At 36.7% G+C, this 72,089-nt stretch overlaps 2 long non-coding RNA genes across 4 annotated transcripts; both read left to right on the forward strand.

Moving 5' to 3' along the window:
• The first annotated feature begins 4,678 nt into the window (after positions 1 to 4,678).
• Positions 4,679 to 36,931, forward strand: LOC114274004 (uncharacterized). 2 transcript variants are annotated; one of them, XR_003633268.2, is made up of 2 exons: positions 4,679 to 4,981; positions 7,314 to 7,521. It is a non-coding gene; the product is annotated as an uncharacterized LOC114274004 (long non-coding RNA). The 2 variants fall into 2 exon arrangements; XR_014345564.1 differs by lacking the exon at positions 7,314 to 7,521 and adding an exon at positions 36,712 to 36,931 and having other exon boundaries at positions 4,694 to 4,981.
• A 6,114-nt stretch (positions 36,932 to 43,045) lies between these two features.
• Positions 43,046 to 45,967, forward strand: LOC114263755 (uncharacterized). Of its 2 annotated transcripts, none has more exons than XR_014345560.1 (5): positions 43,046 to 43,373; positions 43,517 to 43,654; positions 43,875 to 43,978; positions 44,065 to 44,259; positions 45,676 to 45,967. It is a non-coding gene; the product is annotated as an uncharacterized LOC114263755 (long non-coding RNA). The 2 variants fall into 2 exon arrangements; XR_014345561.1 differs by having other exon boundaries at positions 43,517 to 43,585.
• Positions 45,968 to 72,089: the final 26,122 nt, after the last annotated feature.

Below are 72,089 nucleotides of genomic sequence, written 5' to 3' on the forward strand. Positions count from 1 at the left end.
ATATTGTTGTAAATATAAATAATGTTTATGATTGTTTTGTTTTAAAGTGAAAGATCACCATTAAGCTATATCATTGTGCTTAAAAATTCTATATAAAATTTATGTTTATATATCATCACTCAACAAAAATATGTTCAGAAAGAATTTAATGATGAAAAGTTATAAAAAGTAATCATGATGATAGGAAAAAAAATGGTAGAAAAGATGGCAAGATGGTCATTTAAAAGTTTTAGGGCATGACATCATCATTCTAGGGGACAATTTGTAATGAGATTATAAATCTCAGGGAAGAGAATGCAATTTTTCAAATCTGAGGGAGGATTTCTATTAAACAGAAACCTTAGGGGTTGTTAGTGTAATTACCCTGCCACTAAATAAAATGGGTAAATTATACTGACACCCCTTGAGGTTTTTGTTTAACACAGATTCTCTTTTACATCTGAAAAATTACACTTACCCTCTGTTGGATTAAAATTACATATTGGCTCCTTAACCTTTATACATATAAAATAATACAGATATTTTGTTCATGTCATTTCAAGAAAAATAATAGGGTCTGGCTTTGGTCCAGTCCGCCATCGGACCGGACCGTGCTGTTGGGCCCGTGGGGGCTCACCACGGGTCCCGTTTTGAAAATCTGAACCGTTCAATGTGTAGAAATTGTCGAGTACTATGTACCTGTGAAAAATAACGTTGATCGGATATCGATAGCTATGTGATCAAATCAGTTTTGTATAAAAAAATAGACGGTGAGTAAATTAACGGTTGATAAAAAAACTATTTTGATCACATAGCTATCGATATCCGATCAAAGTGATTTTTCACAGGCATATAGTAATTGACGAGTTCTACACATTGAACGGCTCAGATTTTCAAAACAGGACTCGTGGTGGACCCCCACGGGCCCAACAACACAGTCCAGTTCGATGGTGGACTGGACCAAAGCCAGGCCCAAAATAATAATCATCTACTTAGGGGTTGTTTGGAGTATCCTAAATAAGTGCACTTTTTGTCTTTTTAGACTAAGAAATTGAGGAGAAAAATATGGATGTTTGGGTTAACTTTTTGACTTTTTATAGAAAAATATCTATTAAAAAATTGTATAAATTAGTGTGTAGGGAAAAATTAGGATTAGAAGTTGTGCAGCCATTATTTTTGACTTTTGATGAATAGTGATAACTTTTTAACTTTTTGAGTAACTTTTTAACTTTTTGTCAACTTGCAAAACTTGGCCTTAGTTTAACTCACACAAAAATTGAGTTTTTTTTTTATTATTATTTTTCATTTTTTATTTATTTTTACTAATTTTTTAAAAATATTTTAAGCATTTTTTTTAGATACACCTAATCTAAATATATTTAAGAAGTATAATATTTTGTATTTTTTTTTTAAATTCACCAAATACAAAAATATAAAAATTCAATACATTATCATATTTTTCTATATTCAATGGATTTTTTAAGAATTTTTTGTACAAATTTTATACTTTTTAAATATATCTAAATTAAATTGATCTAATCTAGGCATAATATGGAAATAAAAAAAAAAATTATATTCATATGTAAAAATTTATATAAAAAATAACATAAAAATGTTATGATAGTGATATTATTGTAAATATAAATTATTTTTATGGATATTTTGTTTTAAAGTGAAATGCCATCATTAAACTATATCATTATATTTAAAAAAATTATATAAAATAATAAAAAAAAAGACAAGATTGTTATTTAAAAAATTTTAAGACATGATACCAATAATTTAAGAAATAATTTATAATAAAAGTACAAACTTCAGAAAGAAAAATGTAAATTTTTAAATGTGAGAAGCGATTTGTATAGAAACTTTAGAAGTGTCGGTGTGATTTACCGAAATAAAGATATAGTCGGAATATTCATTATTTATTATTTATCGCCAACTATAACTATCCACAAATCAAGCAAAGCCTATGTGTAAAGTGACGAAATCCCATTCAACCAGAAGGACCCCCACCTAGACCAAAGGAACCAAAGACTTGGTCAAGCAGCCCTGAGGCCTCTACAAATTGTGCATCAAGAATTGGCCAAAGGGGCACCCATTCACACTCCCTCTACACGATCTCTCTCTTTCTGTGACCTTTTGGTTATTTTGTTGAAGATGAAGACACAGTCTAGCCTTGCAGTGCTGTGCGCCATGGCGGTGGTGGTGGCAGTACTCCTAGGGGAAGCGAGCGTGGTGAAGGCAGTGACGTGTAACCCGACGGAGCTGAGCCCGTGCATCGATGCAATCACGTCATCGAAACCGCCGTCGACGACGTGTTGTGTGAAGCTGAGGGAGCAGAGGCCTTGTCTCTGTGGGTACAGCAAAGATCCAAACCTGAGTCAGTATGTCAACTCTCCCAATGCCAAGAGGATTGCCAACACCTGTGGTGTCTCTATCCCCACTTGCTAGATTAAATAAATGAAACTGATTTCGCAGGGGTGAAATTGGAATATTAATACAACTAGTCTTACATATGAAGTGTATGAAGTATTAAGAATAATGTTCTGGCTATGAAACCTTTGTCCTCCCTAGTGAACATTGTTGTGCCAGAATCTGTGTCCTGTATTTGGACAGGGGTGAAACTGATTAAATAAATGAAACTGATTTCACAGGGGTGAAATTGGAATATTAATACAACTAGTCTTACATATGAAGTGTATGAAGTATTAAGAATAATGTTCTGGGTATGAAACCTTTGTCCTCCCTAGTGAACATTGTTGTGCCAGAATCTGTGTCCTGTATTTGGGCTCTTTTATTATTATTATTATTATTATTTATTAATAAATTATAAAATTATATTACTGCTGTTGCATTCATGATATATTCTATGAAACACCCTCTTCCTAAAAAGAATAAAACAAAAGAATAAAAGAAGCAAAACAGTAACCACTGCATCATGTGTGGAAACTGGGAAAATTAGAGAAACAATCATACATTTGGCAAATTTTGACATCTCAACTAAAACCAATTAGTGTTATGTCTTTTTTTTATAGTGTTTAAACTGGTTTGAAACCAATTAGTGTTAAGAATTTTGATTCATTTCTTTTTCTGACATTTGAAATTACCCTGTATGCTCGGTTTTAGAGCAATTCGAGAAGCAACAAATATTGTGTATCCTAATGCATTCGTTGATGCACAAATATTGTCCAACATGGTGCCATGTATGTATGAAATTAGAATCCTCTGTCATTATTTTTTTGTAATGATTTTTTTGTGATTTTTTTACATTTAATGGCTCAAGTTTAAATTTAAACTTGGACCATTGGATTACGCAACAAAGTTGTTACAGAGAAAAAAAAGAAAATGATAGAAGATAATTGTTACATCTAATTGATTTGGATCAAAACATTTATGAAAATATGATTGAACTTGGCTTCTATCTACGCAAACCATATCAAGTGAGCCTTTATTTATACAATCAATAAGAGAGAGTAATGGAAGGGGAAAGTGTAATATACCATAGTAAGATTTAAATTCAGATATCACACCTGATGAGGGAGCGTTTCAATCACTAAGCTAACCTTGTCTTGATTATTCTGTTATTGCTTTTGGATCTATCATGTCTCTTTCTCCCTTTCATCTTACTATTATAATCTAAAATGTTTTATGAAAAAAAATTAGGTGTTGATCTTATTTTAAAAAAGAAAAATAAAAAAATTGAATGTATTTATGCTACAACTAGCGTAAAATCAGTGTTATGCACGAGTTTAAACAATTAATTAAAATTTTATTTTTGAATTTAAATAGTAACAATTTTAAAAGTTAAAGGTAAAATAATTAAAATCATGTTAATTAAGTAATTTTTGAACTACACTCAAATGAAGTTTTGATTGTGTTGCCATTAATGTTATATTTTAAGTATTACCTAACAATTCCAAGGGTTGGCTTAGTGGTTGCAGCTTGGGGTCTGTGGGTGTGCTCCTTCCAGTTGGCAAATTCAACTCTTTAGGGCCACATGCGTAGGTTTTACTTGAGATTTGTCTAATCTACGTTGAGGAGGTGTTTTGCATAGATGGAGCTGATTTATGTGAAGGATACACTTTACGTGTGTTTCGGGATTAGTTAAGATGCACATAACTATTAAAGTAACAAAAATTTTCACTTAGAATTAAAAGTAAATATATTATTTCAAGTCACTTGCTTGCCATATAACAAACTCAACTTTTAATTTTTTGTATTTTTGGTTAAAATATGAGGTAAAAAAATTTAGTAAGTTTGAAATATTTTTTTGATTTTCTATATAAAAAAAAAAATGTGTAAAAAGTAGAGAGGAAATAAAATATTTAACTTTTTAAATAATTTTTTAAACTTTTGACTATTATAATAATTTCCCAAACTTCCCTTTAGTTTGGCACAAGTTGAGTATGGCAACATTTGAGCCAATTTCTTCGGCGCCAAGTTCAACTATTTTAAGTAAGGATGGCAATTTGAACCCGACCCAATGGGGACTCGGCCCCCCGATCCCGATGAGAATGATTTGTTCTCGAAAAATACCCCTGACGGGTTGAGGATGGTGTTCGAAAATGAATCCTTGACAATTTTTGGGCCAGAGACGGTGATACGTTCCCCAACTCCGGCCCAGGCCTCGTCTCTGTTTCCCCCAAACTGAAATTACTATTATACCCCTATATGTCTGTGTGTGTATGTGTGTGTGTTTCTCTATTTTTTTTTTTTGGGCACATTTTAGGGCTAGGTTCACACTCACACAGACATTCTCTTTGCTTTGCTCACATAGCTACTGTCGTCACTCACTTCTCCCTCACCATCGACGTCGCTCCTTCCTCACCGGGGTCTCTCTTTTCACTCATCGGCGTCTTCTTTCTCCCTCTCCGGCTCACCCTCTCTCAAATCGTTGTACGAAGACAAACCAAAGTTCAAATCATCACCTTCGTAAACACAATTGTACGAAGACAAACCAAAGTTTGAATAAGTTTTCACCTCCCAATCGACTCTCTCTCGGGTACGATTTGCCTCTCTTGTCTATCAACTCTTCGATTGCCTTGTTTTTATTCTGATTGATCACATTTTTGCTTCGCAAAAGCATGAATTGTCCATATTTGTAATATGGTTTTTTGTTGTTCGATGAAATGCCTCACTGAGAGCAACCCTGTGTTGTGCACAACTTCTTCTAATGATCTGTTACTTCAAATTTTCAATGTTTGCAATACATGCCCAAAAACTGTTTGTTGAAAAACTTTGCTCAATAATGAACCATAATCGAATCATAGGTTTTGTTCCACTTTTTTTTTTTTTTTTTTTTTTTTTTTTTTTTTTTTTTGGGGGGGGGGGGGGGGGGTGTGGGTTTATTATTATCATCAAAAACTTTACAATTTTTGTTATTTATTTATTTATTGAAAATTTCAATGAAGGCATAGAAATCACTATTTTACAGAAACAGAGACAAGGAAAGGGGATTTATTTCATCTTTAGGGCAAATATTAGAGCAGACTAAGTTGGTAAAGTGTAGCATTTTGAATTCGAGGTGGGTAAAGTGTAATTAGTAAAAAAAAACCCTGTAATGATTGAAAAATAACATCTTGATTTCATTGTAATTGCTTCCACTTGCATTATTAACCTATTTGTCGCTATTCAAATGACCTAACCAGCATTTTATTTTCTTGCCTACTACCAGTTTGATAAAATGTAAGAAAATCTTTTTTTCTACTAGTTTTTTTGTATCAATATTTGCGAGTTTTGGAGCTTCGACTGTAACGAGTTGAATCAAATTGAATTTATACTTTAATCTCAGTTGGGGATTTATTTTAAATTATTAAACTACGTTCATTTTGGACCCAATTGATTGAATTGTGACCCGTTAGTAACCTTGTAATAGTGTTGTAGTTTTATTATTATTATTTGATTACCAGAAAAGAGTTGTGAATATTTATGGTGTGTACCATTAAACGAAATATATTTTGTGGTGAGAAAATATTATATTTACTTTTGTCATTAAAGATGTTAAAATATATTTTAATTGATATATATATATATATATAGGTGTGTATATATACATGATTAGATATTTGTTTAGTTAAACAAAAAGAAAAGAAAATATTTATGTAAAGTAACCAAATAGATTTTTTATTCAACTCTTGGTGTTCTTGCCCTGAGGGAGAAAGAAAAAAAGGGTTCCAATGTTGGTCTTTCATGGATTTGATCTAGTGTAAGTCATTTATGACCCCTAGTGCTTTGGATCAAAACGTAGAGAGCAGAAAAAACGTTATTTGGTTCCAAACAGATTTAATTTTTGTTGCCAAAAATTTTGAAAGCTTCTTGGCTTGAGGTAGAGATTTTTCCTACACTTCTTTATGCATTTTTACTGGATTATATGGAGCTTAGAATTGTATATAATTTAATTAAAATTTTTGAAAAATTTGTGATTTATTTGCTTAGAAGAGAAATTTTGAGAAAAATAAAGGGTTGATGCCCAAATTGCGAAAGTGTAAACTTGGAATATGTTTGCAAGGTTATGAAAGAGCTATGTTTTAAATTTGAACAAAAACGGACTTCGATTCAATCGAGTTTGAAATTTTTACCGGTTTGTAACCAAAAGAACATTTTTAAAGAAAACAAAGGAATTATGTTTAACTTTTGGAGATTTTGATCAAAATAAGATGTCATAGTTGAATAATGCTTGGACAATGAATTTGGAAAGAAAATGATATTTTCTTAGGCATTAACGGTATTATTTTGCTTAATGTATCTGTTGGAATAAAACCGACACGGTTAGAAATGGATCTTAAGAGGTTACCGGACGTGATTGTGATATGAAAACTAGTGTAGTTGTTCATATTTGATGAGATTTGGAATAGATTGTATTTATCGGAATTTGTGGAATTTAATTGTTTAAATATCTGTTTAGAAATATCTGTTTTGGGCTATCGGTGGAGGATAGCCATGTTTGTTGTAGAAATGCATGAGACTTAGGTAAATTGAACCACATTCCTCATTTGTAAAAAGATGAATACTTAGAGAATCTAGGTAGGGGGTGTAAAATCGCGCGGTTAGGTATCGAGCCTTCCAGTTTACTGGTAAAAATGACAGTGGTAGTGCATTAGGGCCTACTTACAAACACTCACCTAGAGATTCACAGAGCTTGTATTTATGTAACAGATATGGTTTAAAATGAAAATGGTTTTATATCTGTTGTTGCATCTCAGCAGTGCATGCTTTATAAAATGAGAGATAAACTGTTTTATCATGAGCATGGCATGAGCATACTTCTCTTTAGTTTTGTCATGGTCCATATGTTGTGTAGTATATCTCTACTGGGCTATGGGAAACCATTTCAGGTACCGGTGATATACCTCTGCAAGGCACTAACTTGGGAGGACTCGGAGCTGAGACTCCATTTTTGTTTTATAGCTATTTATTAAATGTAAGCCCAGGGCTATTTTTGTGTTGAGTTGAATTTTAATAATCAAATATGCACACTTGATGTGGGTTTGAAGTTTTGATATACATTTTTTCTGCAATTGACACACTTATTTTATTGCTTGTTATTTTTTTGAAATCAAGATAATGGGATAGATTGTTATAATTTTAACTTTATATTGTGCCAACTTTAAATTTAAATTAATAGATTATTTGTCATAAATATTGGCCCTCAAATTTAAATTTTGAAATGGATTAAATCACTTTCTTTTTGAGTCATAAATCAAGGATATTGAATTTTTTTAATGTTTAAATAAGAGTTAGTGAATAGAAAAATTTTCAATTATTTAAACTCAAAAAATTAAAAATTTTAGTTTGAGACATTGGAACTATGAGAATGTTTGTGGTTAAAATCCCATTTTCTGTAATATATAATAGACAATGGGCATGGTTGTTGTCAGTTTCCAGTTGGCCTATTATGGCTTTTAGAGCTTATAGCAGGCTTAAAGCCCAATATAAATATCCCATTTATATTTTGGGATTTTTACAAGCCAATCCTATTTTCAAGGGTTATTACCTTACAGATTCTTAATGGATACTCTTTTACCTATAGGTCCTGAACATTTTTTTTTATTTCATTTTTACCCTCATGTTTTTATACTCAGATCTGGAGATGAAAACCCAGATTGTTGAACCATGAACATGGAAACCCATATCATTGAACCCATCTTTGAATTGGTTGAGCATCGATTGAGCTCTGAACTGATTAGGTGGAGCTTCAATTGATCTGTGATTGACCTTTGATTCAAATTTGAATCTAGATTTGATCCACTGCTACAAATCGTTGTCACCGTGTCAGAAAGAGAAGCAAGAATCGTTGTCACCGATCGGTGATGGTAGTGCGGTGTCGATATCGGCATCAGCATCGACAGTGCTCCCGTAGAGAAAGGGGAGAGCTTGGGAGAGAGAGAGAGAGAGAGAGAGAGAGAGAGAGAGAGAGAGAGAGAGACTTCTTCATTCGCCCACAACGCTAAGATCGCCGTTGCCCTAGTACCCTGCGCCGCCTTTCTCCTCGACCTCAGTGGCACACCTGTCTTCGCTGCATTGACACGGGGATTCATGGTCGCCTACATCCTCGATTCCCTCAACTTCAAGCCCGTTTCCTTCTTTGCCTTATGGTTATCCCTCATTTCTGCTTAGATCTCCTTCTTCTTCAGCTCCACTTCCTCTCTTATCTCCACCTTCAATTCCCCCCCTCTCGCCCTCTTTTCTTATTTTGTCTGCCCCGAGGCTACCTTCCTGATCGGCATATGGGCTTCTCTTCAGTTCAAGTGGATTCAAATCATAAATCTATTTAAATCAGTGATAAATTTGTTTAAATTAGTGATAAACCAGTGATAAATTTGTTTAAACTAGAGATAAATCAGTGATAAATTTGTTTAAACCAGTGATAAATCAGTGATAAATTTGTTTAAACCAGTAATAAATTTGCAGTGTTAAGTCTAGGGGTAAAAATGGAAAACACCGTTTGATTTTTTTGGGTAGGATCTGCTGGGTAATAAGACCGGTCCATAGGACCAGCCCGTAACTCCCCCATATTATATTTTTTTGTTTCTTAAGATTAATAAGTTATCCAACTTCATAGTGTAGGTGCGCCGCGGACCAACCAAACCTTTCTCATCTAGGTCATTATAAGGTTGGGCCAGACTTTAATATACTGAGGTAGGCCAACTCTTCTGGGCTTGGGCTAGGGCTTGGATCATGCTAGATCCATTTCATAAGCTACTTATTAATCTCTATTCTAGTTAGAGATATAATCGGTTCGGTACTGATAATATCGGTTTTATTATACCAATACAGGCTACTTCTCCTATCAAACTGCAGCAAGCCGCACGAATTGGATTGGTTTGATTTAGTGCAATTTAATCGGTTTCAAATATTTCAAATTTAATAAATTTTTTACTATAGTCACTCCTTTATGAAAAATATTGAATTAGCCATTTATCAACCATTTCAAACATATCATATCTATCCATTTAATAAATATTTTACAATTTCTAGATTAACAAAAATACAAACAAAAAAATAATAAAAAATACTAAGGTTTTAAGAATATTGAGTTAGAGTTAAGATTATATATAATAAGGGTATATTAACTTAGGTTATAAGGATGATAGGGTTAATTAATTGAGACTAATAATTTCTTAAAATATATATATATATATATATATCATAAATACAATATATGTTGAAGTGGTCGGTTTCAATTTAATTCGGTGCAAAAACTTCTTAAACTGACACTGGACCGAAAATTGAAAAAAATCAAATTAAAAATCACACGGACTGATCTTGTTAAAAAAATACCAAATATGGATGGTTTAATTCGGTTAAATTGGTTTGGTCGATTTTTTTGATTTTTCTTACCTCCTTAGTTCTAGTTCAAAATGAGTGCATATAAAGATTCATAGGTCTCTTATCTCATCTTCAAATCTTAACTTAAGACAACTTAAGAGATTCATAGAGCTCACTACGGGTCTCTGTAGACCGCCCGGACTCGTTCCACGCCCCTCCCCTTTCGGAGAGGGCGTGAATTGGGTTCATGCTACTACAGTTCAGACTCCTGTCAGGGTTCTGAATCTAATCTCACAAAGTGCAATGTAAGACTGATAAATCACCGAAGAGTTTGAATCTAGCAATGGGTTTTGAAAAATCAATTTTGAATAAAAAGTGCCAAACATGGACTACTTTGTCAGATTTTAGAGTCCCCACCTAAATATTTTGTTTTGGGAAGTTTAGGAAACCCTGACTCATGCCTAAGGCCACGTGTCCGTCACCACCAAAGTTGCCTCGGCTCAGGAACTTGGGTACGAGAGGGGAAGGTCCTGAAATGAGCACCCCCGCTCACCCGATCAAAGGATCGGCCTCTACTAACATGATATGTTATTTTTTAAAACACATGTATTCTTATTCTGGTTATTTAATCTAAAATTACTATGTGATGCGCGTAACATACAAGTATAGACTAAATCACTCAATTTGGAACAAAACATCTCAGGTTTGTTTTCGAAAATGGTTTGAAGATGCTACTCGCAAGTAGGTTAAAACGTAGATTTGCCACCCTCAAGTGGGCTTAAAACAACATGATTTCCATTTTGCATGAGCACACAACCTAATCCTTCTTTAGACGCATCGCAATACACAGTGGACCCCACTTCCCGTTCTGGGATGGTCAAAATTGGCGCACTAGTTAACCTCTTCTTTAGCTCTTGGAAGGATTTTTTGCAAGCTTCGTCCAACTCATACTTTACTCCTTTTTTCGTCAAACGAGTCATTGGTTTAGCTAGTTTGGAGAAATCTTGGATGAACCTTCGGTAATAACTGGCCAATCCTAAGAAACTGCGGATTTCTGATATAGTCTTCAGTTGTCTCCAATCTAATACTGCCTCCACCTTGGTTGGATCCACCGTAATCCCACTCTCCGATGCTACATGCCCTAAGAATTTCACTACATTCAACCAAAACTCACATTTGCTTGCCTTGGCATATAACTGATTATCCCTAAGAACTTGAAGGACAATCCTTAAATGTTGCTCATGCTCTTCTTCAGACCTTGAATATACCAAGATGCCATCAATGAACACTACTACAAGCTGGTCAAGATATGGTCTAAAAATCTTGTTCATTAGGCTCATGAATACTGACGGTGCATTGGTTAGTCCGAAGGGCATTACTACAAACTCATAGTGGCCATATCTACTACGAAAGGCAGTTTTAGGTATATCCTTCTCCTTGACTCGTAGTTGATGGTAACATGACCTGAGATCGATCTTTGAATAGCACCTTGAGCCTCTAAGTGGATCAAAAAGGTCATCAATCCTTGGGAGTGGGTATCGGTTCTTAATCGTGACTCGATTGAGTTGACGGTAATCGATGCATAGCCTTAACAACCCATCCTTCTTTTTAGCAAACAACACAGATGCTTCCCATGGTGAAGTACTTGGCCTAATGAATCCTTTCTTGAGCAACTCCTGTAGTTGTGTCTTTAATTCTCATAGTTCTGCAGGTGCCATGCGACATGGGGCCATGGATATTGGGGTAATTCCAGGTTGTAGCTCAATACTAAAGTCTACCTCCCGAGTTGGTGGCAATCCCGGTAATTCCGTAGGAAATACATCTGCATATTCGTATACTATGCGTGGAAGTTCTAATTTTTCTTGGCTCTTCTCATTTAAAATCAGACTTGTTATCCTATCTGCAAGTTGATCGCGCCACTGCGTCCTACATTTCGTTGAAGTCATGGAGTCTTGTCTATCCCCCTTAAACTGAAAACATGCTCCGTTGGATGGGTAAGTCATCTCCTTCTTTTGGTAACTATCGATAATTGCTAAGGTACGAGTAACGAATCTATTTTTAAGATGAGGTCGGAGTAGGGTGTCTTCATAAAGTTGAGTTTCCTTTCCACAAGCTCCAAATCCTCTTGGATTCTACCTCCTTTCATTCTGAAGTCAATGTTGTGCCGATTATTTCCACAAAGATGGTAAGACTCATTCAAAATTTGATTCTTGATAGGGTTCGAGATTTTAGCCATGGTTACTAGTCCATTCTTAAGGTTTCAATTTCCTGGCACCGCATTTCTATTATTTCTTGCAAGCTCATGTTATTACTTGTCTCGAAGTATGGTCCACCATTTGTTTTTCTTTGAATTGCGTGAGGCGTAAGTCAAATTCTAACTACAGAGGCAATTCTTTATAGGTAAGCAACTAATCTTAAGTTAGAGGTTAATTATCCTAGGGTGTTCACACAACACAACTTCATGTATACATAATAATAATGACAAGATTCTTAAAATTGGATTGAAGTGGAGACGAAGAATACAAAGCAGTTATGGTGATAACATCAGGATTAACTGAAATATGGATGAATGGTATGATGTTATGGTTTCGAACTTCAATGTGATCAAGGTTATAGATGTAGTGACTAAGCTAGATATTTAACTTGAAACTGCGTTGGCCATCCACGTTTCAAACTGAATATCCAAGATTCATCACCGAGCAAAGAAAATGTAATTATTTACAAAAAGCCTTGGGCTAAATAAAATAATCAAGGGTCAAAGGAGGTCAAATTTACAAATAGTAGTATATAAAACAGGACTAGATGGACAAGACTTAATCTTGGAAAAGGATGACATTGAATAAAGGTTACGAATACAAGATGAGGGTACGACAATCGATAGAAGACGCATAGAACTAATAGTACCCCCTACTGTGCGATATGAGGCCGCACTCAAAGTTAAAACCGTTTCACGATCCTGAAGTAGGTCCTCATGAGTTGATGTTGGTGTGCCCAAAATTCGAAGAAATTCCCTAAGATAGGTCAAGAAAGATTCTATTTTTGATGTCTTTTAGTTGATAGAATAGATAGTGTAATAATATAACATAGTTGGGGCAAGGTAGTCTCTTAACCGTAGGCCGGAACGCGTGGGTAAGGGTTGAACCTAGGCTCTGATACCATATTGTGATGTCCCGAATCTACACTATTGATTACAGTCAAGGGAGAGTCACTAATGAGTCCTATGGTCAATAACCAAGTAAGATCCCAGATCGCCGGAGGAGTCAAATTAGCCTCCCTTCTAAGTCCGACTTTCTTAGGCAGCGCACTACCCTTTTGACAGATCTTAAAAGGTATTTACACAAGGTCTCATAAGCAACGATAAGATGTATACATATAAATATTAGAACATAAGTACATAACAGCCACGAATATCCTTAATTTCAAAAGCTTATTCCATTCCATTACATCCCAAAAAGAAAATTTAAAACTTCATGTGAGTCTTACAAAATATCAAAAGGAATTTCTAACTTTCCTAAGATAGCCAAAAGTCTTCGAAGGTTTCAGGTTCGTCGTCTCCAGCTATAAGCTCCTCTTCGGCACCTAGCATGATACGCTGTGAGCTTTGAATGCCCAATAAACACACACACACCCCGCCCCTTTTTCCCAGTCCAAGACACAATCACAAATATAACATCAAGTAGTAAAGCATGATACTCAACTAAATAAATAAAGGGTTACAAGTTAGATGTTAGTAAACTAGAAATCTCCCAAAGAGATTTCGTCCTCCCAACCACAAGAATCGGACGCGGATTATTCGGTATGCCCACTCTTTTGCTGCTTTGTTGCAGAACTAACCTCGGATGTCTGCCAATGGTTATATACCGTGTAGCGCCAACCGCAGGGCCTCAAAAGAGATGGTAATAATGGCCTTGCCTAAGTCCCTCCTCACACCAAACCACCTAGGGTCCTAATACAACCGCTCCGTTCAAGGGTTTCGAAAACCACTTGCGCAAGACTTTAACTTCTGAATAGAGAACGCATCCCAGCAATCCATACATCACACATTATCATCTTTTCACAACTCAAAGGATTGAAAACCCAATACCATCCCAATTACGTTTTCCGTGGAGTTAAATGTTTTAATTCAAGGTTAGACCATCTTAACAAGATAATAATATCCACATAAGCATGCATCATTAAGATGAAGAAGATAAAGAATATAACCATAACATGTACATTATCATGCCAAGATATGATCACAAGCTAATAAGCATTTTCATGAACACGAGCATAAAACACCCATGCATAACAAAATAGCCAGATTCGATATCACATAAGGATTAGAATGAAAAGGACTATTTTAGATTTTTCACTAGACTCGACCTTCCTATGGTTCGTAGAGAATTTAATCTAGTTTTCATAACATATTTTGGAAATGGGATAGCTTTTCAAGATTTTAAGTTATTTAGAAAACACTCCAGCGCTGTCCAAATTCGTTGATCGTTACGAAAATTTGATTTCTTGCAAACCACTTACTGTTTTTCAATGAAACCAATTTTAGTTGAAATCTAACTCCTTAAGGAAGATTTTGACATAAAATAGAGGTCCCGAATAATTTTTTACATTTTTCTAGAAATTTTGAAAGTTGGCTGTGAAAACAGATTCTTAAGGCACAATACCCAAAACAAGAAGATTTGTGAGAAAAGGGATCCACTAAGGGAAAATTTTCGTTTCTTTTGTGATGAAAACATGCTAAATAACATATATTAAACTCAGAAAATTTGCTTGAAGGTGTGTCTTTGGAAAGTTTGAGAGATTGGTATGAAAAAGATAGTTTTGTACCGAAATGAGAAAAAATACAAGAGAGGTAGAATCATGGCTCAACTCTTATCATTTTTAACACAAGTAACTCATCATTAACACAACTGAATACAATGTTTAGAACCCTTAAGAACATGTATTTGAAAAAGGAAAATGAAAGAGAAGGTTGTGTTATGGCTTACTTGCTACGCTTGAACAAAATGGCTCTCCTCTTCCTTCCTCTCCCTTTTAAGACTTCTCTCTTGCTCTCCTTTCTCTCATCTAGGCCGAATGTGTGTGTGAGTGTGTTATTTGTGTTTGCCAAGCTAGGTGGTGGTGGTATTTATAGGCAAATTTTGGTGTAAAAAGACATAAAGGCCCACTAGTTGGAATTGGATGGAAAAGTTAGGATTTACTTGGAGTCTAATGGAATAGGGAGTGATTAGGGAGCTTAATCATGAGATTAGACAATATCTAGTTGGTCTTAAGTTGAAAAGAAACTAGTATTGGAAACAAAACCCTAGGTTTTGGGGTACTAGGTTGTCACGACCCGAACCCGCCCCAATGGGTTTAGGCCATAACCGGCCAGTAATCCTGAGATTACCTACGGCCTCAAATCAAACCAAACATAACTCATCAGAGTAAAGTGGCCAAACGGAAACAAAATTTAAAACTTTGTCCATAGAGCTGTGCTTACATGGCACACCAAAATAAACTATACATACATACATTAATAACTCACAACATATATACAGTACCATAAAGTTTTGTACAGACAGGATCATCCAAAACTAAGTCAACCCATCAAAACTATATACCGACATATACAAAGACTTCACCAACATGACAACATAGAACAAAATGACAAAAAGGCGAAGGCGAGTCTCGTGCGTGAGACACATGGGCTGACTCTCCAAAACCCGGTTGTTCCATACAGACTTCACTGGGGCTGGGTCTGGACCTCTCTTGGCTCACCTACAAAGACATGAATGAGCGTGAGCGAAAGTCCAGTGAATAATATCAAATAAAGAAAATACATTGGAACATTATACATCAGACGGCCTTGGGCCCAATTCATTCATGTCAAACCGGCCTTTGGCCTTTTCAAACTTTCATTTCAAACTGGCCTTTAGGCCTTTCAAACTTTCAAATTAGACTGGCCTTTAGGCCCTTCAAACTTTCATTTCAAACTGGCCTTTAGGCCCTTCAAACTTTCATTTTAGACTTTGTCCACCATTCAAATTAATGAACTTTACAAAACTTACATAGAAGTAAGCAATTGGACAACAACATATTTCAGATGTTACTCACAGTGATCGGCTTGTGGATTTGCCCTGGAGCTTGACTCTACATATCACATAACACACATGCGTTACAAATAATTCAATCTGTTCTTTAATTCACACATTCCTCTTTAGGCTTCATTCTTATCTCTTTAATTCAATTACAATGCTCAATGTAAGCCTAAGAGTGCTTAGAAGTGAAAGTGAACGGAAAACAGAACACAGAATGCATTTTCAAAATTTCGGAAAACAGGGTCCCCGCTCGAGCGTGGACTTACCCGCTCGAGCGGACCCTTAAGGCCTGCAAAAGTGCTGGTTATGTCGAATTTACGCTCAAGCGTGCATTCTGGCGCTCGAGCGGAAGGCCTCTCTACATGGCTCCCCGCTCAAGCGTGAATTTCCCCGCTCGATCGGGAATCATGTCTGCAAAATATGCTGGGAGCACGAATTTCACGCTCGAGCGGCAGTTTCCCCGCACGAGCGGACATCAAATTTTTTGGGTTTTCCAGCTAAGTTCTTGAGCTCAAATCCAGCATTCAAACCAATCCAACTTACATTTTATGGCTCAAACTTCAAATATATTTATGCTAACATGATACCAACATCAAATTACAACATTTTGAAGGTCAATTCCATAAATCAAACACATGCATGGCTCATTTTCCACCAAATTCATTACCAACATTACCATTTCATGTCTTTAACACTTACAATTTTGTGAATGGCACATGCATGTGACATATAACCCTCATTCTCAACTTATGTGATGAAGAGATGGTCAAGAGCATGATCTTCAACTAAAAACTTACATGGATCAAACATTTGGTGCTCAAACATGCAAATTCAAAGTAATTACATACATGCATGCCTCTATTGCCTTTAAATTCACCAAAACCAACTCAATACATGCTCTTTCTCATCATTCAACTTTGAATCTACAAAATACAAATTAAAATTCATGAGTCAAGGGTTGATCACTCACCTAGGAGCTTCAAACACCCAAGCTCTAGTCAATTCTTGAGTTAAATCTTCAAATTCTCCAAACCTTGAGCCAAGATTACACAATTCTCCCCATTTCTCTCTCTATGGCCGGCCCCCCCTCTCTCTCTCACAATTGTATATCTCAGATTTTTGAGTTCAAAAGAATTAAAGGAGAGTGTATATGGCCCTATAAGTAAAAGTCCCACCAACCAAAATTATAATATTAAATAATTTGAGCACTATGCCATTAATTAAATCAATTTAATCTGATCCGAATAAATTTCCAATTAAATTTCACCGTAAGCTCTAAAAATTACGCTAATCACAATGGCGTAATCAATTTCGGGTTCTGTGGCCGATAAGGCCATCAATTTAATTTCCAAAGCAGATAATCAAACAGATATTCCTACGGTGAACAGATAGAAATTCAAAACCACATATTTTCACATAATGGCACACAAAATCATATTAAACACATAATCATGCTCATATTATGGACTAATTAACATAATGCGGAGCAGGGATATCATAGTTTTCCCTTTGTTAGGAAGTTTGGTCCTCCAAACTTATTTTACCTTCGTCAGAAAACAAATGTGGATAGCGTAGTCGCATTTCCTCCTCTTTTTCCCATGTAGCATTCGTCTCATAATGTTCTTTCCATTCCACTTTCACCATTGGAATAGACTTGCTTCTCAGTTGTTTCACTTGTCGATCAACAATTCGTTCCGGCCATTCGGCATATTCCATATTTTCATCAATAGCTACCTGGTGATAATCAATCACATGGAACGGGTCTCGGAGGTAACCCCTCAACATCGACACATGAAACACGTTATGGATCTGTTCGAATCCCAATGGCAAAGCAACTCTATAGGCAACTGGACCAAGTCTTTCCAAAATCTGAAACGGCCCGATGTAACGAGGCGACAACTTGTCCTTCTTTCCAAACCTGACTTGGCCTTTCATTGGGGACACCCGAATAAACACATGGTCACCGACCTTATACTCAAGAGGTCTTCTTCGAACATCTGCATAATTCTTTTGTCAGTCCTGAGCTGTTTTGAGCCTTTGCCGAATAGTTTTGATTTTCTCAGAAGTGTCTTGCACAATTTCAGGCCCAAGTAAAGCTCTATCCCCAACTTCTGTCCAACAATTTGGTGATCTACACCTTCTACCATACAAGGCCACGTATGGTGCCATACCGATGCTGGAGTGGAATCTGTTATTATAAGCAAATTCTGCAAGTGGCAAATAGTCTTCCTAACTCCCTTGAAAATCCAAAGCACACATCCGAAGCATATCTTCCAAAGTCTGTATTGTTCGTTCTGATTGCCCATCTGTCTGTGGGTGGAATGTAGTACTGAACCGTAGTTCCGTTCCCATAGCTTCCTGCAAACTCTTCCATAATCTAGATACAAATTTCGGATCTCTATCCGACACAATGGATGCTGGAACTCCGTGTAAACGGACAATCTCATCAACATAAATAGTAGCTAATCTATAAGCATTAAATGTAGTTTTGACAGGCAGAAAATGTGCAGATTTAGTCAGTCTATCAACTACAACCCAAATAAAATCCATACCTCGAGAAGTCCGAGGTAGACCAACAACAAAATCCATAGTCACATGCTCCCACTTCCATTCAGGAATAGGGAGAGGTTGAAGTAGACCGCCTGGTTTCTGATGTTCAGCTTTGACTTGCTGACATTGAAGACACTTGGACACATATTCTGCAATCTCTTTCTTTATTTTAGGCCACCAATAGGTCTGTTTCAGATCCCGATACATTTTATTGTTACCCAGATGCATAGCAAATACGGACCTGTGGGCTTCATCTAAAACCCTCTTCTTTAGTTTCGGAATGTTTGGGACACACATTCGGTTTTGAAATTTCAACACTTCATTTTCAATACTGAACTCTGCCTTTGGACTTGTCTCAAATTCATCAATCACTTTCTTGAGGAATTCATCCTCTTTCTGTTTCTGTTTGATTTCATCAATGATTGCCGGCTCAGTTGTAATAGCGGCTATCAATCCGCCTTGTTCGCACATTACCACTTCAATTTTATACTTCTCAAAATCTTGCAAGATCTCTTTCCATTTAGTAATCAAACAAGCCATACTCCCTGTTGATTTTCTGCTCAAGGCATCAGCAACTGTGTTAGCTTTCCCGAGGTGATACTGAATCTCTAGATCATAATCTTTTATCAGTTCCAGCCATCTCCTCTGTCGCATATTCAACTCCTTCTGCGTGAAGAAGTATTTCAGACTTTTGTGACCCGTGTAGACTTCACACTTTGCTCCATACAGATAATGCCGTCAAATTTTCAAAGCAAAAACAACCGCGGCCAATTCTAGGTCATGTGTTGGATAATTCTTCTCGTGTGGCCTCAACTGTCGGGAGGTGTAAGCAATAACCTTTTCATTCTGCATTAACACACAACCCAAACCTTTATAAGACGCATCACTGAAAATTACAAAATTCTCCGTACCTGAAGGTAGTGTCAAAATTGGTGCAGTGGTCAATCTTTTTCAATTCATGAAAGGCTGATTCTCTTTCATCGTTCCACTCAAATGATTGCCCCTTGCGTGTCAATTGGGTAAGAGGTATAGCTATCTTTGAAAAGTTTTCCACAAACCTCCTGTAATACCCGGCTAGGCCCATGAAACTGCGGACCTCTGTTACATTTGTCGGTGTAGGCCAATTCACAATTGCCTCTATTTTCTATAGGTCCACTGAAATCCCCTCCTTGTTGATAACATGCCCTAACAAAACAACTTCATCCAACCAAAACTCATATTTCTTTAATTTAGCAAATAATTTCCTTTCCCGAAATATTTGTAGAACAGTTCTCAAATGGTGTTCATGTTCAAGTCTATCTTTAGAGTATGTCAAAATGTCATCAATAAAAACCACAACAAATTCGTCAAGGTAGGTTTTTAAAATTCGGTTCATTAGGTCCATAAATGCTGCCGGAGCATTAGTCACTCCAAATGGCATAACAAGAAACTCGAAATGTCCATACCTCGTCCTGAATGCGGTTTTCTCAACATCCTCTGCCTTAACCTTCAACTGATGATACCCGAATCTCAAATCAATCTTAGAAAACACCTGTGATCCCTGCAACTGGTCAAATAAGTCATCAATACGGGGTAGGGGATATTTATTCTTTATATTACCTTGTTCGATTCCCGATAATCGATGCACAAACGCAAGGTTCCATCCTTCTTTTTCACAAACAATACCGGTGCACCCCAAGGCGAAGTGCTAGGTCAAATAAACCCCTTGTCAACTAGGTCTTGTAACTGTTCTTTCAATTCTTTCATTTCGGCAGTAGCCATTCTGTAGGGAGTTTTAGAAATGGACTGGGTGCCTGGCACAGTTTCAATAGTAAACTCTATTTCCCTATCTACCAATTCCCTGGTAATTCATTTGGAAACACATCTGGAAATTCTCTAACAATAGGGATATCATTCAATTCAGCATTCGCAGATTGTTCAAACAACACATAGCACAAATAACCCTGGCACCCTTTCCTGATTAGTTTACATGCTTTCATTGCAGATATCAAATAAGGTGGAGGTACTACCCCATTACCCACAAACACAATTTCCTTACGTTCTGGTCGTTTAAACACAACTCGTTTTGTTACACAATCGATGGTGGCACAATATTTGGTCAACCAATCCATGTCCAAAATTACATCAAAATGTCTAAAATTCAAGGGCAGCAAATCTACATATAGGATAGCATCCTCAACATGCATATCGCAAAACCGGTATATAGATTCACACAATACAGATTCCCCAGATAGAGCAGATACACATAGCAGATATGACAGTAATTCTAAAGGTCTATTCAGTCTAGATGCAAATGCACATGTCACAAAAGAGTGTGTGGATCCGGAGTCAATTAACACAAAAGCATCCTGATTACATATAGAAATAGTACTTGAGACAACTGCGTTGGCATTCCGTGTATCGCCTAAAATAAGCGCAAAAACTCTCCCTTGTCTCATAGTATCCCCGGTGGTAGTAGGTCTCAAAATATTTCCCGACTTCGGGATCGATGCAGTTGAGCTAGCAGCTAGCTTCCCACTGTTCTGATTACAATCTCGGGCCATGTGCCCTTGTTTACCACACTTGAAACAGGCCCCTGACACATGGTAACAAACTCCACGGTGCCCTTTGCTACAAATATTACACATGGGATATGTGTCTTGGGAAGAATTTGAAGTATTTGAGGAGCCCGTATTCTACTTTTTCAAAAATTTCTTCTTCGAAAAGAAGTCTTGCCTTTTGTTGCCTTTCCATTCGGTTGTTGGCTTAGCCTGTCTGGCTATGTTAGCCTCGGATATTATGGCCCTGTCTAGCACCCCGATGTAGGTTTCTAGCTTCAAGACATTCACCCTTTCTAATATGTCACTTCGAAGCCCACCTTCAAAGTGTCTCGCCTTCTTATAGTCTATATCAATCACGTGTGGCGCAAACCTGGCCAATTCAGTGAACTTAGCCTCATACTCGGCTACAGTCATACTGTCTTGCCTCAGTTCCATAAATTCTGCCACTTTCCTATCCCGGACACACTGCAGGAAGTACTTGTCGTAGAAAATTTGTAGAAATTTTGCCTAATCAGCATCTTTGTAACTCTCACGCATTAACATCCACCATCTTCTTGCTTTGTCTTCTAGCATAAAGGTGGCTAGAAGCACTTTCTGTGTCTCCGAACATGGGAACACTTCAAACAGTTTTTCGATGCCGAGGACCCAAGCTTCAGCTTTCAAAGGATCTAGTCCACCATGGAACTGAGGTGGTTTCATTTTCTTGAACTCTTTGGTGAGAGCTATGATTCGATCATCATTCTGATTATCTGGCACAGGAGGTGCCGGAGGTGGAGGTGGAAGATGTGGCTGCTGCCCACTCTTGCTGTTGCCTCAATGTCTCTCCCATTTCCTGGACCAATCTTTCCATTCTGTCCATTCTGGCAATAGAAGATTTGTCTATTTCATCACCTCTTGTTTGTGCCAGAGGTGGAGGTGGAAGATGTGGCTGCTGCCACTATTGCTGCCACTCTTGCTGTTGCCTCAATGTCTCTCCCATTTCCTAGACCAATCTTTCCATTCTGTCCATTCTGGCAATAGAAGATTCGTCTATTTCATCACCTCTTGTTCTCACCATCTGATTAAACTTGCATTATACTTTATACAAACGTTCACAGGTATGCATATAACGAAAAGCATACATATTCAAATAATTTGTAATGCAAGTAAATCACAAATTTATAACACATAGTTGTTCACATTTAACAGTTAAGCGTATTCTTGATGCTTTCTGATTCACACTTATCACGTGAATGCATTCTAGATCTCTTCTAGACGCTTATTGCTCTTTTGGACAAGTGTGTGAGTTATTAACTCGTGCTCTGATACCACTCTGTCACGACCCGAACCTGCCATTATGGGTTTAGGCCATAACCGTCCAGTAATCCTAAGATTACCTACGACCTCAAATCAAACCAAACATAACTCATCAGAGTAAAGGGGCCAAACGGAAGCAAAATTTAAAACTTTATCCATAGAGCTGTGCTTACATGGCATGCCAAAACAAACTATACATACATACATTAATAACTCACAACAAATATACAGTAGCATAAATTTTTGTACAGACAGGATCATCGAAAACTAAGTCAACCCATCAAAACTATATACCGACATCTACAAAGACTTCGCCAACATGACAACATAGAACAAAATGACAAAAAGGCGAAGGCGAGTCTCGTGCGTGAGACACATGGGTGACTCTCCAAAACTCGGTTGTTCCATACAGACTTCACTGGGGCTGGGTCTGGACCTCTCTTGGCTTACCTACAAAGACATGAATGAGTATGAGCGAAAGCCCAGTGAATAATATCAAATAAAGAAAATACATTGGAACGTTATACATCAGACGGCCTTGGACCCAATTCATTCATGTCAAACCGGCCTTTGGCCTTTTCAAACTTTCATTTCAAACTGGCCTTTAGGCCTTTCAAACTTTCATATCAGACTGGCCTTTAGGCCCTTCAAACTTTCATTTCAAACTGGCCTTTAGGCCCTTCAAACTTTCATATCAGACTTTGTCAACCATTCAAATTAATGAACTTTACAAAACTTACATAGAAGTAAGCAATTGGACAATAACATATTTCAGATGTTACTCACATTGATCGGCTTGTGGATTTGCCCTGGAGCTTGACTCTACATATCACATAACACATTTGGGTTACAAATAATTCAATCCGTTCTTTAATTCACACATTCCTCTTTAGGCTTGATTCTTATCTCTTTAATTCAATTACAATGCTCAATGTATGCCTAAGAGTGCTTAGAAGTGAAAGGGAACAGAAAACAGAACACAGAATGCATTTTCAAAATTTCAGAAAACAGGGTCCCCGCTCGAGCGTGGACTTACCCGCTCGAGCGGACCCTTAAGGCCTGCAAAAGTGCTGGTTATGTCGAATTTACGCTCAAGCGTGCATTCTAGCGCTCGAGCGGAAGGCCTCTCTACATGGCTCCCCACTCGAGCGTGAACTTCCCCGCTCGAACGGGAATCATGTCTGCAAAATATGCTGGGAGCACGAATTTCACGCTCGAGCGGCAGTTTCCTCGCTCGAACGGACATCAAATTTTTTGGGTTTTCTAGCTAAGTTCTTGAGCTCAAATCCAGCATTCAAACCAATCCAACTTACATTTTATGGCTCAAACTTCAAATATATTTATGCTAACATGATACCAACATCAAATTATAACATTTTGAAGGTCAATTCCATAAATCAAACACATGCATGGCTCATTTTTCACCAAATTCATTACCAACATTACAATTTCATGTCTTCAACACTTACACTTTTGTGAATGGCACATGCATGTGACATATAACCCTCATTCTCAGCTTATGTGATGAAGAGATGGTCAAGAGCATGATTTTCAACTAAAAACTTACATGGATCAAACATTTGGTGCTCAAACATGTAAATTCAAAGTAATTACATACATGCATGCCTCTATTGCCTTTAAATTCACCAAAACCAACTCAATACATGCTCTTTCTCATCATTCAACTTTGAATCTACAAAATACAAATTAAAATTCATGAGTCAAGGGTTGATCACTCACCTAGGAGCCTCAAACACCCAAGCTCTAGTCAATTCTTGAGTTAAATCTTCAAATTCTCCAAACCTTGAGCCAAGATTACACAATTCTCCCCTTTCTCTCTCTATGGCCGGCCCCCCTCTCTCTCACAATTGTATATCTCAGATTTTTTGAGTTCAAAAGAATTAAAGGAGAGTGTATATGGCCCTATAAGTAAAAGACCCACTAACCAAAATTATAATATTAAATAATTTGAGCACTATGCCATTAATTAAATCAATTTAATCTGATCCGAATAAATTTTTAATTAAATTTTACCATAGGCTCTAAAAATTACGCTAATCACAATGGCGTAATCAATTTCGGGTTCTGTGGCCGATAAGGCCATCAATTTAATTTCCAAAGCAGATAATCAAACAGATATTCCTACGGTGAATAGATAGAAATTCAAAACCACATATTTTCACATAATGGCACACAAAATCATATTAAAGACATAATCATGCTCATATTAAGGACTAATTAACATAATGCGGAGCAGGTATATCATATAGGTGCTAGGATCATAATTGCAATTCTTGAAAATAGGCCCCTCACATTTTCCTAGGGTGGCCGGCCATTGGGAAGGGAGATGGGGCATTTTTTTATTCAATTTAGGTACTAGGGACACATCTCCCAATGTATATATATATATATAGATCTCAAATTGATTGATAGTACCTATAATACAAAAGTATATGCACTAGTTTTGGGGAAATTCTTGATATTAATAAAAGAAGTGAGGACTTGGAATTAAATTCATGTATTGGAATCTTACTTATGTAGGATTAAATTAAATTCAGCTAAGGAACCTAATTTGGCTAGGATATTCCAATTTTGAAAAAAAAAATGCTAACCAACAAGATTCGAAATAATTCAAGGAACTGAGGGGCTTTAAGGAAATAATTCAAACATTAGGGTTTTAAAGAGAATACATTTTTCAGGGGCTTCACAATGCGCCTATCAAGCTAGTCGCCTTGATGTTGGGCTAGCGAAGTAGACACTTCCACCACCACCCATTTGGCCATAGGTGATTAGTTTGACTTATGTGGGGGAATGCACCTATTGAGCTAGTTGCCTTGATGTTGGGCTAGTGAAGTAGACACTTCCACCAAAACCCATTCGACCATAGGTGATTAGTTTGACTTATGTGGGAAAATGTGCCTATCGACCTAGTCGCCTTGATGTTGGGCTAGCGAAGTAGACACTTCCACTACTACCCATTCGGCTATAGGTGATTAGTTTGACTTATGTGGGGGAATGCGGCTACACATTTCCACCACCATTCATTCGACCATAGGTGATTAGTTTGACTTACATCATTATCATTTATCATATATGTCTCTCCGCAATGCATTTTTTTATTATTATAATAATTGTTTGGCCTTGCTTTGTCACTCAGTGATGGTGTACTTCAGGACTTTCAAGAAGCGATATTTGACCATTCTCGAAGACTCTAGTGACGCTATTGAGGAGGGGACTACTCTTCCAATTCGCCCTCCTTTCCTTGGTGGTTAGGGCTTAAAGTTCAAGCCACTTGATAGTTCTTTTCATTTGGTGCAATGGGCTCATGACACTTCATGTCAATTGGTTGAAGGCTTGTCACACTCTAGGGTTTTATTATTAAAGTCATCTAACCATGAAGACATTGAGGATCTTAGTTCATTTTCTACCCTTGGAAGTGCAGTTCGAGCTCAGAAGGTGGCGTGGGGCACTATTTTCAAGGCCATAGCAGAACCTTCTTTTTGTGAAGGATATTGGGAGTGGTTGGAGGATGCACTAGGGCAACATCATGAGGTATTACAACAAGCTGATATTTACGATGCAATTTATGCATCATTGTTCTCGTATAACCAATTACATAGTGTTATGTTGGCTTTTTATGGGCTTTCGTGTCCATCCACTAATACCTTTCACATTTTCATAAGCGAAATGCCTATCTCGCTATGGGATTTGCATCAGATTGGTGAACTTTCTATTAGGGGTGCAATATATAATGAAGTGGTGCCAAATGCCCAAGAGTTGGCCGGCGATATGAGGGACAAGAATTTCCTTCTTCCTGTTAGTTGCGGATATTTATTCTTTGTTTACCATCGGCTTTGTAAGGAGTTAAAGAAGAATGTGGTGAGGATTACTGGCTGGATAAAATTTTGGTTTAAAGGGGAAGTTAATACCATAAATAAACCAAGCAGGCTTTGAGGAATAAGACTCAATGCCCTAAGGATACTAGCAATCCGTTTGGTATTATTAACACAACTCGGTCTCGAACTATGCAAGGGGACAAAATCTTCAATGACTTAGAGATTGTTGGTGCGGCAAAGGGTGAGACTTATCTGTCAGCTTTCCTTGTCTGTTGGTTGTGCTAATTTATTCTACCCCGTGGGGATGGTGACTTGATTAGACCTGGGTTGTTTAAGGTTGCTAGTATGATGGCTCGTGGTCATTCATTCAGCCTTGCTATTCCTGTACTTGCTAGCATCTACAAAGGGTTGAATAGAATTGTTTCTTCTTCTGATCTTGGAAAGTGCGATGCCATTTTCTCGATCTATTATTGTTATGCTTGGTTAGTAGAGTATTTCAACACACACTTTAGTATTGAATCTTCTCTAAAGCCTTGAATAACGAGATATGCTGGTGAAAGGATGGCCAAATATTTTGAGGAGTTAGAGGCCTATGACTTATTTCAATCATGCAAAGATATGACCTTGCACCGTTTGGCGTACACCGAGGGCAATCCCAAGGAATTGGTTGATGAAGGTCATCTTTCTAACTCAGACTTAGAGTATTTCATCAGTATCCGCTAGAGCTATTTGACTTTGCGAAGTTCGTCCGTTATGGTCATTGAGCCATACAGTCCTCACAGGTTTAGCATGCAATTTGGTTTTATTCAAGCCATCCAGGGTAAACTTAAGGTTGATCTTCGGGATGGTAGCTTACAAAACATTATTCAGCATTGGGATTCTTGTGTTCGTGATTGTACCCATTCTATATTGAGGTTGCCAGCGCATTTTGATTTCCCATCTCGTCCCACTACCAAGGCTTATTTGGAGTGGTGGTCCCAGCTTTATGCAGGCTATTTCTCTAATAAAGAAAATTCTATCCCAAGGAGAAAACGCTCCGCTTCACCAAATCAAAATATGGTTTCAGTGAAGAAAAATACAGTTGCTAAGAAAAATTCTAATCCCAAGACCAAGAAAATGGTTCAAGGAAGTGTTGATGGGACTCTTGATGGAGTAGCAGACGAGGACCATAGTCACAGTGATCATAATTGGCGTCACTTAGGGAGAAAATCTGGTACTAGCGCTGTTGAAAGGAACACCATTACTTTTAATGACGTGGAGTCATTTTTGATCGGCATTCCTAGCATTTCTCAACCATTGGCTGCTGATGTTGTACCAGTAGTGACAAAATCTATTATTTGACATTTCATTTTTTTTGTTTGTGACTCCTCTTTAATTTGTTTTGACAGTTGCCAAATAATAACTTTGATTTGGCGTCTGGCAATGAGGATATGAAACTTCTTAATGAGTTCTCAGATAATGAAGAATCAGTTCATGGGCCATCGGCCTTTGATTTAGTGATTGGTCGTAAGAGTTGTCTCTCAGTTGACCCAACTCTAATTGCCCGAACTTCTTCTTTACCTACTGCTCATACATTAAGTCAAGTTGCACCTTCTGTGGCTTCTACTAGTGATACAAGAAGCATGATTAGCTTGTCGCTCAGTAGCTTCAATACTTGATAACCATATTAAAGGCTTATTGAGCAAAACTCCTATTCAAAAAGTTCCAGCATTGGACCCAAAGCTGCTAGAGCTTTATGATGAGCTCTCAAAGCTTCAGATAAACTATTCTCCGTTGCAAAGCCAAATTGAGAAGTACGTACAAAATGCAACTATGTACATCTCTATGAAATCAACATTTGCTCAAGGGATGACTTCAGAGCTACAGGATCAACGTTTGGCAGATGTCAGTCAATGTGCTACTCATGCTCTAGCTCTTGAGAATAAAGGAATTGAGTAGGTTCAATTGCTGAAGTCTGATTTGAGTAGCCTTGCAGCAAAGCGGAAAGAATTGTTAAAGGCGTTGGAACATTTAGATGAACAATCATAACAACTAGAGACTACAATTAATGTTGCTGAAGTTGAAGTAGTTTAAAGGCTAGCCCTTGTTTCCACTTTAAGGGACGAACAAGCTACAATAGAAGCAGCTGAGGTGATAAGAAGCGAGGATATCGAAGTTGCCAACAGGTTGGAGCAGCTCTTGAAGGTTAAACAAGGCGAGATCTAGAGTTTATCATGGTTGCCAATGATTTATTTATTTATTATCTTTATTTTATTTTATTTTTATTTTAATGAAATGTAGCTCGAAACCAAATGCTTCATTATAAAATAATTGCTCTAGTAAACACTTTATTTATGAAATAAATATTATAGTTCGAAGCAAAATATTCTTATTGTAAAGCACATTTGGTTTATTGATTTATTAGCCGTTCGCAGTTTATACTCATGTGGGCTAGGAGTAGTATAATTTTTTTTTTTTATAACTTTATTTCATACGGGCCAAGAGCATCATGTAGTTTATGCTCATGCGATTAGGAGCATTACATTCTCATGGATAGTAGTGCTTTAGGAATTTGCCATTGATTAGGCCGACTCTTACACCTTCTTCATTAGTGTAAACTTCAGTCACCACGTATGGACCATCCCACTTGGACAAGAACTTGTTGTCGGTTCGGTGGTTAGTGATGATAGGTCTTCGAACAGCCAACACCAATTCTCTAACTTGAAAAGACCGGGGTTTAACCTTCTAACTCAACAAGGTGTAATTTTGCATTCTCATCATCAGTGAGACCTTCATGTATAACTATCCTTAATGAAGGAATCTGCTGTTGCAAAGGAAGAATCGCTTCAACACCATACACAAGGAGTATGGGATGGCTTGTGTTGGGGTACGATGTGTCGTACGGTATGCCCAGAGTGCTTCTCCAATTCTTTCATGCCAATCCCGCTTTGATTTAGCAACTAACTTTTTCAATAGGTTGCCCAAAGTTTTGCGAAATACCTCTGCTAGTCCGTTGGCAGGTGCATTATACATTGAAGAATTGCGTTACTTAAATCCAAACCTTTCACAAAGTTTGTCCATTAGACTGTTGTAAAAAAGCTTTCCATTATCAGTGATGATGTAGCGAGGTACACCATACTGATAAATAATGTGAGATTTGATGAAGTCAACAACAGTTTCTTTCTTGACTTCTTTAAGTGGGACGGCTTCAGCCCACTTGGAGAAGTAATTGGTGGTGGCCAGGCAGATGTATAAGTGGCCTGCCGCAGACTTGGTCAATGGGCCAACTACATCTAGACCCCATGCATCAAATGGCCAAGAAACAATTGTTGGGTGTAAAGGTTCTGGTGGCTAATGGATAAAGTTTGCATTAAACTGGCAAGGTTGACACTTTCTTGAGTAGTCCAAGCAATCTTTAACCATCGTAGGCCAATAGTAACCCATCTTTTTTACTCGAAAGTGAAGTTTAGGACCAGACTGATGCACTCTACATATCCTATAATGGGCTTCTTACATGGCTTGTTGAGCTTCGTCATTCCCTAGGCAACGAAGAAAAATTCCTTCAAATGATCGTCGGAATAAAGTTCCCTTGTAGTAAATGAATTGAGGAACTCGACGTCTTATTTTAGTTCTATGGCGAGAATCATTAGGGAGCTTCTCGTGTTCAAGGTAGTCTATAATTGGCATTCTCCAATCGTCAAATTTGATGGCTAGTACTAAAATTGAGTTTGTTTTTGCAAGGCGACATTCCAACAATTGTGGCAATACCCATCATTGGCATACAAGGACACTAACTTGTTCACCTTTTAACAATGCCAATGTAGTTGCTAGATTGGTAAGTGCATCAGTCATGCGATTTTCTTTCCTTGGACCATGTTCGAGTACCACCCCCTCAAATTTTTCAATGAGATGAGTTGCATACTGGATATGTGGGACTAAGTTGTTTTTCTTGACTTCATAATGCCCCCGAAGCTGTAATTATTAATCTAGGTCAACAATTTTTAGCTCTGTTGCCATTTGTAAACCAATGATCAAGGCTTAGTACTCAGCAACATTGTTTGAGCAATTTTCGCGAAGAATAAATGAGTAAGGCAAAATGTGCTTTTCTGGTGAAACAAAAATGACCTGCTCCTGTCCCTTCCTTCCTGGCGGCCCCATCAAAGAACATCATCCAAGGTTGTAGAACTTTTATGAATAATACATCTTCGTCAGGGAATTCCTCAGAAATTTCCCAATTAGCAGGGATGGGATGGTCAGCCAAGAAGTCTGCAAGGGCCTGCCTTTTCACTAATTTTCTTGGCACGTAAATTATTTCAAATTCATTAAAGAGGAGAGACCATCTTGCTAAGTTTCCTGAGAGGATGGGCCAAGACATAACATGCTTTATTGGGTCGGCTCTTGCAATGAGATGCACTGTATGGGCTTGGAAATAATGTCTCAATTTTTTAGAGGCAAAAACAAGCGCTAAACACATTTTCTCTATGGGTGAGTACTTGAGTTCATTTTCAGTTAATCTACGACTTAAGTAATAGAGTGCTCGCTCTTTATTTTCTTTGTTACTTTGGGCCAGCATCGCTCCAATAGACTCTTCTTGAACAACAATGTAAAGTATCAATGGTTTCCCCTGAATAGGAGCTCCTGAGTATCTCTTAATATTGTCAAAAGCATTTTGACATGCCTGATCACAAACAAATCGAGCCTCCTTTTCATCAGTCAACTGAAAGGTTGACAATGGCCTGCCAAGTTTGCAATTAATTTGCGGACCTATGTCAAATGACCTTGGAGGCTTCTAAGTTCCTTCAGGTTTTTTTGGTGGTGGTATCTTTTGTATAGCATCGATTTTGGACTGATCAACCTCAATGCCTCTATATCAGACAATAAAGCTGAGGAACTTTCCAGACGTGACTCCAAATGCACATTTGAGTGGATTTATCTTCAAGTCATACTTTCTCAGCCAGGTGAAGACTGCACGAAGGTCCTCTAGGTGATTTTCCCTTTTCTTAGTTTTGACCACCAAATCATCAACATAGCACTCAACAAATTTATGGAGCATGTCATCGAAGATTATTTGTATGGCATGTTGATAGGTGGCACCGGCATTCTTGAGTCCGAAAGGCATCACTTTATAACAATAGATGCCTTTTGTGGTACAAAATACAATTAACTCTTCATCTGTAGGTGCCATCTGTATTTGGTAATATCCTGAACACCCATCCATGAAAGACAATACCTCAAGTCCGGTAGTGGCGTTTATCATTAATTCCATAATAGGAAACAGAAAGTCATCCTTGGGACATGCTTCGTTCAAATTTTGAAAGTTGACACATATTCTAATTTGTCCATTCTTCTTGACTACCAGGACCATACTTGATATCCATGTCGGATATTTTACTTCACGTATGAACCTAGCTTCGATCAACTTGGTGACTTCTTCTTCCACTTTAAGGATGCGCTCAGGTCTGATGTATCGATGAGCCTGCTTTACTGGTCGCATACCATGTTTTATCCCAAGGTGATGGACAACAACCTTTGGACTTAAACCTGGCATCTCCTTGTACGTCCATGCAAAGACATCTTTATGTTCGAGGAGTAGTTTGAAAAATTTCTTTTCTTCCTTAGGCATTAAGAGTTTTCCCACAAAGATTGGTAGAGGGTCATCAGGAGTTCCCAAGTTGAGTTCTTTCAAATTGTCAACAGTTGATTTCCCCCCATCTTTAAGTTCTAGAGAAGCTTCTTGGAGATCATCATCCTCTGAATCTGAGCTAGAACCTTCTTCAACTGTTACATGGTGAGAAACAACATGTTCAATTTCTTTTTCTCTTTTACTTTCCACTTGAGTCTTAACTTCTCCAATTTGTATGATAGTGTGCCTTTTGACCTTAAGCGGACCTTCAACACTAACTTCAAGTGACATCATGCGTTTCATGCGAGAAGGAATCAAACTTCGAGTCTCATCATCCCTCTTTGTAGAATTCAACTCAATTGTTGTTGTGCTTCTCTTGTTCTTGCCTTTTCTAGGTGATGTATTCATATCACCAAGTCCAACAAAAACGGACTTTCGTGACCAGGAAGTTTGTTTTTCACCCCCTTCCTTAGTAGTGCCTAATCTGTTAAAAACTGAAGGCTGAGAAATTGTACCTTCATCTATCTTATCAACAGTGCTCATCCTATTAAAAACTGAGGTTCGAGGTGCATGAGCTTCAATATAGTCAAACACTGAGACTCGAGGAGTTGGGCTTAGACTTTTGTCTTCCTTCACTTCTTCCACAGTGATATGTTATATGTCTTTCTTCTTTCCTTTTCTCTTCGCAGAGATATGAATGGGTTCAGTTAGTATTAACCCGACTCCGGTCTTTAGAGAGCTCACCCTATACCCTTATTGCCTTAACTTTCTCTGAGTTTCATTAAGACCATGAACTTTCTCACCTGTAAGTTCAAGACTTAACTCTCCCAATGATGAGGGATCAGCAAAATCATAACCTGACTTGGCTAAAAGCTTGTAAGCTTGCGGATCAAACCCTTCCATTCGTATTTCAAGTAAAGAGTCGTGTTCGATAGAATTTTGCGTAGGCCTAACAAATCCCTTTAGTGGAGGTTTGATTAGGCTTGACAATCCCACTCATGGAATTGGTATTGTTGCATCTGCTCTTAGTATCTGCAGATCTTTTTTTTTATTGCGGGGTGAACAAAGTCTCCTTTAACTTTTGCAGATGTCGTGACTTTTTCAAATGGCAACTGCCCTTCTTTCCGTTGAGACTTCGGTACATACCTGAAGACTTGTGTCATTGCATGGCCTTTTGAGGATGAAGGTTGTTTTTGTGGTGACGCGACCTCAGGTACTTTTTTTCCACTTGATACGTCTTCCCTTGAGAAGTCCAATACAACTTGCTTTTCTTCATTCATTTTCTCTTTTCTTATAGAAGGGATTTCAGCTGGAATAACTTCAGGTATCCCATTGGAATCCAAATAAAATTTTGCATCAGCGAAGTGAGACTTAGTTTCTATAAATAGCTTGTCATCTGCTAACACCGTCTTTATTCCACCTTGGTCAAATTTAAAACATTGATGGAGAGTTGACGCAACTACACCATTTCCATGGACCCAAGGTTGCCCAAGCAACAAATTATAGGACGTTCTTGCATCCATGACATGAAACAAAGTACTGGTTGTGAGTTCTCCAATGGTGAGGCTCAAATGAATCATACCAATCGCACGTTGCCCCCTTGGTTAAAACCTTGAATAACCAAACGACTTCGGACTAACTCGTCCACTGGGATTCCAAGTTTCTTCATGGTGAACTTTGGCATGATGTTTACTGCTGAGCCTCCATTAACAAGGATGCGGTTAACTTTTTGTTCACTAATAAAGCCAAAGACAAACAATGGGTGATTGTGTGGCTTTGAACCTAGTTGAAGGTCTTCATCAGTGAAGGTGATTGTTGTGCAACAAGGAATAGAAGTGATGGAGTTCACCTTGGGATAATCTAGCTCATTAACAACAAAGTCATATTTTCCAGGATCTTCTAACACTTGAACAAGTGCAAGTTGAATAGATCTAGGGAGTTGAGACGATTCACGCAAACTGAAGCGTGAGGGTAGTTCTTTCAAGGTTGTCAGGACATCAATTTCCTCCTTATTTGGCGTTGCCTTAATGGCGTGAACTTGTTCCACATCCACTTCAATGGTTAAAACCATGTAAGCTGCCTCAACCACGTCATCTCCAAAATACCTAATGGGGAAAAAGTCACGCAGGATGATTGGGTAGACGAGTTTTCTTCAAGAAATTTATCTACTTGTTGCGTATTCTTTTCACTATTCCTTTTGTTCATCACCTCCTTTTTGGAATATCGATTGGAGTTCTTCTTTTCTTCTACCTTCTTGAGTGAAAAATGTTAAGTCTTGGACTTACTTCTTCGTGACTTCCTTCGTGTCACTAGAGTCCAACTTTCATCTTCTCCACTAGTTAAGACTGCTTTAAAACCATCATGGACATACCTGTCTTGATTTGGAACTTGAATAATGATAGGTTCAAATGAACCAAACTGGATGACTTTGGGAATTGCTTTCACTGTTGGAATTACAGACTGTGACATTTCCATCTTGGATTTTGAGGATGGAGAATTTGGAAGTCCTACAATAACCGTCGCATGGTTGGATTTTACCAATTCGTCAAGGTCCAAGAGGATTTTGTTCTTCCTGGCCAAGTCTATGAGCACTTCTTTTAACACGAAGCATTTTTCTATAGAATGACTAACTATCCAATGATAGTGGTAGTACTTTGGATCCTTCACACGACCTATTTCTTCAGAACGTTTGCACTCAGGGAGTTGAATGACTTTCTTTTCAAGTAAATCTTCTAATATCTCTAGTACGTCAGAGTCGGGAAAATGATACTTCTTTTCTTGTAGTTCTTTTCGAGATAGACGTGTTTCCTTCCTTTCTTCTTTCTTCTTGTCTTTTGTTGAAATCTTGATTGAAGATGTGGTTACCACCATTGCTTCTTTGGTGGTACCTTTGAAAGGCTTGCCTCCTTTTTTCACTTCTTTGTTATCTTTCCTTTGTTCAAGAATGGAAAGGTCTTTCCCGCTATGGTTGGCTATGCTAATTTTCATGTCATGTGAACACGTAGCTAACTCTTCAAATGTTTGTGGTTTTATCCCTTGAAGGATATAAAGAAGTCCCCAGTGCATGCCTTGTATGCACATCTCCACAACTGAGATCTCAGAGTCTAGACTTAGAGTACGCCAATGGTTGATGTAGTCTACCACAGGCTCGTCCTTCCATCGCTTGGTATTGGTTAATTCCACCATACTTATCATACGGCGGGTGCTATAGAAACGATTAAGGAATTCACGTTCCATTTGCTCCCAACTGTCGATTGACTCAACCTCCAAATCGTTGTACCAATGAAAGACATTTCCTTTGAGCGACCGAACAAATTGTTTGACAAGTAGATCTCCATCTATCCTGGCATTGTTGCAAGTTTCCACAAAGTGAGCAACATGTTGTTTAGGTTACCTTTTCCATCGAACTGCTGGAACTTAGGAGGTTGGTATCCACTAGGCATTCTAAGAATGTCTATCGTCTTTGTGCAAGGCTTGGAGTACATGAAAGCGCTTTGCGAGAGCCCACCGTATTATGCTTGGATGGTATTTGCAATCATGTCTTGAAGTTGTTGAATAGACAAAGAAGCAATGGATGTTGGTTGACTACTTGTACCAATCGCTTGCCTCGCAACAGATGTATGGCAAGTTTCCTCACCAACAACTTGCTTGGACTTAGATGTAGGGTTCACTTTCTTAACAAACGTGCCTTGTGGTGTAAAGCCAGGTGGATAAGAATTGTCTTGACTTGCCTCATCAACATTTCGTGCTTCTAACTTGTTCATCAAGGTGGCAATCTGAAGATCTTTCTCTTCTATAGTTTTGGTGAGCTTGTCAATGTCACGAACCATGGTCGCTAATTGTTCTTCCACTGAAGTGGTGCCAGTTATGACACCCTAAATATTTAATTAATACAAGAACCAACCGCGACTAATAATAACAATAATAATAATAATAATAAATATAATAATAATAATATGTAATAGTAAAATAAAATAATTAATTTTATGATGGTATGCAATAAAGTATAATTTAATTTATTGTACGATTAACTGGGGTCAATGTAAGATGAAGGCAAAATAATAATAAGAAGAAGAAAAATAATAATAATAGAAATAATAAAATAAATAAGCTATATGTGCTATGTAAATTAATTTGCCATTGTGGTTATCAAATATATGATGAAGAGATTTATTTGAGGGTTAAGTTAATCACCAATTAATGTGAGAAGAGTGGCATGTATAGATTTAGTTAAGCAAATTAACCGACAATTAATTAAGAAGATTTGCAAATATGCTGAGGAGAAAGAATGGGAGCCATCTGTACTACCTAGGATTAGGGGGGAGGTAATTTATCACTTTAGGGCCATTAGTGTATGATGAGTCATCCTCTAGTCATGCGTATAAAAAGGGGGGAGGTGCTGTGAAGTTAGTACTAACGAAAAGCAAAGAAGAAAAAAAAAAAGAATCAGCAAAAAAGAGAGCAAGGGAAGGGCCAAAAAACCAACGGATATAGAAAGGAATTAGTAAGACTCAATATTAAGGTGAGTTATATAATACCTTGAGTCACCATAATATATTTCATGTATGTTTTGGGTTACCATAAATTATTTTACGCAATCTATGTTTTATAAATTATATTAATATTTTGATTACATTAATTATTTTCTGAACTCTATTTGCTTAAATTGAAACCTATGGAGATGTTTGTTTAACATTTAAAAATTATTTCACAATTGTTTTATAAACAATTATATTTTGTAAGTACCACCACGAGAGTCCAATGCCTTAGGGGACTTAAATAATCATTGGCCTTTGTTTAGCCACTTTGTGGTCCTCTGTTTGTCATGGATCCATTGACCTCTGTTCTGACTGTCACTCCAATGACCTCTGTTTTGTTTTGTTATGTACCGTAGTTATGGTTATTTATTTACATAATTTCTGTATTTCAGTTTCTGCCACTTTAAAATAATTTGTTTATTCAAATTAAGTTATTCTAACTAACTATCCATGGCTATTTTGTGTTCCCGATACTCTTGGCATAATATTTCTTATTCTGCTGTGTGCTTATAGTTGTTACCCTTTCAGGTGACGAGATGTAAGGAAGACCCGTAACCTCATGTAGTGGAACCCGTACAAGAATTTGATGCTGATCTGTTATTTTGTTTTTCTTTCCTTTTCTTCCTTTTGTCTTTTTTACTGAGGGCCGGTCACTGAATAATAAATAAATAAAAGCCCTATAGATGTATTTTCTTTTATCAAAATAGTCGAATGAAGTTAATTTTCTGTTTAATTATTTTCTTACTTCCATTTTGCCTCCGTCTGCGTCACTTAATTTGTCACGATTAGAAATTATTTAGTAAGTTGCGATTCTAGCCCTAAGCCCCTGGGGTTGGGTCGTGACAGCAGTGGTCATGACTTCATAGCCACCGAGTGAGACAAATCTGAGTGATTCGATGAAATTGAACGTTGAGGACTACTAGGAGATGATCCTGAGTGTGAGCCTATACTTGAGTTTGCATCAAAAGCTACAGGTGTTGGGTGTGGGGAGAAACCTTCTGGCGGAGAATCCTTTGAGACAGAAGTGGATTTCTTCCATTCCCTCACTTCCTTTTGCTTAGCCCTAGACGTGGATATCGTGATAGATATATGGGACTAGCCTTGCGCTTGCTTTGTTGCATTGGTGGTCAGCATGACCCTGTGAGTGGCGAGAGCAATGGTAGCCTTGGTCTTGCTATGGGTGATTGGACCGTAGAAGTGTTGTTGTTGTTGGTCATGACAACGGCATTCTTGTTGGTGTTTTTATTGATCGGAGCAATTTGAACTTTATTTGAAGCCATTATGCTTGATCAAACAAGACTTCGGGAAGATGCTTTAGGAGAAAGAGATAAGAGGCAGAGGGGTCCCACTGGGCGTGCCAAAATTTGTAAACACAAATTTCGTATCCTACAATTAAGATGCGAAATAAATACACAAATAATTAATTTTATTTGATTATAATAAATGGGTACAATTCTTCGGGGTATGCTCTATTACAAAAGAACAAATCCTCTGATTCGATCTTCGAAATGGGTTGAAATCCAATGGTTGCAGAAGCTTGTTGTTGAATTGAACAAGTTGATGGATTTCTTCAAGTCTTTGAATGGAGTAACTTGGAGAAGAAAGGCTTGATTGAGGGCTTGAACGGCTTGATCTCAAACAAGTCTTGAAATGATCTCTTTGAAAAGAGAGACCAAATTTGTACTTATAACTTGAAAGGATTAGCACAAGTTTGGGTCGTCTTTGGACTTTAACATTCACTCACGTCATTTCATGACTTTGAGCTCTGTCAAAGAAGGGCAACTATAGATACCCTATTTTTGACCGCCCTTAAGACTTGGGTGCCTCAGGTTGATTACTCGAGGAAGACGGCTATGTGTGCAATTGCTTAATTTCTTCAGCAAGAGGAGCTTTAAATCCCAACCTTACACCCCATTTTGGACCAAAACTATTTTGACAAAAATTATTTTAGACCTTAAAACCCTCTCTGTCAAAATATTTTTGAAAATATTTCTACGATGTTCCGAGGCTCGTATTTCATTAAAAATTACAATTTTTGGTAAATTGAGCATGGACAAAGTGAAAATAAATGAAAGAGAGGTGAACTCTTTGAAAAATCTTTTAAAACACCTTATTTAGAGGTTTGGAGTTGAAGAAAATAAGAGGGGAGGAAAGAAAACAAGTTGAGGAGAAGTTAGGCATCAATCTGGTTAGGACCAAAACTGAGTAGTCTTCACTAAAATAGGCATATCTTTTTGCACACTTGGAATTTTGATGTGAAGCTGTCACCATTGGAAAGTAAACTTCCAGGACTTGAATTTAGACTCAATAATGACCTGAAACGAAGTCTAGGAGAGGGAGATATGCCTGTTTGAAATCGGGCCAAAAAATAGATTTTTGTGGCAGGCCACAAATGATGGCCTGCCGGCCACTGGTGTAAAAAACTCAGATTTTGTAGATATTTTGTGCCAGCTGTCTCCCAAAAGCTCCAGCTGTTTGTTTTGTTGATATTTCTACTGAGGCTCTTGTTTTCTTATATATAGAGGACCTCTCCTCTTGTTTTGAAGGTTGGGAAACATTTTAGAAGGTTAGAAATTTTGGAACAAATTTCTCTCTCTCTCTCTCTCTCTCTCTCTCTCTTACTCTCTCTCTTTCTCTGTCTCTCTCTTTACATTTCTCTCTTTCTCTTGAATTTTTGTGCATACAAGTGTAGATACACTTCAAGTTTGCTTATCAACCCTTAACCAAAGTTGCTTATTTTTGGGTTGAGGTTACTTGGGACCCTCTTTGAGCTCTAGAAGGTGGTCTTGGCTTGTTTTATTGCTTCATTTGTGTCTTCCCTTCAAGAGGTATAATACTTGCTTTTTAAACTTGTTTTGCATACTCGTTTTTCCATCTTTTTCCAACTATTTTTGGGCTAATTTTGAACTGTAAAAAACTCTGTTTTATGGCCTAAAGGTGGTGGTTTGAGGCTATTTTCAGTTAGGGGATGGTTCACCCTTCTTACTTCTTTGTTTGTAAAGCTTTTGTACCTTTGTTCACAACTTTCAAACCAACTTTTTTGGGCCTTTTAACCACTGAATTTCTGAGGTTTTTCAGTGGCAAAAAACTAATTTTGAAGCCCAAATTTGGAGGGGTTAGCCTTCCCTCCTTGTGTCTTGTTTGCATGCCTAGTTAGCTCGATATGTTAGCATGTTTTTCTAGCTTAACTTAGCTCAAGTCCAGCATATTTTAGCCTCTGAAATAGCCTATTTTAGCTCTGTTTTGAGTTGGTTAGTTCATTTGATTCTTGTTTTGCATGGTTGTAGTGCAATAGTCCTCACAAGTTAGTGTTTTAGGGTCTTAGACACCTCTTGTTTGAGTTGATAGCATCATTTGGTGTTGTTTTTCATTCCATTTCAACACTATAAACTCTGCAACCTCCCTCTTTGCTTCATTCTTTCATTTGCTTTTGAAGGTTGTTTCAAGCTTGGAATTGTTTAAGCTTGAGATTGAGGTCATGCATAATGGTTTAATCCTCTTTGAGGGTTCATTATCAATGACATGATCTCTCTCTTGCATTACATTATCCCTTGGTTGACACTTCTTTCATCTTAGAGGACACTCACCAATGGACAAATTGATTAAAGAATGATTTGGTAACTAAAATGTGTAAACAAAATTGTCAAGTAAAAGTAACAAGATAAGCATTCCTTTGTGTTGCATTGTATGTGTTCAAATCGGACGTTAATTTGAACACAAGGAAAATGGGGCATTTCATACTCAAAAGTAATAAAATGTGCCACTTTCGTAGGTCTCCGTTGCCCTTGATCATGCATGATAGGGTGATGGCATTTGAGTCTTTTTTTTTTTGCATTCATTGAACTTGTACAAATTGGTCCCTTAACCATCATGTATGGAAATTGCTTGATTGATGGTTTGAGAGCCAAATGTATCACTCATTTGAGCTTGTGTTGATGATAAGGGGTGATACACAGTACAAACAATCTGTACGAATACCCTTTCTTTGCCCTATGTGTTCTCTGTTGTAGCAAAAAATGGTGTATCATCAGTGGCCTGTCGGCCACCGGTGATGGACGGTAACCCCTCAATGGTGGCCGGCTGGCCACCACTTCTGGCCTGCCGGCTACCAATGAATTTTGAGTAGTGTGCTTGTGAATCATGGCAGAGTTGATCTGGAGAAGGAAACAGTGCGATGGTTGTGCAAACAGAAGCATTCGGGGGCAAACAGAGGATGTTCTTCAGTTGGAAACCAAGCATGCATAGGCCTCCCTCGCATCCCGCAACGAGTTATCTTGTTAATTAGTTTAATTTAATTAGCCTATGATTAGCCTATTTTGTAATCCAATTAGTTTGTGTTGTAATTATTTAATTAGTTAGTTGTAGCTAATTCATTTGTGTTGTAATAATTAGTTAAACTAGTTTAGTTAATTAATTTAAGTTTTGTAATAATTAGCCTAATAAACTTAGTTTGGCTAGCTAGTTAGCTTTTATTCATTCGGACCCTCCGCGAGAGCGTAATGTTGTAATAAGTGTGTGTGCGTGTATGTATATCTTCCAACCCCACATCTTTCTCCCTTTTATTTACCCATTTTTGATGGTTAGACTAGCATCATGTTTCGATTAGCATACCTTATGCTTGCATCCATTCATTCGTATTGCATGCACCGAGGCTCGGCACATCATTCAAACTGCATTGCAATTTCAAATAATTCTTTGAATACGTGTTTAACCACATGTTCTCAAATTGTTTCACATGCCATATTAGTAGCCAAACCTATTAATTCCATTTCGCATGTGTTGCATTAGACATTTGACATAGTTAGGAATCATGCATATTTTTCTAACTCATATTTTCTTGGCTTAGAGTGCTAGGTGAGTTTTTATGCTTTAACATACTTGCATGAATGTGAATGTTGCCATGTTTAGCATGCTTGTCATGAGGCTATGTGCTTAAATGCTAAACTGTATGAATGCCAGTGGATGAAGGCTTGTTGTTTGAATTGGAACAATTCAATGAATGTAAGTTTTAAGCCCACTTTGTTAAGTGGCAAATCATGTTTTAAGCCCACTATATTTGGTGGCAAATCCGCAAACTTTAAGTCCACTTAAGGTGGCAAATTCAAACCATTTTCACAAACAAACATGAGTTGAATTGTTCCAAATTGAGCAAACTAGGCTATACTTGCTTGTGCACATCACATAGTAAAGCTAGTTTAATAATCGGAACAAGAACACATAATGTTTATAAAAGATCATATCATGATTAGTAGAAGCCGATCTTTGACCGAGCAAGCGGGGGTGCTGAATTCATGACCTTCCCCTCTCATACCTAAGTTCCCGAGCTGAGACAACTTTGGTGATGACAAACACGTGGCCTTTAGCATGAGTCATGGGTTTCCTAAACTTCTTCAAAATAAAATATTTAGGTAACGACTCTGTATCTGGCAAAGCAGTCCAATTTTGACACTTTTGATTCAAAATCTATCTTCTAAAACGATTTGCCGGATTTGGACTCTTTGGTGATTATCAGTTTCACATTGCACTTGTGAGATTAGATTCAGAACTGCGGGAATCCGAATTGTAGGGCATCTTTCGAGTTTCCGAAAGGGGGGGCAAAAAAGCCGAGCTATAATGATGATGATGTGTTTGATGATGATGATGATGTTGGTGAACATGTTGTTGTTTATGATGATGATGTATTGATGATGATGATGTTGATGAAGATGTTGTTGATGATGATGATGTGTTGATGAAGGTGTTGTCATTTATGAAGATGACGTTGATGAAGATGATGTGTTGATGAAGGTGTTGTTCTTGATGAAGATGATGTGTTCCCCAGCTTCCTCTTCTCTCTCTGTGTTCCTCATCTTCAAAGAGAAAAGAGAAACAAAAAAAAAATCCAAAACGACGTCGTTTTGAACTTGGGCCATTCGAGCCGTCTTCTTTTCGAGCTATCAATCGGAACTGTTTTGACAAAATATCTTCATGGGCCCCACACTTTTAAGTTGACCCATTTGTCAAAATAAGTTCACTTTTCTTTTAGTGTGACCCATAATTTAAAATAAGTTAAGATCCGTAATTTTAGTAGGACCCATATCCATCTGAAAATTTTGAGCAATCAAAGAAAATTTATTTTCCTTGATTAATCAGACGGTGATCAAGACGCGTGAAAATTTAAGTGTCTACACCTCATCTATATCATCCATGAAAAAAAATTAAATCAATCCGATAATCGTAACATTTCACTTTATCGTGTTTGACAAAAAAAAAAAAAAAAATTGTGGCCATGTTTGGTTTGATTTTCAAAAATTTATTTTAGAAAATAATTCTAAAAAATTTAAAATTAATTTGGTGAAAGATATAGAAAAAAAGAAAAAAAAATACTTATCATTTTTATATAATTTTATTTTTTGGGAGCTCAAAAATAATTTTTAAAATTTTAAAAATATTTTTTGATATTTATCTTTATCAAATTAGTTTTCATTTTTACAAAAAAAAATCTAATTTTTTTTTTTTTTCTAAAAAACAAACCAAACATGGCGTGTATGTTTTAAAATAAACCATCAATTTTCTTAAAGATAAATACAATAAATGAAATTGTTACGATTATTGGACTGATTTAATTTTTTTGATAGATGACATATACGGGACCTTCAAAATGAATGGTTTAAATTATCAGAACGAAAGTCGTGGTGGGCTTTACAAACCCTATAAGTTCTCTCAAGTTAAAATTTGAACATGAGAAAATCAAAACTCTTATTTCTATCCATTTTTTTTAATATAATCTTCCATACCAGTACTAGAACTATCCAGAATTTGGTACCACTAAAATAAACACTGAATTAAACTATTTAATGGGACTCACATGTTCTCCACCTTCAATCATTTTCTCCTTATCCCGCAATCAATTATCAAACTAATAATTCGGTGGATGTTCCATATTTTCTCCACTTTCCATCCCAGTGAGACAATCAAACATGCAAAGGGGTGTTGAGAAAAACAGGAATACTAAAAATTGAATTTTTTGTGCGGCTAACGAGTATGTTCATTGCTCAGGAAATGTTCGGAAATGTTGATGTCTTACTACAGTTGCTGGCAGAAACGCTTCCATTTGTGCATGAGAAAGCGATTGAGACATGTCCATTTCCGAACATTTCAGAAAATTCAGGAACACTGTTTTCTACCTCCTGTCTTAAACAGTATATAGGGTAATCTCTGCATGACCCAACTTTTTCACAAATCTTGTCCACTTCCATGTGGGACAGAACATTTTATTTTGCATAATATTGTGATAGCTTTCAAAAATCTAGCTACTGCCATATGCTTCTGATAGGTTCTGATGTCTGGCCAGGGGGCGTGTGGAGGAGGGTCAGCCAACTAGGCTCCATGCTGAGATTGTTAACTCTGTCCGCTTCCTCTGGTTCGTATTTTGAGAAAAAAGTTTCAGTATATTGATCTTATGGTTGGTCTGAAATTCATTATTTTACTGGTACGTTTTACATAACGCAGTACATTTGAAGAACATCATAATATGATTTTTAATCTCTTATGGGAAATGGTTGTAACTTATAAGCTCCTACATAAATATGCAAATCAGTGCTACCAATCTGTTGAAAGTTAGTGTAAGTGCATTCATTCTCCTGGAGTTGTCATCTCTGACTACTTCTACCATGTGTGTTATTAAATCTCAGATATCTTTCCCTTAATAGGTACCAAATATTGATGCTAAAGTGGCCTCAACTCATGTGTTGCCTGCTCTTGTCACTCTGGGCTCTGACCAAAGCTTGAATGTAAAGTGTGCAAGCATTGACGGGTTTGGAGCTGTGGCACAGAATTTTAAAAATGACATGGAATATATTTTTGGATGTTAATTTGATATTGACGTTTTCAATATAGCAGCTTGGATGCGTCTTGCTGATCCAATTTCACACTCTTTAGATCGTTGATAAAATACGTGTTCAAATGGATGTTTTTCTTGAAGATGGCCCACTTGAAGCTACAATTGCTGTGGTCCATACATTGGTGGCGGCTGTACCACATACAACAGATAGACTTAGAGATTATATCCTGAACCCTTCTTCTTGGGATTTATAGGTACATTTTTCTCTTCTTTTTTTTTTATATTTATTTTTAATTTACAAAAATCCATTATTCAACATTTATAATTATCAAATTCACTTGTAATTTTTTTTTTTTTTTTAAATCATGGACATTTTGTGGCACTATACATTAACCAGACATGATTAAATAGGATAAATTAATTTGCATTATCCAGAATGTCATTTTTAGAATTTTATGACAAAAATATTATCATAAAATAAGTTCTTCCACCACCTCTGAATTCTGCATATACAGAATAAAAGGCTCATAGAATTATCCAACCAAAATCATAATTATTTATTTATTATGAGTTGTTGAATCCAATTGTGCTCGGTGGTGGTGGCCTGATGGTGCAGGCAATTCATTTTCTAGCAGTGAGTCAGATTTGACTTTTGGGGATGTGAATATATTGGATTATTCAGCTAGTTTTTTTTTTTTTTTGTGGAATCTTGCACTGTACTCAAATCGATACCTGATCTCTTTTAGCGCATGTGATTGAGTTCTATTGCTGTCTCGGTAGTAATCTCTTCTTATGAATTGGGTTAAATTAGGTCGACAACCGATTATTCCGGAACTTGGACCCATAGATGTAGTGATGACATCTCAAAGTTTTATTTTTTCTTGTTCAAAAGAAAAAAAAAACAAAGGGGGTGGGGGAGGGGAAATCGTAAAGGACTAGTATGGTGGTCAAGATTAAGTGTAAATAATTTCTTGAGGCAAATTCATATGGAGTTTTACTCGGGCTTTAATTGAGATCTCTGCTAGTGGACGGTGGTAGTCGGCCAAATTTGATAAGGTCTAATGCTTTGCTGAGATTCCCACTAGTGAACAGTGGGATTAATTTTTCGGATTAATCCATCTAGTGAGCCGGATACCAATTTTAAAAGAAATTGGCAAAATTTGATGAGGTCTAAGTGTATAATACAAGGATATTAACAGACTAAATTGACTGAATTAAAGGATTAAATTAATTAAGTCTAAAGGTATACAAGGAGATCAACAGGCTAAATTAATTAAATAATTAACCGCGGTGTTATATGTACTAATTAGTATATTAATTAGTGTATCAACATATGTTAAGATATTCCTACTTCAAAATTATAAAATCCACTAATTATACAAATTATAAATATTTATAATCTGTAAAATTATGTCATATCATTTTTTATTATATTAATTAATACATATAATTAAATATTAGCAAACAAACTAGGGAGACTTTTTTAGAAAATATTATATGTCTCAAATTTTCTACTAAATAAATAATAAAATCTGTCACGTGAGTTTGAAGTCTATATATCATACCCACATTTGATCATTTATTTGATAAAAACTTTAATATCTTTATCGTTATCTGTTTTTTTTTTTTTTTTTTTTTTTTTTTTTTTTTTTTTTTGTGTGTCTTTCCAGGTGTACTAATAAGCGTAGAAGACTTTGGGTCAATCAATCTGATAAGCGTTAGTCACGGGAATGATTGGCTTGGCTTGGCTTGGCTTTGCTGGTCTCATACGTTGGTTCCCATTAGAAATAGAAAAGTAGGAAGTGAAAAAGCATCACGCCACTACCAAACCATATACATATGTTTGACTCGCAATTTGATTAGTCCAGATTAATACATTTTCAGATACATATTAATTTCTCAATATTTTTAATTTTTTTAAAAAATAATTATACTATGACGATGGGACAAATTCTTGTGGTATCCTAATTTGTGACCAATCACTTTTATGTTAGTGTTACAAAGTGAATGATGTGAAGCAATTACCATATAACCTTGCCTAATTTTGAGAAAAATTAAAAAAATTTACACAATAGTTATATTTTTTTTTGAAATAATTTTCTTTACCTTCTGACAAAATAATTAGAATAAAATAGGATCATGAAATTAGTTATCCTACCAGTATCTCCAAAACATGAAATCAGGGTTAATTACACTTTTGATTTTTAAAATATACATATTGTATCCTTTTGAACTCTAAGATTTTGATTGTGTTAAATCTCTAAAATATTGTGTTAAAGTTGTCTTTTGGCCGATGTCACAATATTAAACATTAGAAATATGTGTACTTCTTAACAAGAGGGGTTGATTATACTTTTGATTATTAAAATATGTGTTTTGTATTATTTTAGCTTTTAGCATTTTATGTCAGTTTTTTTTTTTACTACAACATTTTCTTAATTTAGTGACATTTGAAAGTGCCATAAAATTATTCTTTTAATGACATTTTTTAGTCTTGTAATATTTTAAACAAGTGTCATTTATATCTGTGCCACAGTAAATACTAGTGACACCTCATTGACATTTGCAAGTGTCATTACACTATCATGACTAAAGACTTTCAATGACACTTTGATATCATGATAGACACTATTTGTGACACTATCAAGCGCCATTAAAAAAATATTTAGTAGCACTTCAGTGACATTTGTAAGTGTCTTTACATCATCAAGGCTAAAGACTTTTAATAATACTTTAATGTCATAGTAGACACTATTCATGGCGCTATCAAGTGTTATTAAAAAAGACTTACAATTTAAAAAATGTCACTATATGGATTTTTAATGGCGCTTGTTGTGCCACAATTGATATTTTTAATAATTTCATAAATATCACTAAATCCAATTCATTTGTGTCATTAAACGGATATAAGTGCTATTGGAGTTTATTCTAGTGACACTTTGCAAAGCTACTATCACTACTACGAAATGCCACATATATATTCTTTTCATTGACACTTTTAAAAGTCACAACGAAACATGCGTAAATACCTGTAAAAATTGAATCTATTTTATAAAAAATTGAATATTAATTGCCACATCCTATATTAATTTGACATCCATTCATCCTATAATATTTTCATAATAATAAACAAATATTACCACCATAAGATCATCACATCAAAAACAAAATAAAAAAAAAAACAAAATAAAAAAATTCAAACCACAATCATTTTTTTATCTAAAAATATAAATTTATTTATATTGCAATGCAAATCATAATCAAAATTATAAAATATTCTACCACACTAACAAAGTTAAAACAAAAACAATTTAATAGAAAATTATTCTAACAATAAGTTCTGAAAAGCCACAGTGATATCCATTTTCTGGAGAGACAAATTATCAAAACAAATTCAATTATCAAATTCTCAACCTCACTTCTATAAATATTCTTAGCTAGCATCCACAACTTGCGAAATCTGTATCCAAAATATAAACATATAAAGGTAATTAAAACTATATTAAGTTAATATAAATTTGTTAATGAAATTAATATTTACGAAAGAAATATACCACAAATGGAGCAGGGCAAGCAACATGAGCTCCAATAGCTTGTCCAATTGTTTTGACAAGTCCATATAATCAGATCAAACTCTCATTAGGTTTGAGTGACACTTGAACATGTACCTCCCAATAGTCAGGTCCTAGTTCTTTCCCTTCTATATCTTTAGATGGGTCTGTACTTTTAAGTACTCCGATTGCAACTATTTCTATTGGCCTAATGATACTTTTTAGAACAAGTATATCTCCCACTTGTAAATCAATATTTAACTACTTAAGTAATTATATATTTACAATTAATAAATAATATTTAAAAAATAAAGTAGTACAAAGTGCCAGAGTGAAGATGATCACAACTAAAAGTGATATGCATTTCTCTAGTAAATAAGCAAGCCATAGGATTTAATCACTTAATTGGGACTTTTAGAAATACCATGTCTAGGAATGCCCAAAAAAAAATAAAAATTGGGGCTTTAGAATCTTTCTTGAAGTGATGGTGTGAAAAGAGATTAGTATTATTTTGTTATCTTATTCATCCTTACAAACAGAAAAAGGGTAAAAATAAAAAATAAAAATAAAAACAGAGCAAAATAATGCAAAATCTCGCTGAAGCATTTAAACAAACATTTGCAAGACATTATATAAAATCACAATATCAATACAATAATAGTAAATCACAACTAACATTTTACATGAAAAGATGAAAATTAATAAATTCATGTGTTAAAAGATTAGATTTTCTAAATTATATCAAGTTTTATGCCTAAAACAAGAAAATCATAAATAAGTGACAAAGATTGAGGTATTGCGTGTGTTTGATGAGAGTGAGAAAGAGAGAAAGAATACCTAATGAACTCTAATCGTAGAAGATGAAAACACAGCAAACTTGTGGTGTAGATGGTAAATAAGGATGGCATGAAAGATAAAGAATGATAGACCCTTGCTTCATTATTTGGCTTTCGCTTCTTTGTCCCGCCAAAATCAAATTTGCTTCACCATTTCAGAATTGTTGGTCTTCTGCCTCTGTCTTTATCCCAATCTACTCTGCAGATGTTGCCTTATCAAATTTGGTTTGTGTCACACACCAAAATATGGACAATTAAATATTAAATTAGAACTAAACCCCAATCACCATCATCCAAATCCTAGAGATGAAACAGAAATCTAAATGTTTTCGTCCCAATCTGGTTTAAGTAAATTTCAATGCTTAAAAAAAAATACAAGGGATAAAAAAGAATTAACAAACGTCAATCAAACCATCTATCATAAATTCATGACTATCCAATACCTTCAACATTAAAGTAGCAACAAATAGTCAAAACAACTTAAATAATGTAAAGTTAGAAAATAACCCACAATGCCAAACTATCAAAATACTAAAGTCATAACATAAATAAATAAATAAATAAACTAATATTGACCCTAAACTCCAGAAAACAAAAGATGTAATGCCCCAAAAATAAATATAATAAACCCATCTCATAACCAGTAGTATAAGTGAAACAACATACTTTCATTCTTCAAAGTTTAACATACATTTTTGAGATGATAACAAAAGAAAGCTATATAATTAGTCATATGCCTTGGTGGCTTACATCTTTCCAAGTCACTGCTTGGTTATAACAAAATAAGTCTAACACAATACAATTAAGCCCTTGGCTATACAAAATAAATACAATAAAAAAGAAGCTCTTGCTCCAAGTCTCCCCAAACTACTGTCTTGGTGGAAGCATATCTCCAACACTTAAAAATAGCCTTTTCCAAATAGAGTGAACCAAAACCTAGTAGAAACAATTTAACATAATATATAAATCTTAACAAAGATATAAATATAATGTGTATATACAATACCGATAACAAAATTATTTACCACTCTTTTGCAAACTATGCTATGCCAAGTTTTATATCACAACTCATTTTATCTCAATTCATTGGTTACTTGTATCTATTACAAATAATTAAACTGAGAATACAACTCAAAGGTTCTCAATTCAATATAGTCATCACACAGACACTTATATTTGCCAATTAACGGAAATTTTATCTGTGGGAGTCGACACCCATGTATACATCATGTTTTTGGGACTTTCACCCTGGATGCACAAGCCAACTTAGTTTAATGGAGTCCATCTCCTTTCTTCTCCCAAACATGGAGTACATTCTCTTTCTCTTCCCAAACATTATACATATACAATGTATTAAAATACAGTTATATTCAATGATAACCAATAAGAAATTAGTTTCAATCCATCTAATCCTCATGCAATTTCTACAAGAACCATAACTATCCTCCACCGATAGCCCAAATCAAATATTTCTAAACAGATATACAATCTCTATAACAGATAAACTATCCAAATTTCCATAGATGAAAGATAACAAATATCCTACTCCACCATTCGCATACATATCTATACAATTTCATATTCCCCATACCAATTTCATTATTTATACAAAATAATTATTTGAAATATTCTAGGGCAAACTCCATTTTCTTCCCAATCCAACCCATGTGTCAAAACCAACAATCTCAACACAAAACATTCTCGTATCTACATCCATAACCATTTTCAACCCTCGTTTCAAAACCCTTCTTTTGATTTTAAACCAAAACCCTAGGTTTGTTCAAAATCCTTCCAAACATCAATCTAGTTTACACATCATTAAATAGTTTAGAAGACCGATGGAGAAGTGGAGAAACTCCAAAGACGCCAAAACCAAAATTGATTCGGATCAAAACGTAGCTCTTGACGTGCTTTACCTTTTTAACAAAGACACAAGGGTGGAGAAATCACTAGATCTAAATGAAAAAGTATAGAGAAAGTAGGTTTTAGAGAGAGAGGGTCTCAACTTTAGGGTTTGGAGAGAAATAAATTTGAAAAAGTGATATAAAAAGTCATTTTCGCAAACTAATATACGCACATTTCCCTCGAGTGTAAGAGTTGACGCTTAAGCGTCAGACACAATAAGTTGTTCCGCTCGAGCGCAGAATACACACATTTAGTAGTTTTGTAGACACCAAATCCTGCAAAAGTACTGAGAGTTTGCAAATCCTGCTCGAGCGCAAGAAGTGTCGCTAGAGCGGAGAACCAAAATCCTGGGCAACAAAAGTTTGAAAACTAAGCAACCAACTTGTTCCAAACATACTTGATACAACCCAATAGCCAAACTCAAGTAAGAATAAGGGAAAAAGACATGAACAACCATACGAGGCTATGAAACCCGAGCCAAAATATAAAATGGGTCGGGTCTAAACCAAAAACACTATAACCTCCCCCCCTTAAAGAATTTCGTCCCCGAAATTTTAAATTGAGTTTCAAAAACCAAGCTTTAAGCAACTACAACAATGATTACAAATCAACTCCAACACCATGACCCGTCCACTAGTCATTCAATCCCATCACATGATGAACACATTCTCAATACTGAATATACATTTCACATTTCCAAAACATATTCAATGTTTATAATAAATTCGTATTTCCAAAACTTAAACAACATATACGATGTTTATATTAAGCTTGTGTCTCCAAAACATATTCAATATATACAATGTCTCCATATTCTCAAAACATATACAATGCTTTCATATTTCATTAGCATAACAAAATTTCATTACATGCTCAAACATCAACAAATAGGTATGGATACGTTTCACGGACTTCCAACTCACGTTCCCAAGTTGCTTCATCAACCCCGTGATGTTTCCACAAAATCCTAACCAAAGGAATTGTCTTGCCTCCCAAGACTTGGTCCCGAGTATCCAAGACTCTCACCCGTCTCTTCTCATTCGAGGAATCCTTATCTACCTCCAAGTCGGTCCAATCCAACATATGTAATGGATCCAGATCATACTTTCGAAGCATGCTAATATAAACACATCGTGAACCCCGAAAAGCTATGGCGACAAGGCCAAACGAGAAGCCACCTCTCCAATTTGCTCTAAAATGTCAAAACGCCTAACAAATCAATAAGACAAATTCTCACTCTTTCCAAACCTCATCAAACCCCTCCTAGGTGATATCTTCAAAGAGACATGATCTCCTACCTCAAAAGACAAGGGCTTCCTCCTATAGTCGGCATAACTTTTTTGGTGACTCTAGGCTGTAGCTAACGTCTTACATATAAATGCAACCTTCTCTCTTGTTTCTCGGACTAACTCCAGGCCCAACATTGGTGCATCACCCACCTCGGCCCAATATACAGGGGATCTACAAGGTCAACCATATAAGGCCTCAAATAGTGTCATGCCAATAGTCGATTGGAAACTGTTGTTATAAGCAAACTCCACTAAGGGCAAGTGCCTCTCTCACGGCCCCTAAAAGTCAAGGACACAACCTCGAAGCATATCCTCAAGGATCTTGATGGTACGCTCGGACTACCCGTGTAACGCCCTCAAAATAAACCCATAATATCATACATTCACGATATAGAAACGAGATATTATATTACAATCATCAGAGTATTCTTACAAAAGGTATTACATGTTGACATCAAAAGTAAATGCCCTATGGGTTTACAACTTTCCAAGTCAACACTTGGTTACAAAAAGAGAGTACTAACTTTACACAAAATAAGCCCTTGGCTTAATATACATGTAATACAACAAAAATAATCACAAAAGATGTCTCAGCCACTAAGCCTCTCAAGCTACGTTCTTGGAGGTGGCATGCTACTTGTACCTGAAAATGATGTCCCATATAGGGTGAGCCAACACCCAGTAGAGATATGCTAAACATAATATAATCAATAACTAAAACATTGGCCATTGATAAATATTTGACTCATATGAATCAATTCATAAACCATTTCAATTACATGACAAAGTGACCATGCGTCATTCCATTTTCTATCTCTTATCCAATTCTCAATTCATAACTATGGCTCAGAACCTGGACAAACAATTTGATTGAGATCACGTCTCATATCAACAGTATTTCTATTTCAGATGAAATAATAACTCATATTAAACATTTCACACTTCATGACAGATATACATTTTGGTGCTGTATCAATAACACGTGACAACACTTCCATATCTCACAAATAATACACATTTTAGTGCTGTATCAATATCAACAAGAACACTTCCATACTTTACAAATGATACACATTTTAGTGCTGTATCAATATCAACAAGAACACTTCCATACTTTACAAATGATACACATTTTAGTGCTGTATCAGTGGAGTTCATCCCCTATCTCCTCCCAATCAATATCCGATTTAGAGGTCCATCCCCCATCTTCCCCTAAACCGTGGAGTACATCCCCTATCTCCTCTCACACAACACAAAGTATATAAACACATATTATATACATAATCAAATCAATACATAAAATTCATGTATTATATCAACCGCCATATTCGATGGCATACTCAATTGATTAGTTTTAGTTTCCCTAATCATCATGCATTGTCTACAACAATCAAGACTATCCTCCACCGATAGCCCAAAGCAGTTATTTCTAAACAGATAATAAATGCACCAACAAATAAAATTATCAATATTTTCAAAGATGAGTGATTAATAAATCCAACTCCACCATTCCATCTCATAATGAGAAATAATAAATGCACCAACAGATAAAATTATCAATATTTTCAAAGACGAGTGATTAATAAATCCAACTCCACCATTCCATCTCACAATGAGCCAATTTCATTATTTCCAACTCAATTTCACATTTTCATAACAATTGTCATTAATTACACTAATGACCCAAATATACCCAAACATGGCATTTTTTCCTTTTTTTCAATATTGACCCAAAGGTCCAAATATTATCGACAACAACAATAACCACCTTTTTAGACCCAAAACACATATGTTTGAATCAAAAAAGCAAAAACCCCTCTTTCCAATATATTACATTACAAACCCTAACTTCCCAAATCAAACCATTTATACAAATAACTCAACATTTAGGTTAAAGATCATAAAGATGAGTAGGAATCCCCACCTCAAATTTGGAGTTCAAAGGAAGAAGATGTAGAAATCTCGAAGTGCTCCAAATCAAGAACTTTTCAGATCAAAAGATAGCCCACAACAAACTCCACACTTTTTACAAAGGGACCAAGGTGGGAGATCACTCTAACTAGATCAATACCTAGAGAGAAGTTGGGTTTTTAGTGAGCGGAGCTCTCCAATGGAGTTTTAGAAAAGTAAGAGAGAGAAAGAAAGTGTGAAAAGTGATTTAAAATCACCCAGCTGCCAACTGATATACGACTAGTCCGCTCGAGCGAAGAATAGGATGCTCGAGCGTCAAGCACAAAAACTGGACCCGCTCGAGCGTGAAGGGTACCCGCTCAAGTGCCAAGACACAACTGTAAAACACACCCGCTCGAGAGCAAAGGGAAGGCCACTCGAGCGTAGATTTCCCTCTTTCAATACTTTTACAAACAATGAACTACCCGCTCGAGTGCCAAGATACCCACTCGAGCGCGACCCGCTCGAGCGTAAGAAAATCCGCTCGAGCTTGAAAAACAAACCTACAGAAGTTTTGCAGAGGCACGGAATGCTGAGAGTGTGTAAATCCCACTCAAGCACAAGAAGACCCGCTCGAGCGGATAACCAAAAATCAAACTCCGCTCGAGCGCAAAGAGACCCGCTCAAGCGTACCACCAAAATTCTGGGCAACAAGGAATGGGACTAAAGCTCAACCAACCTGTTCGAAACACGCCCAATACATCCTAAAACTCAAACATACGGAATTAAAGGATAACAACAAGATATACAACCACCAACTCCACGGAACCTAAGTTCGGAATGCAACAATCAAAGGAAGAGAAACCGGGATCGCTATAACCTTCCCCCCTTAAAGAATTTCGTCCCTGAAATTAAGTACAAGTTTTTCGAAAACAAGTTTTCTCAATTACTTATCAGTCTAAGGATGATAAGTGCTAAATATCAGTCTCGTGCCCAAGGCACTCTGTAGGCTCTACCATAACCATGCCGTAAAATGCGGATCTCTATCCGAAATAATCATCACAGGGAACTCGTAGAACCTCACTATGTCCCTAATATAAAGGTCGGCAAAATGATCTACCGAGTCACTCACACGCATAGGAATAAAGTGCGTCGACTTTGTCAAATGGTCAGCTACTACCCAAATTGCATCATTACTTGGTTGAGTCCTTGGAAGGCCCACAACAAAATCCATTGTGATATGCTCTCATTTCCAGTCAACTATAGGCAAGGATTGTAACAAACCCGCTGGTCTCTGATACTCGACCTTTACTTGTTGACAAGTAAGGTACCTTGACATAAACATGGCCACATCTTTCTTCATCTCCCTCCACCAAAACTGGCGACTAAGGTCATGATACATCTTTGTGCCTCCTGGATGCACTGCAATGGGTGAATGGTGAAACTCTCAGAGTACTTCCTCTCGGCAAGACTCTGGTACGAACAAACGATCACGGTATCTAATACTCGCATCGGGATACACCTCTAAGCCTCTCTCCACTTTCCCATTGGAGATCTTTTCCCTGAGCGTTTCTATCTCAAGATCACCCCTCTGTGCTTCTAATGCTCAGTTCATAAGTGTAGGTTGTGTAACTACCAAAAACAAGGCTGCAGACTCGCCAAGATGCAAGTCAAACTCTCCAATAGCGCCCAACATCTCCCATTCCTAGATTGCGATACAAGATACATTGCAAATAGATTTCCTACTTAATGCATCAGCCACAACATTGGCCTTCCTCGGATGATAATGTAACTCAAAGTCATAGTATTCTATGAACTCCATCCACTTCATCTGCCTTAGATTCAAGTCTTTCTGTGTAAACAAATATTTCAGACTCTTATGATCAGAAAACACCTCAAATTTCTCTCCATACAGATAATGCCTCCAGCTCTTTAAGGCAAAGATCACCGCCGCTAACTCTAGGTCATGGGTAGGGTAGTTCCTCTCACGTGTTTTCAACTTCCACAAGCCATAAGCTACTACCTTCCTCTCTTGCATCAAAACACAACCCACGCCTTCTCGTGAGGCATCACAATACACCAAGTAGCTTAAACCCTTCTCCAGAATAATCAATACTGGACAGTGGTAAGTCTAACCTTGAGCTTTTAGAACGACTTCTCACAAGTTTCACTCCACACAAACTTAGCTCCTTTCCTTGTCAATCTGGTTAATGGTGAGGCTAGTCTAGAAAAATCCTTCACGAACCGATGGTAATATTCGGCCAACCCTAAGAAACTTATGGATCTCAAAAGTATTCTTAGGTTGTTCCCAATCTTGCACTGCCTCGATTTTAGATGAATCTACGATTACCCCTTCCCCGGATACCACATGGCCTAGGAACTTAATCTCTTTCAGCCAAAATTCACATTTTCCAAACTTAGCATACAGTTTGTGGGCTCTAAGAAACTCAAGTACGACCCGTAAGTGTTCCTCGTGCTCCTCCTCAAAGGGTGAATAAATCAAGATGTCGTCCACGAAAACGACCACAAAACGATCTAGAAATTCACAGAAAATTTGGTTCATCAAATCCATAAACATAGATGGTGCATTAGTTAGCCCAAAGGGCATCACTAGAAACTCATAATGGCCATACTGCGTACGAAAAGCTGTCTTCGGGATATCCTCCTCCCTCACTCTCAACTGATGATAACCCGATCTCAAGTCTATCTTAGAGAAATAACAAGACCGTTTCAAATAATCAAACAAATCATCTATATGAGGCATTGGGTACTTGTTCTTAACAGTTACCCGGTTCAACTTCTAGTAATCTATACAAAGTCACAATGCACCATCTTTCTTTTTGATAAAAAGAGTCGGTGCTCCCCAAGGTGAAATACTAGGGTGAATAAAACCTTTATCTAGCAGCTCTTGAAGTTGCATCTGCAGCTCTTGGAGTTGAATCTTCACCTCACTCAACTCGGCAAACGCAACTTTATATGATGCCATGGAAATCAGTGCCGTACCAAGCACTAAATCAATAAATAACTCAATCTCTCGATGAGGTGGTGAATTGGTAAGATCCTCCGAAAAGACATCCGGATATTCACAAGGTACCATTGGCAACTCAACTCAAACTTCATCACACTCACTACTCATAAAGTTGGCAAGAAGGCAACTAAGCTCACTCTGCCCACGTGGATCATATAATGGTGATAAGACTCTATCAACCTAGTCCCCCAAGAAATAAAAACAATTACCGGTCAAGGTACATACAATAACTCTCTGACGGTAGTAGTTTATAACAGCCCGATACGATGATAACCAGTCCATACCTAGTACAACGTCAAAACTAGACATATCAATCAATACAAATGCAAAAGGAAGTCGACGACCGGCAACCTCTATGTCACAGCCCCAACACCGCTACTTCAAAATAACTTCACCACCGATAGGTGACTCTACACAGATAGGAGATGCTAACTGAGCCAACACTAACTCCAAAACTGATGCAAATGCAGACGAAATAAATGAATGGAATGCACCCGTATCGATCAACACATTAGCAACTAATTGCAACACAAGAAGGTACCTCTCACTACCGAAGGCGCTGGAACTAGATCTGGCACGGTAACAGCATACACGCGCTCTGTAGGTCTCTACTCAACCTGCTCACCCCTCGGAGCATAAGTCTGATGTACTGACTGAGCCGAAGAGGCTCCTTGATTGGCCTTCGAGGCCTGTGCTAACTGTGCTGGTTGGTGGCTCTAGGTTTGCGTCGAATCAGACGCACCGGGTATGCCACCCAACTGTGGACAAAACCTTTTCATGTGCCCTGTTTGCCCACACTGATACAAGTGAGCGGCTGGCCTCTTCCCTAACTCTAACTCTGAGAACGAGCTGAAGACAATGTAGAACGCTACCCTCCTCTTCTCTGCAGGCAAGCTGGAGACTTGTGGCCTAACTGACCATATTTGAAACAAGTAATATCTCCCTGACCACCCTTCCCAGAACCCGAACTCGGTATTAGAAAAGTAGACCTCAACTGAGCTCCCTAGGACTGTTATGGGGTAGGACCATCTGCTTCTTGTTGTCCCTTTGAACATCTTGACTCCTCCTGGAGCCCCTCATCCTCTCCTCTTCTATCTGCATCACGGTCTCGAGATAAGCCCCTATTTCCACAAGGCATCCATAATCTCTAATCATTGAACTGGCTACCTTGAAAAGAAGCCCGGTCCTTAACCTCTTTTCAAACTCCAAGCAACGACATTCTTCTATGGCCACTAACTCTGGTGCAAACCTAGAGAGGCTAATAAAAGTTGCCTCAAACTCGGCCACCAGTGTGTTCAACTGCTTGAGTTGAGAAAACTAATCCCTCAACTTCTCCCTAACAGTCGGAGGTAGAAACTTGTCCTGGAAGGCACTGACAAAAGCCTCCCAAGTCACTCCAATGTGCCCACGTGCATACTTCTACCACTAACCCACATCTCCCTTCAATTGGAAGGATGCCAAGGTCACTCGCAATTAATTGTCCTTGATGCCAAGCATCTCAAACGTTTTCATTATCTGTTCCAGCAACTCGTCTGTCTTCAGTGACTCCTTGGGATCACCCAAAAACTCATCCAGATTTGACCAGAAAAAGTCTCGCTTCAAAAAGGACGGCCCTGCTTTAGCTACTTGGGCCTAGACTTGATTTTCAGTCTTGAGAATGTCCATGGATTCCGTAATGCTCCGGCCATTTCACAGGCTAAGGCATCCATGGCCTGTTGACCAACTGGTTCGACCACATTGGCCTAACTAACCCTTTCCTCCTGTGCCGAAATTTCATCTGGTATAGGCACCTCATGCCTTCTAGGCCTACTATGTCTACCACCACCGCATTCGCATCCTGACATCTTAATGAAAGTAACAAAGTGGATTAACACATTAACAAATGTGCTGAAGCTAACTCACTCATGTCCTAATACAATGGGCAACAATAATTCACTCCATATAAGCACATAGTCACCTAAACACATGAATTTTATTCCCAGATAATGACTGTCCCGCGGCGTTACCAGAGTTCCAATTAGAAACAGCAGTGATCAAGTGCTCTTCTAATGAGATATCTAGAAACCTATAGACTCAATCAACATCCTAGAAATTAAATCTCATACCCATATAATCACATAAGCATGTCATCATATAAGCACACATCGTTCACACTAAAGTCTCTATCAAGCAAGAAAAACCCACTGTCCATTTCCTACATACCCAAAGTATTCAAACTCGATACGCTCTGATACCAAGTTGTAATGCCCCAAAATAAATACAATCAACCCTTCTCATAACTAGTAGTATAAGTGAAACAACATACTTTCATTCATTAGAGTTTAACATACATTTACAAGATGATAACAAAAGGAAGCTATACAATTACTCATATACCTTGGTGGCTTACATCTTTGTCACCCCAAACCCGCCCTTATGGGCTTAGCACCGTAACCGGCCAGTAATCCGAGGTTACCGAAGGCCTGCTTATCAGTAAAACAGTAATACAGAGTATAGGGGCTGGCGGAAGCCAAAACAATAATTAAAAGATGTCCAATGAGCTGTGACAGTCTGTATGCAAAAAGAATTTTCACAACATATATGCAGTCAGTACCAAACAGTGTACACAATATTTACAATCATTCAGGACAGGGACTTAATCCCTATTAAGACGGTACAGTACAAAACATTCAGTCTATACAGTTCATAAACAAACAGAGCTAAAAAGGGAGAAATCTAAAACACCCCAAGCAGCCTCAGCTTGAACAGTTCTGGAACCTCAAAGTGAGGCACAAAGGTTGGCTTGACAAACTGGAGTTTACCCTGACACTCCTAGCAACGGTCCGGTGCCTGAACACCTACATATATATATATATATATATATATGAGCAGTGAGCTAAAGCCCAGTGAATAACATATGTGTAAAGAGGTTAAGAATGAATGTCCTTTCAGTATTGAAAACAGTCAATTAAATCAGTATATTAGTCATTCAGTCACAGCAGTCATATGTGGTACATCCAATAGCAAAACAGTACAGTAGGTCTAAACAGACCGAACAGTCGGTTGATGGCCATCATATCAGTAAACAGTAGTGGTTCCAACATGGGAACCGACAGAGATCTCTGTGACAGTAACAGTACAGTACAATAACAGCAGGTTGCTAAGAATGCCACAATACAGTTCACAATTAGGACATCATTCATTCAGTAACAGTATCATTTCAGAAAACAGTACAGTTCAATTGTTCAGAAGATAATCATTTTTGAACATATCTTTACAACATTGTTACTCATAGAGTTCTGGGCTACAGATAAGCTAGTACGCGTCTTCGGATGCCAACCCTACACAGTTACAGGAGGAACACACACTAAGCTATACAGTTGGGAAAATAATAACTTAATCCCTAATTTGCCTCGGTGTGGTTCTACATCAATAGCCTCATTAAGATGCCTTTAACTAGGCCTAAGCATGCCTAGGATGGGATGAGGATGCAAAGATGTACTTTGAAAACATTTTCAGAATTTTCAGAAAACAGAGGACCCGTTCGAGCGTGGGTTTCCCGGCTCGAGCGTACATGCAAACAAAAGGATCCGCTCGAGCGTAAACTCCCCCGCTCGAGCGGTCTGCAAAACAGAATAAAAGTACTGGATGTGTGAAAATCACGCTCGATGGGCGCTCGATCCCCGCTCGAGCGTGCATTATTCCGCTCGAGCGGACTATAAAACGAATGAAAGTGCTGGGAACACGATTTTCCCGCTCGAGTGCCAATAACCCCGTTCGAGCAGAAGTCCAAATTCTGGAAATTCCAGATTCAAACCTCAAGCTCAAAACCAAGTTTTAAAACACCAAATTTGATCCTCTTGGGCTAATTTTCTGGAAAACTCTTGTAAACTCATAATATAACATGATTCAAAGCTCAATTTGTAAAATCAAAGCCCAATGGTAGTTTAATTAAACCCAATTTCAAACCAAAGTTCAAGAACATACTTCAAATGTGACATGCATGAGTTTAAACCAATTCAAAGCTTCAATCACTTGCACAAATGAGCTCATTTCCTCAAAAACAAGATGAATTCATAAACTATACTTAAGATATGGACATGCATGTGAGGAATTTATGAACTACAACCTCAAAACTCAAGAATGGCAACATGCATGCAAGATTAAAGCCTCAATTCAACATTTTAAAGCAAATTCTTGACTTAGACCACTCATTAACCATGGACTATGCAAGATACAACTCAAATACATAAATGAGAGGATGAAACACCAACCTTAAATCTAGAATGCAAGATATACAAGCTCAATTGGCACAATTGACCTTCAATTCTTCTAGTTCCAAGCCAATTCTCAAATGGAACTCAATTTCTCTCACTCTTTCCCTCTCTTCTCTCTTGGTCGGTTTGTCTCAAGGAAATGGCTGAGGAAAAGTTGTAATGCTAGCATATAGAAATCAAATACAAGGTCCTAGATTTGTCCACTAAGTGGCCAATTAGTAAATAAGTCCAACTCTTGTAAATTAGCATTATTTAATCTAATTTAATCATACCAAATCACATTTCAGATAAATACACCATAAAATCACATTAATTCTAATTAGCACAAAACATCAGTCAATTTCAGATTCGGCCGCCGATAAAGCCTTCAATTCGCAGTTTAGAGCATAAGATACGAACAGATAATCTAGCGATCAAACAGATAGACATGCATTTAAACTAACACACTCAATCAATCAGTTCAGGATTTCAGTCAGTCAGTCAATTAACATGCTTAATCATAGATTAGCGCTAATCGGCAGTGTTCTCAGTAAACAGTGGTGAGGGTTATTACAATCTTTCCAAGTCACTGTTTGGTTACAATAAAATGATTCTAACTCAATACAATTAAGCCCTTGCTATACAAAATAAATACAATAAAAAAGAAGCTCTTGCTCCAAGGCTCCCCAAACTACTGTCTTGGCGGAGGCATATCTCCAATACCTGAAAGTGATTTTTCCCAAATAGGGTGAGCCAAAGCCCAGTAAAAATAATCTAACACAATATATGAATCTTAATAAAGATACAAGTATAATGTGTACATACAATACCGGTAACAAAATTGTTTACCACTCTTTTCGAAATCATGCCAGGCCAAGTTTTATATCACAACTCATTTTATCTCAGTTCATGGGTTACTTCCATCTATTACAACAACTAAACTGAGAATATAACTCAAAAGTTATCAATTTAATATAGTCATCACACATACACTTCCATTTGCCATTTTACGAAAATTTCGTCCTCGGGAATTGGCACCCATGTATACACAATGTTTTCGGGACTTTCACCTTAGAGGCACATGCCGACTTAGTTTAATGGAGTCCATGCCTTTTTTTCTCCTAAACATGGAGTACATTCCATTTCTTCTCCCAAACATCACACATATACAATGTATTAAAACAAAGTCATATTCAACGACAACCAATAAGAGATTAGTTTCAATCTATATAATCCTCATGTAATTTCTACAATAATCATAGTTATCCTCCACCGATAGCCCAAATCAGATATTTCTAGATAGTTATACAATCTCTGTAACAGATAAACTATCCAAATTTTCGTAGATGAGAGATAACAAATATCTTACTCCACCATTCGCATACATATCTATCCAATTTCATATTATTTATACAAAATAATTATTTGAAACATTCTAGGGAAAACTCCATTTTTTTCCAAATCCAACCCATGTATCAAAACAGCAATCTCAACACAAAACATTCTCATATCTACATCCGTAACTATTTTCAACCTTTCGTTTAAAAACCCCTCTTTTGATTTTAAACCAAAACTTTAGGTTTGTTCAAAATCCTTCCAAACATCAATCTAGTTTACACATCATTAAATAGCTAAGTTAAAACCCATAGGAAAGTCTAGAAAATCCCTACCCCGAGTTTAGAAGAACAAAGGAAAAGTGAAGAAACTCCAAAGACGCCGAAATCAAGATTGATTCAGATCAAAACGTAGCTCTTGACATGCTTTACCTGTTTAACAAAGGCACAATGGTGGAGACATCACTAGATCTAGATGAAAAAGTAGAGAGAATGTAGGTTTTAGAGAGAGAGGGTCTCAACTTAGAGTTTGGAGAGAAATAGATTTGAAAAAGTGATATAAAAAGTCATTTTCGCAAATTGATATACGCACAGTCCACTCGAGTGCAAGAGTTGACGCTCGAGCGTCAAACACAATAAGTTGTTCCGCTCAAGCGCAAGAAGTGAAGCTCGAGCGCAGAATACACACATCCAGTAGTTTTGTAGACACCAGGCCAACGCTCGAGCTCAAGAAAAGGCTGCTTGAGTGCCCACCTACTCGAGTATAGAATACACTCTCTGAGTAGTTTTGCAAACATGCAAAAGTAGTGAGAGTTTGCAAATTCTGTTCGAGCGCAAGAAGTGCCGTTCGAGCGGAGGACCAAAATCCTGGGCAACAAAAGTTTGAAAACTAAGCAATCAACCTGTTCCAAACATGCTTGATACAACCCAAAAGCCAAACTCAAGTAAGAGTAAGGGAAACAGACATGAACAACCATACGAGGCTTTGAAACCCGTATAAAAGAAGTCTGAAAGACATATCCTATAACCATAGTTATTTTTCGTTACCACCATAGTCTCAACTAATTCTACAAAGGAAGCTTGGCTACGCTAAAAAAGAATGCACCCAAGATGCCAAGAAACAAAACGGGTCAGTATACAAGATTTAACACCCACGTGTCCACCAGACACAAACAAAAGTGCATTTAATTCTTATTATGGGACAAGACAAGTAGTTCTACCCGCACCGAGACGAAGAAATAGTTTCCCGAGATACGATGGCATTTAGTTTTTTACCCCTACACAACTAAATATAAATTGAGTATAGCAAAAAAAAAATAATATGGTGGATCAGTCCTGCATAAAAAGTTAGTAAGACTCACCATTCTGCAAAAAATAAAGCTAGTATAATTTAATCATAAGTAAATTACTGAAAAAATATAAAAATATGTCGTTTCATGCTTAAATCATTCGAATTGACCAAAACTCAAAGAACCAAAATTGTACATAATCAAATTTGCTAAAAGAAAATGTGAACGAATTTAGTAGAAACTGAACAGGTTGAGAGAAAAACTTGCTAGAAGAATCTAAATAGAATTCAACCGGAAAATCTGAAACTGAAAACAAAAAGAAACTGCCCTAAGATGATTTTTTTTGAAAAAGTTCAAAACACGAAAAGTGTTCAGAATAATGTTTTACTTCAATTTACACAAAATCAATGAAAATGAGCTCGTTTCGTGGGTTAAGACAACATATAAAGTCTGTATTGCTAAAATGAATAAAAACTATTGTAACCAAGATCATCCGATTACAAGTTCTAATTAATCTTTTTAGTAAAAAGTTAAAACACAAAAGTTGTCTAGAATTATGTATACATGCCTCTGCCCAAATTTTGTAATTTATCGAGATCGTTTACTATTTTTCGAGATGTACAAATTAATACAATTAAACTATACTAATAAACTAATATTTAATTCTTTGTACCTTAACTCTACGACTTTGACACTTCACTTCCAGCCTATACATATATCCCATGTGCCTCCCGTATATCTAACATCACTCCGAAGCCAAACTTGCATGGGGCTATCGTCCCGAGTTTGACCCATACTCCCCGAACAGTTAGCATATATGTGTGCGCGTAAATCAAAGTACTGGTCTACTCCTGAGAACGAGGCAACAATTTATATATACATAGCCTCTCGTCTACTCATGAGAACAAAAATAACAATACAGAGCCTAAGGCATTCAAATCAATCTCATAATTCTCAATTTTTTTTAATACATTTCTTCTCACCAACACTGAAATAAAACAATGATTCCTAAAGTCATGGTGGAGTATTCGAAATTTATCTATCGGTTCCTAATTTATTTTAATTTCATATATCCATAAGTGTGATTACAACCATAAAATAAATATATATAAAATCCTAAACCTTGTATACACAACTAACAAAAATAATTAAAATCAATTCATCATCTTTATGCCAATACAATATGAAACTAACATCAAATAAATAAAAAAATAAAAATAAAAACAATGAAATAAATATAAATTAAGAGAAGTGGGTTTTGTTCTCACAATTATTTTTTAAAAATCAAAGAAATATTTGAAAAATTAATAAAGTTACCAAAATAAAATCCTAACTTTTTTTTCCTCTCCTCTCTCTCCTGCCGTCTCTCTTTCACTCTCGGCTGCTGCTCTCTAGTTTTGATTTTGTTTTGTTTTTTTCTTTTTCTTTTCCTTTTCCTTTTCCTTTTCCTAATGACAGCCCTATTACAACCTAACAACTATTATATTATAGAGTAATGATTCATCCCCCTTTTCCCCCACCCCCTTTGACCCCCTCTCTCTCTCATTGATTACCTTTTTTTGACACATTTACTACGTTTGGAAAGTGAACATTTTAGTAAAAAAGTCAAAAAAAAAAAATCACTACAAGTTATCAAACTACTCAATTTACTTTTATGTACAATTTATTGTTTAAAAAAAAAAAAAAAAACTAAAAACACTATTAAAAAAAACAATTTCTAAATAACCCTTTGCAAACGAAATTAACTTAATTATTTTTAGGATAAATTACACTGACACCCCTGAAATTTCTCTTTAATATAGATCTCCCTCGCATTTGAAAATTTACACTTACCCCCCTCCCCCTTGGGTTCAAATTAAAATGACATATTTGCACTTTCACTTTTATGCATATAAAATAATAAAATAATAAATATATTTTGTTTATGTCATTTTAAGAGAAATAATAATTATCTTTTTTGGTTTAACTCACACGAAAATTGAGTTTTTTTGTTTTTCATTTTTTTTTACTATATATCTTTTTAATATTTTAAGCAATTTTTTTATTTTTTTATTTTTTAGATACACCTAATCTAGATATACATAAGAAGTATAATATTTTGTGATTTTTTTTTAAATTCATCAAATACAAAAAAAAAATACTCCCTCCGTCTCAATGATTTTTCAAAATTACCCTTTGATAGTACATTTTTTTTTGAAACATCAATGTCATAATTGTACTTTTTATATTATTTGTGAATTTAAAAGAATGGCAAACTAGAAAATTTATATTATTTTTGTACTTGATTTTTAAAGAGGGACTAATATTTTGGGATAATGAAAAATGAAATAAGGGACTAATATTTTGGGACGGAGGGAGTACAAAAATATAAAAATTCAATACATTATCTTATTTTGTTGTATTCGATGATTTTTTAAATTTTTTTTTTTACAAATTTTATACTTTTTAAATATAGTTAGATTGAATTGATCTGATCTAGATATAATGGTGGAATTAAAAATAAAAAATTGTATTCATATATAAAAATTTATATAAAAAATATCATAAAAATATTGTGACATTGATATTGTTATAAATATAAATCATGTTTGTGGGGGTTTGTTTTAAAGTGAAATATTACCATTAAGTTATATCATTGTGTTTAAAAATTTTATATAAAATAATATGAAAAAGGACAAGATGATCGTTCAGAAAATTTTAAGACATGATATGAGCAATCCAGAAAATAATTTTTAATGAAATTATAAATTTCAGAGAGGAAAATATAATTTCTTAAATATGAAAAACTATCTGTATTAAATAAAAACTTTAAGAGTGTCCGTATAATTTACCCAAATAAGGAATGTGGTGGGAATGTTCATTATTTGTCATTTGAATAATGCTTGGGACCCCCTTTTGGGGTCACCCCCTCACCCCCTTTGCCATGTGGCAGGGGTGATTGAAGGAGCAGGAAAAAAAAGAAAAAAAAAAAAAAAAAATAACCAATGAGAGAGAGAGGGAGTCAAAGGGGTGGGGGAAAAGGGGATGAATCATTGCTCTTTGTCATTTATCATCAACGATTACAATCCACAAATAGAGCAAAGCCGATAGGACCAAAGTCTTAGTCACGCAGTGGGACCCCAACCTAGACCCAAAGAACCAAAGTCTTAGTCACGCAGCCCTGAGGCCTGGACAAATGGTGCATCAAGCCTTGACCAAGGTGCACCCATTCACACTCCGTCTATACCATCTCTCTTTCTTTCTGTGACCTTTTGGTTCTTTTGTTGAAGATGAAGACACAGTCTAGCCTTGCACTGCTGTGTGCCATGGCGGTGGTGGTGGTGGCAGTACTCCTAGGCGAAGCGAGCGTGGTGAAGGCGGTGACGTGTAACCCGACGGAGCTGAGCCCGTGCATCGATGCATAAAAATCATCGAAACCACCATCGACGGCGTGTTGTGTGAAGGCGAGGGAGCAGAGGCCTTGTTTCTGTGGGTACAGTAAAGATCCAAACCTGAGTCAATATGTCCACTCTCCCAATACCAAGAGGATTGCCAACGCCTGTGGTGTCCCTATTCCCACCTGCTAGATTAAATAAATGAAAATGATTTCACAGGGGTAAAATTGGAATATTAGTACAACTAGTCTTACATATGAAGTGTATGAAGTATTAAGAATAATGTTCTAGCTATGAAACCTTTGTTCTCCCGGGTGAACATTGCTGTGCCAGAATCTGTGTCCTGTATTTGGTCTCTTTTTCTTAATTATTTTTATTAATTAATTATATCATTACATATTACTGCTGTTGCTTTCATGATATATTCTATGAAACACCCTCTTCCAAAAAAGAATAAAACAAAAAAATAAAAGAAGCAAAACAGTAACCACTGCATCATGTGTGGAAACTGGGAAAATTAGAGAAACAATCATACATTTGGCAAATTTTGACATCTCAACTAAAACCAATTAGTGCAATGTCGTTTTTTAAAGCATTTGAACTGGGTTGACACCAATTAGTGTTAAGGATTTTCATTTATGTCTTTTTTGACATTTGATATTACCCTGTGTAGATATCTTATTTTTGATCGACCTCAAGACTTAGACGTCATCGCTTGTGCACTCGATGATTACGATTACATTTTTTCGCTTTGAGTGCCCGAAGTCCTCGGTGGAACACCCTGTCTTTGAGCCTTTTAACCTTGTCTTTTATATGCCTTGTTTTGGACCAAAATCCTGTTGTTTCAAGCTTGGAACTTGTGGTGACCTATCGGCTACCACCATAGGCTGTCGGCCATGGCTCATGGTTGTCGGCCATTGGTGTGGCCGATCGGCCATCAGTGGTGGCCGGTCGACTACCAGTGGTGGCCGACGGCCACCAGTGTCTTTTTCCAAATATTTGTTAATAGTTGTGCCAGCTGTTAGCACACTAAGTTGCATCTCCCTACACGTGTATAGTAGGATGTTTCTACGTTCAAGGCTTGTTTTTCTATATATAGGGGGGTTCCTCCCCCATTTTTGAGGGTTAGTAATTTTGAAACAAAATTCTCTTTCTCTCTCTACATTTCTCTCTCTCTCTCTAGCAATTTTGTACATAGTTGCTTCGATACACTCCACTTTTGTCTATCAATCCTTGATAAGAGTTGCTAGTCTTTGGGTTGAGGTTACTTGAGATCCTCTTTGACCTCTAGAAGGTGGTCTTGGCTTGGTTTATTGCCTTATTTGTGTCTTCCTTTCAAGAGATATAACACTTTCCTTTTAAACTTGTTTTGCACACTTGCTTTGCCATCTTTTTCAACTGTCTTGGGGCTGGTTTTGAACTGTCAAAAACTCTATTTTTGTGCCCTAAAGGTGGTGGTTTGAGACCATTTTCAGTTAAGGAGTGGTTTATCCTTCTTACTTCTTAGTTTGTAAAGCTTTTGTACCCTTGTTCACCACTTTCAAACCAACTTTTTTTGGGCCTTTTAACCACTGAATTTCAGATATTTTTTAGTGGCAAAAAACCCATTTTGAAGTCCAAAATTGGAGGGGTTACCATTCCTTCCTTGTGTCTTGTTTGCATGCCTAGTTAGCCCTATTTATTAGCTTAATGTTTTAGCTTTTTGTGGCTCATGTCCAGCATGTTTTGAACTCTGTTTTGAGCTTTTCTGCCACTGTATTGGCTGTTTGGTGCTTTTGAGTCTTGTATTGCATAGTTATAGTGTAATTCCTTTTACTAGCTTGGTGTTTTAAGGCCTTAACCACCATTGGTTTGAGTTGATTGCATGTTTTAGTGCTTTTTCTCACATAATTTCGGCACTTATAATCTCTGCAATCTTCCTCATTTCTTTACTTTTTCATTTGCTTTGAGGGTTGTTTCAACCTTAGGGTTGTTTCAACCTTAGGGTTGTTTAAGCTTGAGATTGATGCTCATACTTAATGGTTTAATCCTCCTTTGAGGGTTCATTACCAACGGCGTGAAGCTTCTCTCATGCCTTAAACTATTCCTTGGTTGACACTTCTTTCATCTTAGAAGATACTGACCAATGGACAAATCAATTAATGAATGGTTTGGTAACTAAAATGTGTAAACAAAATTGGCAAATAAAAGAGGCAAGATAAGTATTTTTTTGTGTTGCATTGCATGTGTTCAAATCAGACATTAATTTGAACACAAGGAAAATAGGACATTTCATACTCAAAAGTGATGAAATGTGCCATTTTCCTAGGTCTCCATTGCCCTTGATCATGCATGATAGGGTGATGGTCATTTTGGTCTCATTTTGCATTTATTAAACTTGCACAATTGGTTTCACAAGCCATTATGCAATGAAATTGCTTGATTGATGGTTTATGAACCAAATTTTGTCCCTCCTTTGATTTTCCAATGAAAAGGAGAGGCAAAGTGTGCAAACAACCCTTGAGAAATATACTGTTTTGCTCTGTTTGCTCTCTGTGTTGCAGCAAGGAAGACCAGGTTATTAGTGGCCGACAGCCACCACCAGTAGCCGACCGGCCCCTTGTCGGCCGCCAATGAAAATTTAGCAAAGTGTTTCTGAAGCAAAGCAGAGTTGATCTAGAGAAGGAGAAAGTGTAAGTGCTTCTGTGCAACAGAGGCTTGTAGCAGCAAAACAGTGGCCTTTCGGGTGAAAAACCGAGCATGCATGCATCCCTCATTTCCCGAGACCTTTTAGTTCATTTGCTTAGTTAATTAGTTGTAGCTAATGCATGCAAATGGTGTAATTATTTAAGTAGTGTAGTTAATTAATTCATATTGTAATTAATTAGCTTAGTTGCTTTGTAATTAATTAGTTAAGTATTTAGCTAATTAGTTTGATTTATAATATTTAATTAGCTTAGATAGTTAACCATTTAATTGTTTTAAATAACTAGACTAGAGTAAGCTTATTATTCATTTGAAGCATTGTAATAAATAGCTTAATTAGCTTAGCCTAGTTAGCTAGTTAGCTTTCATTCATTTGAACCCTCCTTCGCGAGGGCATAATGTTGTAATAAGTATGCGTGCGTGTGTATGTCTTCCAACACTATGTCGTTCTCCTTTTTATTTAATCGCTTTTGATGGTTAGATTATGGACATGTTTCGATTAGCATACCTTATGCCTTATGCTTGCATTCATTCATTCATATTGCACGCACCGAGGCTCGGCGCATCATTCAAACTACATTGTTATTTTAATAATTCTTTGAATACGTATTTAATCGCATGTTATCAAATTGCTTCATATGCCATATTAGTAGTCGAGTCTATTAATTGCATTCTTTGCATGTGTTGCATTAGACATTTTGCATAGTTAGGAATCATGCATATTTTACTAACTCATATCTTCTTAGCTTGGAGTACTAGGTGAGTTTTTATGCTTTAACATACTTGTATAAGTGTGAATGTTGCCATGATTAGCATGATTACCATGAGGCTATGTGCTTAAATGCTAAACTACTTGAATGCCTATGGATGAAGACTTGTTGTTTGAATTGGAACGATTCAACAAATGCGCATTTTAAGCCCACTTTGTTAAGTGACAAATAATGTTTTAAGCCCACTATGTTTTGTGGCAAATCCGCAAACTTTAAGCCCACTTGAGGTGGCAAATTCAAACCATTTTCTCAAAAACAAACATGAGTTGAATTGTTTCAAATTAAGCAAACTAGTCTATACTTACTTGTGCGCATCACATAGTAATGCTAGCTTAATAATCAGAATAAGAGCACATAATGTTTATAAAAAATCATATCATGATTAGTAGAGGCCGATCTTTGATTGGGCAAGCGGGGGTGGTCAATTCATGACCTTCCCCTCTCATACCTAAGTTCCCGAGCCGAGACAACTTTGGTAATGACGGACATGTAGCCTTTGGCACGAGTCATGGGTTTCCTAAATTTCTCCAAAAATAAAATATTTAGGTGGCGACTCTGTATCTGGAAAAGCAGTCCAATTTTGGCATTTTTGATCCTAAAATCAATTTTTCAAAAGGCTTGTCGGATTTGGACTCTTTGGTGTTTATTAATTTCACATTGCACTTGTGAAATTAGATTCAGAACCGCGGGAGTCCGAACTGTAGGGCTTTCTTTCAAACCTTCCGAAAAGGACGCGAAAAAGCCGAGCTATGCCTGCATGCTTGGTTTTAGAACAATTCAGGAAGCACCATTGTGTATCCCAATGTATTCGTTGATGCACAAATATTGTCCAACATGGTGCTGTGTATGTATGGAATTAGAATCCTTTGTCATTATTTTTCTGTGATGATTTTTCTGTGATTTTTTTACCACAACAATACATATTAGCAAAGAATATAATTTAATGGCTCAAGTTTACATTTAAACTTGCACCATTGGATTACAACAACAAAGTTATTGCAGAGAAAAAAATGATAGAAGATTTTTGAGTGGGTAAAAATGATAGAATAGAAGATAATTGTTACATCCAATTAATTTGGATCAAAACGTTTACATAATATGATTGTACTTGGCTTCTTTCTACGCAAACCATATCAAGTGATTTTATTTATACTGTTAATGTATATATTAGATAGATTTAGATTTATATTTATCTCCTTGTATTGTAGATATAGTTTATCCCTATCTCTATCTCTCTCTATCTCTATCTCCTTGTATCTCTATCTCTTTTTATCTCTATCTCTTTTTATACTTATCTAGATTTGTAGACAGCCTATAAATACATGCTCTCCTATTGTATTCAATTCATTCGATATAATACAGATACACAATTCTCATATCTCTTTCAACCATTTTAACATAGTATCAGAGCGCAGGTCTTAAATCCTAGCTCCTCTTTTCTCTTGCTTATTAACCGTACACAGTGGCATTATTAGAGCATAGAGCATAGGGTTCCAAATTACACCATTATTCGTTATCGCTGTTGACCAAACTTTTACAAATTTTTCATCCTCGTGCTCGGAATTCTCTCCCGGTTCCAACGCCACCAGGCCTGCCGCCAAAAACTATTGGACGCGCCCTCACATGCCGTTTTTATCGTCGGCGTGTCAAGTCTTCCGCCGCTACTCTCACTCGCGTGCCTTTCAGTTATCGCTCACGTTAGCCTGACGTTAGCCCTTCTTGCGCCCTCCGTGCACTGTCTTGCTACTATGAGCCGTGCACCGTCACTGCAATCCTACGTCGTGCCTCCGTTCTGCTAACATGTGCCGCGCCTTTTGCTGACGTCATCTATACCCCTACTGACATCATCACTGACCTTTTCTTTATTTTGCCTATTTTTTGGTCATTTCACTCATTTC

This window comes from Camellia sinensis, chromosome 1 (assembly GCF_055761805.1).
Source record: "Camellia sinensis isolate YWXY chromosome 1, ASM5576180v1, whole genome shotgun sequence".
NCBI lineage: Eukaryota > Viridiplantae > Streptophyta > Magnoliopsida > Ericales > Theaceae > Camellia > Camellia sinensis.